General features: G+C 38.8%; 4 protein-coding genes across 18 annotated transcripts in view; all 4 read right to left on the bottom strand.

Moving 5' to 3' along the window:
• SNRPE (small nuclear ribonucleoprotein polypeptide E) overlaps positions 1 to 5,999 on the bottom strand; it is a 140,010-nt gene extending 134,011 nt beyond the window's left edge. For 6 of the 7 annotated variants that reach the window (XR_009560072.1, XR_009560073.1, XR_009560086.1 and 3 more), the window contains exons 1-5: positions 5,777 to 5,999; positions 5,253 to 5,279; positions 4,142 to 4,204; positions 3,111 to 3,189; positions 679 to 785 (exon numbers count right to left, since the gene is read on the bottom strand). Coding sequence is in view for 1 of the 7 variants with exons in the window: in XM_030872720.3 (XP_030728580.1) it covers positions 730 to 785; positions 3,111 to 3,189; positions 4,142 to 4,204; positions 5,253 to 5,279; positions 5,777 to 5,830 (279 nt within the window). In the remaining 6 variants the exon portion in view is untranslated. Of the gene's footprint in view, positions 786 to 3,110; positions 3,190 to 4,141; positions 4,205 to 5,252; positions 5,280 to 5,776 lie in introns of all 7 variants that reach the window. The other variant, XM_030872720.3, reaches the window with a different exon arrangement.
• A 10,302-nt stretch (positions 6,000 to 16,301) lies between these two features.
• ZC3H11A (zinc finger CCCH-type containing 11A) lies at positions 16,302 to 55,273 on the bottom strand. Of its 9 annotated transcripts, none has more exons than XM_070043526.1 (19): positions 55,142 to 55,273; positions 49,273 to 49,326; positions 47,868 to 48,313; positions 43,166 to 43,364; positions 41,961 to 42,080; positions 35,019 to 35,142; positions 32,485 to 32,688; positions 32,243 to 32,359; positions 31,884 to 31,964; positions 30,519 to 30,629; positions 29,647 to 29,709; positions 28,188 to 28,286; positions 26,047 to 26,115; positions 20,043 to 20,549; positions 19,454 to 19,533; positions 18,257 to 18,572; positions 17,486 to 17,652; positions 17,061 to 17,128; positions 16,302 to 16,644 (listed from the first exon to the last, which is right to left on the bottom strand). In XM_070043526.1, the coding sequence occupies exons 4-19, from the start codon at positions 43,217 to 43,219 to the stop codon at positions 16,386 to 16,388; spliced, it is 2,439 nt and encodes an 812-aa protein (XP_069899627.1). In that variant the 5' UTR covers positions 43,220 to 43,364; positions 47,868 to 48,313; positions 49,273 to 49,326; positions 55,142 to 55,273; the 3' UTR covers positions 16,302 to 16,385. The 9 variants fall into 9 exon arrangements, with proteins under 9 accessions (XP_069899627.1, XP_069899628.1, XP_069899629.1 ...); XM_070043527.1 differs by having other exon boundaries at positions 47,868 to 47,930; XM_070043528.1 differs by having other exon boundaries at positions 55,161 to 55,270.
• LOC132593933 (uncharacterized) lies at positions 48,405 to 48,807 on the bottom strand. Its single transcript, XM_060288969.1, has one exon. The coding sequence runs from the start codon at positions 48,805 to 48,807 to the stop codon at positions 48,709 to 48,711; it is 99 nt and encodes a 32-aa protein (XP_060144952.1). The 3' UTR covers positions 48,405 to 48,708.
• On the bottom strand, positions 49,335 to 54,334 carry ZBED6 (zinc finger BED-type containing 6). Its single transcript, XM_030872710.2, has one exon. It carries the CDS (start codon positions 53,408 to 53,410, stop codon positions 50,471 to 50,473), a length of 2,940 nt encoding a protein of 979 aa, XP_030728570.1. The 5' UTR covers positions 53,411 to 54,334; the 3' UTR covers positions 49,335 to 50,470.
• Positions 55,274 to 72,089: the final 16,816 nt, after the last annotated feature.

Here is a 72,089-nt window from a genome sequence, read left to right as displayed (position 1 = left end):
GATAAGAATAGGAGAGGTGTTTCCCCAACTAACATACTATTGTTCTGCCTAACAACAACTTACCAGTGTTGCCTGTGGGTCTTTTTCAGGTTACCAATCTCACAGTCTCCCTCCAGTTAACTCTTAACAGAGCTCCTTTTTAACAAACTTTCATTCTTTGCCTATATCCAAATACTTCTCACATTCTGATCTTAGTGATAAAAGAATTCACAAAGGCCTTACACAATAACTCTAAGAGAGTGCTAAGCAAAAACTGAGCTACTATAATGTCCCCAACCTATTGTGGTTAGAAACCCTTGTGTCCCAGCATTCAGAATTAGAACTGATGATATTAGCACCATAATCTTTACTTTTGTGAACACTCCCCTTCTCCACCACCCAGTATCAGAAGATTACATGTCAGGCAGAATTCCTACTCTTTGCCTTAAGAATCTACAGATCCCAGTTCTGTGAAAAGCAAATGCCCAGGACAAGTGCCATCTTCAGAAAGCCTTAAAATAAATACTAACAGCTAATGGTGCCATTGTGTAAAAACTCTCTACAACTGGATAAAAGAAAACAATGTAAATATTTTAATAAAAACAATCCCACAGCATTTATTGTCATCTGGTAATAACATAAAGGTGAGCAAAACAATATGAATAAATGCTTTAAAACTACACTTCTAACAAAGCACACCTAAAAAAACTGTATTGCCTTCTCAACAATTTCTCACTTCATTGATCATTTCTAGTTGGAGACACTTTGGAGCAGAGTAATGTTATCTCCTTTTAGCATGATCCGACCTGCAACACAAAATTAAAAAAAAAAAAAAAGCTATTAATAGCCACTCAGACTACTTTGTAACCACCTTTTAGCCTCAGAATTTCATATCATTCTTGAGTGATTTTGAAAATGCTTTCTCTCTTGAGAAGGTATGTGACATTTTCCAATATTCATATATTGAAAGGTTGTGCATATCAGACCATGAGCACTTTTCCAACAATAACATAATGAAGGTAGAGAAATGTTATTTTACAAAAAGTAGTTTCTGTAGACTAAGTCAACTACCCCAACATTTCCTAATGCTCCGAGTTTGTAGAAGTTGAGAAATTGGTTTTTTTTAGGAAATGCAGCATATTTACTATAATCCCTTTCTTACAGTTTTTTTTTTAAACATCTTTATTGGAGTATAATTGCTTTACAATGGTGTGTTAGTTTCTGCTTTATAACAAAGTGAATCAGTTATACGTATACATATGTTCCCATATCTCTTCTACAATTCTTAATATAATAGATTTCATCCTGTGGTACACAAATTTGTTTAAGTTTTACCTAACATTTTCTAAACTTATTTGAGCAGAGAATACTTTTTTCCTGAGAAATATCTATAAATATCTTCAGGAACACTGGTGTTCAGTAAAACAGTTTGAGAAATGCTAATCAACACCAATAGCAATTAAATTGTTTCACTTTCCCAGGCTTCTACAACAGGTAATATTAATCTGTTCTACAGGGTGGATATTACCATGGGAAATCAACATTTTGCAAATAATTTATAAATAACATCAATAAGGTTAGCTTGGCATTCCTGGCAAGACATGTTTAAATTCGAAAAATCCAGGCTTTCACAAAAATAGCCTAAGCAGGAAAAAGCAAAGCAAAACATTATACCACTCCTTAGAATCTACTTTCCACAGAGCTAGTATAGGCTCAAGAGAATCCTCAAGGACTGGAAGAAAGAGGCACCTGAAACCCACCACTGATAAAAATACTAGTGAGCTCTGAAGTGGGGCATTAAACAATTAAAGACAAAATGTCTAAATAAACCTCAAGTTAATGGAGTTTTAACAGAAATGATTCAGTAGGTCTTGATGAAGCCATGAATCCTAAAGAACGTGGGTTAATAAACTGCCTTCACTGTTCAAATATTTTAAAATTTCTACTACGTGGCATGCACTGAGTTAGGCACTGAGCATATTAGGGAGCAAAAAAGACAGGACTCATGCACTAATGGAGCATGTGGTCCAGTGGCAGAGACATTAATAATCCCAGTAATGAATATTTTACTACAAACTCAGCACAGCACACCCTCCATCAATCCCCACCCCAAGCAAAACCAAACCAAACCCTGGCAGGAAGTGACATTTGGTCTGAGTCCCAAGAAACAGGTAACAGCATATACAAAGATTTATGATGGGACAAATGTACAGATTCCAAGAATTGAAAGAAGTGTGGGTGAAGCTCAGAATATGAAGTGCAAAGTGATACAAAATGAGCAGAGGGAGGTAAGGCCAGATCATGAAGGACCCTGAAGGATACATTAAAGATTTCCTTATCCTATGAGCAATAAGAAGCCATTGAAGGCTTTCTAGCAAAGAGATAACAAGTTCAGATTGGTGTTTTAAATAAAAGATGACAGGAGCCTGCAGAGCAAACTGGAGGGAGCTGAGGTAGTTGCAGAGAAATTTATTAGCAAACTGAATAGAACTGGTGCCATTCAGCATGGCAGGGAACACTAAAACTGCTCTAAACAGTGTGTGAGGGGTTGGAACTGAGTTTGATTTCTGATATGCTAACTTTGAGGAGCCTTTGAGACATCCAAGTAGAAATGTTGAATAGGCTCATCAGAGAGGTCTAGAGCTACAAATGTAAATTTGGAAGTCAACATATAAATGTAATTTAAGGTGCAGTCTTGAGTGCCTAGGAAAATAATACTGAGTGACAGAAGGACGTAGAACCAAGACTTGAGCAACTCAAACAGTTAATGGCTGGGTCCTAAAGAATGAATATATAAAAGTCTGAAAAAGGAACAACTAGTAATGAAGAGCAGAAACCTGACTATAGTACCACAGAGCCAAATGCTGCTTAGAGCGCAACAAAATGAGGACCATTCGATTTAACACCATTAGTCTTTGGTAACCTTTGTGAGAGCTCTCTGAGTGGAGAGACAAAAGCAAAAACGGAGTGGGGTAAAGAATAAGTGGCAAAGGATGATTTCAAGAGTATATTTCTCTCCCAAATAATAACTTCTCAAATGCAAACTAAATTTAAACGTGAAATGAGTTGCAATTCAATTCTGTAAGTGAATAAAAATTTCTACAATTCTTTAAGGCCATCTATAGTCTTACCCAGTTGTTTTCTTGACTTTGTTTTAGAATGAATTTCTTCTGCATCATCTAATACGAGGTTCATATACTCATCAAAACCCTAGAAAAATAAGCCAGTTGACTGTCATCTTCACATAAGATCATATCCAAACCATTCTAAATGAAAATGGCTATATATAGAGATGCTAACTTCAGAAACTCACCTCTCCACTGATCTTTTAGCTGAAACACCACCTCCCCGTCCTAAGCCTTGTTTTTTGTTTTTTTTTTTGGTTTTTTTTTTGGCCATGCTGCACGGCTTGCAGGATCTCAATTCCCCGACCAGGGACTGAACCCGGGCCATGGCAGTGAAAGCTCAGAACCCTAACCATTAGGCCACCAGGAAACTCCCTAAGCCTCTTTTTAAATAAAGGAAGATGGAATGTACTTCACATTACTTCTGGAACCTTTGGGACTTAAGATTTCATTAACTATGCCAAAGAGCCATTTCCCTTATCTTTTATAACGTGCTCAATATAGTGTGTGTACATATATGAATTAACTCTTCCCATGTTCCCCACAAGACACTACCACCACCAACCACCGTGCTTGTTTTCTAACTAGTAAACAGGGAAGGGGAGATTATTGATAGAATCTACACTGTCTAAAAGAAATACCAGAGTCGTAGCATAACACTTCCATCCATATCTTCCTTTTTAAAAACATTATTTAGGCTATTCTGCCATCGTGGACATCTTATTTAACTAACCCCACCCAGTTCTATTCAGGTATCACCTAACCCAGAACTAATACTCCATTAATCCCATCTCCCCGGCCCCATTTTATTTCTTTTGACCCCTCCTTTAAGGACTAATACTGTTGTTTAAATAATTTTCCCTCTCTTTTATGAATTACATAATCCCTATCAAGCAGAACAATGAGACAAGGACAGTGGGTCCTGAAGAACTTTCCGTGGGTTGGGTCTTTGACTTTTTGTATATTGCTCTGCTATCTTTTGGTAAGTCTTTTTCTATAAACAAACTGCTCTGAGATAAAGTATTTTGGGTACTCACAATGATACAGCCCTCTATCCGCATATTCACTTGCTCATAAAGCCACACCTGAATCCGAGATCTCTGAAATAATCAACAAAAATAGAAATGTTAAGAAATAAGTAAATAAAATCCAACCACTTTGGTCAAACAACAGACAACCATGGCTCCTAAAAAAACCTTAACAAATAAAAGCCAAGACTAGTTACTTATCAAGAAACATTCTCACTTAATAAATGCTATATTGGAACTAAGTTAATAATTTTCCTGTGAACTTAGAACTCAATCATATTTCCACTGCTTCTAGTCTCTATACATTTAAAGTGAAAATTTGTGACAGGATAGCATTTAAAAGGGCTTCTTTCTTATCTCCTATAGCAAAATCCAGCTCCAAGACAGTTTTCTCTAGGTACTCAGTTCTCCATGTCTCACACCTAATAACCAGGAGGGGGACTCTCAATTCCTGTGATTAAAAATTACAAGAGCTTGAAATTAATCTGTTTTTCAATTGTGTTGTCACACACTAAAGTTTGTCAGAACAACAGGAGCCACATTTTCTTTCAGAGATAACTTAAATACTCCGCCTTGTCAAGTCAAATTTTGAGTTGCTAAAACTCCCCTCAAAGGAAAGAAGGCTGCCACTAAATCCTCTGAACCTATCCTTCCTGTCTTCCTTTTTTTGGGTCTTTTCTATAAATATGTGTCCCCCACCCCGCAAAGTGCTAAACACACCACTTTATGACCTAGTTTAAAGCCGACTGAATTTTTCTTCCAGTGTCTCATCCTAAAGGGAAGGGGGAAAGGTTCCAATGTTCTGGCCATACCCACTGCAACAAAAGTACCCAATTACCACTGTCATGTCAACCAATAATTACTTTTTGAAATTAGTAATTTTGGTCTTGTAGAGTAATTACGACACAATTCTTTGCATGCTTGGAGTTGGCATGGTTACACACCATTTTAACACATTAGAGCTTTCCCAGCACTCCTTCCCCTCAAATACCCTCACAATCTCCAGTTTCATCTACATTTAAGTCTAGAACAATGATCAGACAGGATGAAACAAACAACCAAATAAATTCACCTTTAACTTAAAAAGTAATTATGAAACAGTTAACAACAAACAACTTACATTTTGCAAGTATCTGAAGATGAGATTCTGCAGCAGTAGTTAAGGAAAAAATACACGCATAGCATAGACTCTGCTTCCTGGAACTGGTCAACCCTACCCCCATCTCACTTTTCTGAACGCGACGTCTGTGCCTATGCAAAGTGCCCAACTAGGGACCCATTTGGGGCTCCCTAAACACTGTAAACGAATCCCCTCCCACTCTCATTCTCCTGGAGTTTCTTCGGCGCCGACATCTTCCTCAGGCACGAGACCGGTAACTCCCGCTTTCACTGAGTACTTAACTAAGGTTGTCTTCCAACAGCTCACCCCCGCCATTCTTGCATTTCCCACCGCAGGGGTCTGCCAAGCCCACCTCCCACCTGTAATTGCTTCTTCAACTACCCGCGCTTTCTCCCAGTCTCGGCCGCCCCAGGGGCTCATGGGATGAGGGGCCGGACTCCGCTCCCTCTGGCCTGCTCCGTCTGCTCCTTCGCCCCCCATTTCCTGACCCGAACCTCCTCCTTCTCACATCCCGAGTAGGATACGATTGGCTGCACCATCACCTTCTGCACCTTCTGGCCCTGGCCTCGGTACGCCATGGTGGAAGCTCACAAAAACCACACTATCCCGCACACTACCTCAAAAAGCAAGTTCCGGAATAAAGAGCCGGAAGCGGAAGTGCATGGTGCTCGCGGGGCGACCTGGGAGGCTCCTGGGAAATACCTCTCTAGCCACGGGCTCCGCTTATCTCGGTGCTTTGTAGCAACTGCGGCGACTGCATTTTGGAACGTGGGTTAGTCCTACAGCGCCACCTGAAGGGAGGCTGGAGGTGGAGCCTAGCGGCTTCGGTTGTGCCTCGGCTGCCGGGAGGCGGTGCACAGCGCTTGGCCATCGCGACTTCGTTTTCTGAGTCGGCTTTAAGAGCCAGATCGTCCCCTTGCGTACCTCTGTCTGTGAAATAGGTTGGTTTAGTGCTTTTTCTAAGGCCTGTTTCCCTGGAATTTAGGCTTGATAGCAGCGTTGTGGTGGACAGGGTAGGGCCGCAAGAAGCCCAAACTCAGGGCTCCCACAGCTGACACTTTCGGCCACAGACAATCCGAATTCACTAGCCAGATGCTCTGGTTTGCTCCAGTAACCGATTCAACTCTCATCAACTTTGTGAGGAGTTAATTATAAGGTGGCAACAGAAGATCTATGTAGCATGAAAACCCTGAAGTCTGATTTCTGGCTTCAAATCTGGCACTGTTATAGTGTGTGACCAAGAATAAGTTATTCAGCCTTGGACTTCACTGGTGGCGCAGTGGTTGAGAATCCGCCTGCCAATGCAGGGGACACGGGTTCGAGCCCTGGCCCGGGAAGATCCCACATCCTGCGGAACAACTAAGCCCGTGTGCCACAACTACTGAGCCTGCGCTCTAGAGCCTGCAAGCCACAACTACTGAGTCTGCGTGCTGCAACTACTGAAGCCCGCGAGCCTAGAGCCCCGGCTCTGCAACAGGAGAAGCCACCGCAGTGAGAAGCCCGCGCACCGCAATGGAGAGCAGCCCCTGCTCGCCACAACCAGAGAAAGCCCACGTACGGCAATGAAGACCCAACGCAGCCAAAAATAAAATAAATACATAAATTTATTTTAAAAAAAGTTATTCAGCCTTGCCATGTCTTGGCTTAGTTGTTACCAAAGTGGAGATAACAATGTTCCTTCGGGGGCTTCCCTGGTGGCGCAGGGGTTTAAGACTCCGGGCTCCCAATGCAGGGGGCGCGGCTTTGATCCCTGGTCAGGGAACTAGATCCCACATGCATGCCGCAACTAAGAGTTCGCATGCCACAACTAAGGAGCCCGCTGGCCACAGCTAAGACCTGGCACAACCAAAAAAGAAAGTTCTTTCCTCATGGAGTTAAAGATTCAATGAAGTAGTAGTATACATGTGTACACATTGAGGTCTCAATGTTTGACCTTTTCTTTTCCTGGGTAACACAGCTGGAAGGGGAGGAGTTGGAATTTGTTAGGGTATGTTGTGGGCTGGCAGAAATTTCATTTAATTGGAATACCCATTTTATAGACAAGGAAACTGAAGCTCAGAGTTGAAGGGGCTCGTCAAAGGGGACACCACGTAGGGCAAGTAGCAAAATCCTAACTTGTTTAACTGAGGTTGTTACCAAACGAAACTTAGGTCCACTCAGCGGAGGAGCAGTAAAGCCAAGCGGTTGACGCTGGTTTGTGATGAAGGAAAGTACAGTGTTTATTGTGAGGCCAAGCGAGGGGAACAGGCAGCTCACGTTCAAAAGACCCGAACTCCCCAGTGGCTTTTAGGAAAGAATTTTTAAAGACAAAGTAAGGGAGAGGCTTGCAGGTACATGATCAGCTCATGCACAATTCTCTGGGTGTTGAGGTAACCACGTGAGGTCACAGGGGTCAGCATTATCAATCCTCAGGCTCCAGGTGGTCTGGAGGCTAGGTATTTATGGTCAAGATGCAGTTAGCTTCTTAGTTGTTTTGGTATCTGAAAAACAACTCAAGGATATGGCTCAGGATATTATCTATAGCCCTTGACTTTGTTTTATGGCTAAACTATCATGATTTTGTCTTGTTTGACTCTCTTCCTTTGTTTCTGCATTTTCTCACTTCTCTGATTAAATTTACTCTTAGAAACTCAGGGAAGTCCTAGGAGGTTAAAGCTTTTCTATAAACAAGAGGCAGGAGATACAAGGGGGTCTGTCCCCTGGAAGGCCTTGCAGGGTCCTGCTCAGTTTCAAGGCCTTCTGTTTAATGAGGATAATATTAATGGCAACCTCATAAAAATGTGAGATCAAAGGATATGAAAGTGATTTTTTAAAAAGGGCTAGATGGGACTTCCCTTGTGGCACAGTGGATAAGACTCCATGCTCCCAATGCTGGGGGCCTGGGTTCAAACCCTGGTCAGGGAACTAGATCCCACATGCATGCTGCAACTAAGAGGTCACATACTGCAAATAAGGAACTGGAGAGCCACAACTCAGGAGTCTGCCTGCCACAACTAAGACCCAGTACAACCAAATAAATAAAAATAAAAAAAGAGAGAGCTAGAAAACACACGGAATAATTATTTCTTTTTAATCAGCCCCCCCCCAAAACCAAATAGAGGGTCATGATGTGCGTGGAGTAAAGTTGAGATTTGCTGAATTTGAAGACAGTGTGACTAGAACACACCAGTATACCTAGCCCATCTCATATGTAGAGATACTTAGCTACTTGTTTTTGCATTTTCCTGTTTCTGAAGTCATGATTTCTAAACTTTTAAGGATTGATCTCTATAACCAATCATTTGACTGATTATACAACTCAAATCTTTGATCCATCTAGAATTTATCCCAGTATATCCTAGAACTGATACAATTTAAAAATTTTCTAGGTGGCTACCCAGTTGTCTATCACTATTACAAAAAAATAATCCTTTGTTCCTCATTCAATTTTAAATTCCACTTTTATGATATACCAAGTGTATGTGTGTGTGTAGGTATGTGTTTTTATGTATAGCATTTATATTTTGTTCAGTTGATATTAGTGTCTATTTATAGACTAGTATCACTGTTATAAGTTTTGTAGCTTTATAATGTTTTCTTATTTGCTAGGACTAGAATTACATAGAATTTTCCTAGTTATTCTGGTTTTTCTTTAAAACTTTAGAATAAGCTTATCTAATTTTAAAAAATTCTCTTGGTATTTTTACTGTGATTACATTAAATCTAGAACAACTCAGAATTCTTTTTCTTTTTTTTTCTTGCGGTACGCGGGCCTCTCACTGTTGTGGCCTCTCCCGTTGCGGAGCACAGGCTCTGGACGCGCAGGCTCAGAGGCCATGGCTCATGGGCCCAGCCGCTCAGCGGCACGTGGGATCTTCCCGGACCGGGGCATGAACCCGAGTCCCCTGCATTGGCAGGCGGACTCTCAACCACTGCGCCACCAGGGAAGCCCCATAGAATTAATTTTTAAAAATCTAAGTACATGATGGCTTTCTATTTGTTCAAATTTTCCTTTGAGTCTTTGAGAAGTTTTTAATTTTCTGTAGTTTTTAGTTTCTTCTTTCTAGTTCATCCAGTTTAATCATAGATATTTCATCTCTCTTGGACTGAAAAATTGTCTTTTATTCAATTGTATGCTCTAACTGGTTTTTAAAGAAAAGTAATACATTCAATTATATAAAAATTATAAAGTTTTGCATCACTAAAAAGCCACCATAATAAGCAAAATGAGAAGATCTGGGAAAAGTATGTTTGTACCACATCAGAAAAGTGGGTGATTTTACTAATATATAAAGAACTCGAAAAAAAAAAAATGCTGTGCAAGAAATATTCCAAAACTTAATGGCTTAAAACAGCATACTTTTTTTTTTTTTTTTAATTTGTGACCTTTGTGGGTCAAGAGTTAGGGCAGGGATCAGCTGGGTGATTTTTCTGCTTCAGATGGTCTAAGGCCTTGGCATGTGTATTTAGAAGGCTAGCCCCACCTGAGTCAGTCTCCATGTCTATATAGCCTCAGGGCCTCACCTCATGGTCTCTCTGGCAGAGGAATATGCTTTATTATATGGGGGCCCAAGGCTCTAAGAAGCCAAAGCTGAAGCTAACAGTACACTTTAAGACCAGGCCTGGAACTAGTATAATATTCACACCCCAGGCCAGGTTCAAGGGCTGGAAAAATAAAGCCCAACTCTTTATTGGAGGTGTATTAAAGAATTTGCAGCCATTTCTAATCTGACACAAAGACCCAAAATAAAAATTGGCAATGGATATGAACAATCAGTTTTATAGCAAAGGAAATACAAATGGTCTTCAAAGGTATGAAAAGAGGTCAAACTTCACTCATTATAAAAGAAATGCAAACTAAACTATACTGAGAAATCATTTTCTCTCACTAGGTTGGCAAAGATCAAAAACTGGTGGTAATATACCTTATTAAGCTCCAATTCTAGACACTTAATCATACAAACTTACATGTGTGAAATAATATAGTCATTGCAGCATTGTTTAAAATACCAAGATGGGAAACAACCTAAATGTCTGTCAATAGGAACTAGCTCAATTATTGCATGTTCATATAGTGTAACACTACGCAACTATAATAAAAATTGCAGTTCTTTGTGTCCTGTTATGAAAAGATATCCAATATACAGTAAGAGAAAAAGTAAGCTATGATACATTTCAGATTAACTTCAGAATAATTTAGTGGAGCCAGCAGAGCTGGATCTCAGATGGGGCAAGCCTAAGGAATAAAATTTTAGGAGTCACACTTGCATGTACAAGTACAACCCTGAGAGTGAGCACTTCCTTAAATTATGCCCAGGTACCTTGCTTGCCTCACCCTAGCCCCAGTCCTGGGGGCCAGAATAGGGGATGGATAGCTGGTATGGGTATAGGTGAAACAGAATTAGTCATGAATTTGTAATTCATAATTTAAAACTGTTCATAATAAATATAATAAAAGCAAGGTGCAGGATATCACGTTTTATATATAATATTATATAGAAGTATATTTGTTTATATGTGCCTAAAATATCTGTAGAATACCTGAGAAACTGAGAACATTGGTTTTGGAGAAGTGGGTAGCTGGGGCAGGAGTAGGAGGGAGGATTTTTACTGTATACCCTTATACACATTTTGAAGTTTGAAACTTGTGAATGAATATCACCAATTCAGTGAATTTATTAGATAGTGGAAAGTACTATGACATGTTTCCCTTTTTTTGTTCCAACTAATCATAATGTTCTTGTAAAATCTGAGATTTTCATGACATTCCCAAGGTATCTGCAAATGGCTGGTACAGAGACATACCCTGAGAATCACTGGTCCAAAGGGACATATCCTGAGAAGAGTCACCTCCAGGCCTTCTGAATATTGAAGAACATCCTTCCTCTCAGCTTAAAGTTTCTTGCATATCAACCAGGAGCCTCAAAACTTGCTGAATGAAGCATGACAAAGAATGGGGTTGGGAAGAGACAGGGGCAGCCTAACAAAGATCAACAGCTCTTGAAATGGGCAGCAAGTATTTATTGAATGCTTTCTGTTATTTTCCGAAGTGTGCCCCCCAAAATTCATGTGTTGAAGGTCTAAACCCCCAGTACCTCTAGAATGTGACTATTTGGAAATAGGCCCTTAAAGAGGAAATTAAGGTTAAATGAGGTCATATGGGTGGGCCCTAATCCAAGGTGACTAGTGTCCTTCTACCGAGAGATTAAAATACAGACATGTGCCAGACTTGTACTAGCTGCTGAGAATATATAGGTTAGTAAGAATCTCTATCTCAAGGAGTTTATACTCTGCTGATGGAGAGGTAAACAATTTCAAAACAATGAGGGTAAACAAAGAGTATATGTCTAGTAGACAGGCACCAGAGCCCAGTTTGGGGAGAGGGAGAACAGGGTATTGGGAGAGGTAACCTGGAAGTCATGGAGTGTGTAGGAATCAGCCAATGAAAAGAGGAGAAAAGAGACCTTTAAATAGAGGACAGCATTAACAAAGGCAAACAGCTAGAGACAGATTGGTGTATAAGCGAAGTCGACTGTCAGTAATTTTGCTAGTGTAGAGCATGAAGGGTGAGTGATGGAAGAGGCTGGTACAACATGCTATTCTAAGGGACTTTAATTTTGGAGGGAAGGGGAAGGCACAGGAGGATTTCATGAAACACAGTGACTCAGATTCACATTTAAAATAGATCCTTCTTTCTTTGTAAAAGACCAGTTTATTCCTTAGCCAAGAACAGCCGACAGCAAACTGAGCAAGAATGAGACAAGACAGACTCTGAGAATACCAACAGGATTGTCAGAGGTCACTAAAAACAAACCTTACCTGCTCAATTTGGCTTTGTTTGCAGCTCAAATCATCTCCTTTGCTAAGCTACACAAAACTCCAGATCTAACACCTCAAGGAAAACTTCCCTGATCAGTCTTGAACTCATTGATTTCTCACTCATCCCCTTTATAGACAGCATCATCCATTTATTACTTGTACCCATTTCACTCTTGTTACTTTATCCTTAAAAGTATTTCAAAGGCAGGAGTTTACCTTAATCTATCCCTAGTGGCCAGCAGTGTTTAATGATGATTAGAATTCATAATGTTCTAATTTGAGCCTCTTCAAGGGAAGGCAGTCCAAAACACTTTGCGGCAGTAACGTATTTCACATTTCCTTACAGCTTTTCTAAACTTGACTACCTTCCTTGACCTCTCAACCTAAATAAGTGACCTCACTAATCAAATACACCTACCAGGGAAGGGTTCCTTCTTATTTAGCTTCTCCTTCCCCTTGAAATTTCTCCTCCTCCTTTGAGTGTTCTTGATGCATCCAATGTCCTATTTCAGTCATTTGTCTATTCAACAAACAGCAGTCTTTTTTTTTTTTTTTTTGGCCGCGCCATGCAGGATCTTAGTTCCCCAGCCAGGGATTGAACCCACGCCCCATACAGTGGAAGCGCGGAATCTTAACCACTGAATCGCCTGGGAAGTCCCACAGTAGTCTTTTACTTAATCATTTTTCCTCCTCTGCATTCTTCAGTCTGAATATCGGGTGTTTACACCCTTAACTCAGTAGGCTATTGCTTTACTCCTATCTGAACACAGATCAGTCACAGAATCTAAAGACCAAAAAGCCCAGGAACAGGCATTACCAAGTTTTAATCCACTGTTGCTCGTCACGATTGACTCAGACTGCAACACTTTCCCAATTAAATCCAACCAAACTTTACTAATAGGCCCACTCAGTAAATTTTATGACTCCTATTTTTTAAAATATAAAATTTTAATTGCTGTTCTTATTTATGGCCATTGTTTATACTGTCAATTTTATTGTACAATGTTAAAAAAATGGTTGGGGCTTTCCTAGTGGCGCGGTGGTTGGGAGTCTGCCTGCTAATGCAGGGGACGCGGGTTCGAGCCCTGGTCTGGGAGGATCCCATATGCCGCGGAGCAACTAGGCCCGTGAGCCACAATTGCTGAGCCTGCGCGTCTGGAGCCTGTGCTCCGCAACAAGAGAGGCCGTGATAGTGAGAGGCCCGCGCACCGCGATGAAGAGTGGCCCCCGCTTGCCACAACTAGAGAAAGCCCTCACACAGAAACGAAGACCCAACACAGCAAAAATAATTAATTAAAAACAAAAGTACCAATGCCACCGTGGATGTGAGGATTAAATTAGTCAATGCTTAAAAAAAAAAAAAAGAAAAGAAAATGGCCAAGTATTTTGTGTTGATGCCTCTAACATTTTGCAATTCATATAAATTAGTTTGGAGAATAAATTATTAATGCAGTTAGATGTGTAGGTTGTGGAAACTTCCACAGACTTACTGAGCAGCTTTCAAAAGACCAGATTTAAGAAAAAAAGAGTTCTTGAAAGGTTCAACGAATCAAACCCAACTGCACATAAAAATATACTTTCTTACTGTTATATCTGAACACACTGATTCTGACACTCCAGTGGAGATAAAAAGCAGTAATCTTCCAAGGCAGTGTAGGATTTAGTGTCAAAATGGATATGTGAATTAAGAGGCACATAATAAGTATATGTTAGCTACTTTAGAGTGGTGTTACATAGCAACTGGAGACTACACAGTTCCTGTTGGTTCCTGACAAATTCAAAGCAAATATTTTAAAGAACTGCAGAAATATTCTGCAAAATGAAGCCACAATTTTAGAAAAGGATCATAGAACTTTGATCAATATAGAGAACAAGCTTTATTTCTGAAACTGTAATTAAACATCGACCAAAGATTGGTTGAGATGAAAACAAACTATGTTCTGGTCGTATGTGAGAGGATCCACTGGAACTTGAGGTTAAGGCCAGAACTTTAAGGATCATTTATTGAGACAAATACATGAGCTGCAAATTATCTTGAAAGTTCTGGCTATGCTATGACCAAGTTCTACAACATTTGGGCCCTTTTCCTGTTAAAACTGAAAACCATCATCACTCAAAACTGAACACACAATCGGTTCTGCTTTCTGTGAAAAGCTGACTCAACTTTTTGGGGACTACTTTTAGACTATTTGGGAAAATCTATACTCTCTGGTAAATTATAAAATTTATATGTATTCCCATAACAAAAAACTGGACTTTCCTGAAGTAAAAATTTTATATGCCTTCATGCTTGAAAATTCTAAATTGTTGGAACCATCTAAGATCACTTCTAAACCCTCTCTCCTTTAAAAAAATTAATGACATTACTCGAGTTACAATGCTAATGGCTAAGTATCAGTGTCAGAAAAAATCCTCACATATAATAGTATTTATTCTTACCTAAAGCAAATGCAACTAAAACTGAGCATACTTGTGGAGAAGTCTGGCAGTATGTCTTTGTAAAAGGTTTCTAAAGACCAATAGTATCTGTGAAACTGGGCCTCTAGTGAGGCAGATCCCAGGCTGAAGTGATGTACGACTACTTAACTCATAACATCAAGACTTTCCTACACCAGCTTTATTTAAAACACAAATAAAGTATTTCTCTTTCTGTAATGGCAAATGGTTCAAATAATGCTGAAAATGAATCATTGACTAATACAGGGCTTTAAATATGAAACAAAATTTTTAAAAAAGCAAAAGAATAAAGGTTATATACAAAAGGGACCTGGAATCTACAAGCCGATTCCAAAAATGAAATGAGTAGAAAATTTGCGGTGAAACCAGAACATTCCACCCTTGCTTTGGAGAAGGGCTATTAGATAACATTCAGTCAGCTGAAGATGGATTGGTAGAGAAGTGTCTGTACATAAATTTCAAGTCAGTTTTGCTTGTGTAGAATCATCCAGATCTTCCCAAAACTGAATGGGCAATCCTGTGGCTTTCTTCCTTTTCCATATTCCCAAAAACGCTACATGAAGTTCAACTCTTGATGAGCCGCTTACAACAGCAGTTCCTTAGGAGCCAACATGACAGGTGGGTCAGATTTCCCTATGAGAAACAAAACCAGCCACCTATAGCAAAATATCAAAATGGGCAGGTCCTTTCCTCTTCCTTCTGATTATGCACAGTATGTCTCCTTTCAAGACTATTATTCCCATCATACTTGTTCCTTCACAGTCTAAACCTTGAGGTGATATGAAGGAGACCAACATCAAGAAAAGAAAATTCAATTCGGAAATGAAGAAAACTGGAAGGTATACAATACACCCCCAGAGCATCTTGATAATCCCTGCTACTGTACAATTCAGCATACTGCTACAGTCCATAGATAAATAATGGCAGCTTGAATGAGTTCATTTCCGCCCCCCTCAGGTGTTTAAAGGGCACCAAATAAATACTGGGCAAGAGGAGTTTGCTAGGAGAATTAGAAATTAAAAGTTAACCAATTTTTATCCCTGTGATAATTCAATGCTAGTAAGGTGGCAAGTACTGAAGAAGAGAAGGGACAACTTTCTTACTAAAAAATAAATTCCTGTAATCATTATGTCACCATCTCTTATTAAGAATCCAAGGAATCCCAGAAATAGAAAATTAGTTTCAGAGGACCCCTGAGGCACTTTAAAGCCTTAAAAACTTACAGTAATAATAAATCAGCTATTGCTCTTCAGAGGCTTACAGAGCAGTAGAAGCATGAAAACATCCAAAAAGTTATGTCCAGATTACAGGTTTCCTGAGCTGCTCAGCTGTCTCTAGAGGCTTAGTTGAATTTTCCAAATACCTTTAAAAAGACATACAATTTAACACAGACTGAGTGGATTTTTTTGTTTAGTGGTGGCATGAAATTTGGTCCTTAATGGTAGCAGCTGTCTTCATCCTTTTCAAACTCAGGTAACAGTAGGTACATTAGAATAATACATAAAAGAAATAATACAACAAAGGGGAAAAAAGTCAAAACTGACAAACACCTCAAGGAGTCACTAAGTTTTCTTGTACCCTTTCACTTAGGTCTCCCGCTCAGTCTTTTTGTGGAGAGAGGGGTAAGACAGAACTTTTTTCTCAAAGATGCTAAACAATGGCATCAAATGGACAAAACGACTACCAAGGGACTTTAAAAATCTGACCCCAAGGAATCCAGAACACACATGGATAATTCAGAGGTATATTTCTTATTTGGGGAAAATTCTAGACTAAAGAAATGATCATTTTGGATAAATGTTATAATAGATGAAACTAAGTCCAGTTTTTGGTGAGTCTTTTTTTTGTGTTTTTGTTTTAAATGTTCTACTACAACCTTCAGCTATCAATCATTTCTGATAGCTCAAGCAGAAGGTCATCTTCATCCTTCCCAGGATCCAAGTCAATCTCAGCTTCTAATTTGCCTCCTGAAATCTCCCATATTAATTTCTCAAAATCATCCTCCATAGACAGTAGCGGCTTTCCTGTTGAGGCAGAGCTGAGTCGGCGAGTTTTTGTGGCCACCTGGGATGAGGAAGGGCCAGATACTTCTGGTGGGGAAGGATCTGAAGAGGACTGGGTTGGAGGCAGCACAAAACTGTAAGAAAAAAAAACCCGAAGGATTATTAGATAATTGCCCTTCATCAATGGTTGGTTGGACCACCCAGTCTCAGGTACACAAAGAATTTTAGCAAAGAGTTGTTTCTGAAGACACACATAAACAAAGAATTGTTTTACTGATTTGGGATAAAGCATTTTCATCCTTTAAAGGAGAATCCAGACAGGTGTTTAAAAACTGTTTTCAATAATACAGGCAAAATATAAACAACAGCACCAAAAGAGAACAGCAACCTTGAATATCATGTTTTCCTGCAATTAATATGAAGTTTAGCAGATTTATTTAGATGTGGCTAAACTGTAAATTTTTCAAATTATTTAGCAGTGTTATTCTCTAGAGAGCATAAACAATAATAGCGGCCTAAACTTTGGTTAAAAAGAATTGCAAGGTATTACCTGTCTCTAGGTTTTTCTGTCTCAGGCACAGTGACTGATTTGTCTTCAGAGAGAAGTGGGACAACAGCCTACAAAAGTGAGAGTAAGGTAATTCAGTGGGAGAGTCAGGCTTTTAAATTTGAGCAGATTCATTTTCTCTGCTGCCTTCTTAGAACCATTCTTTAAGCCTGCGAATCCAAGAATAAACCCAAAGACTGAGGGTACAAATAAGCAAAATATCTTAATTAGGTTAAAAAAAAAAATTCACCCTGCCACTGCAAATGTTTAAGCTGTAAACATAATATACAGTAACAACCTAAACAACTAAAATGCTTAGGAATTGACAAACTATTAGACATAATACAGAGAGAGCTAAGAGAGAATTCATCTTGCCCACTTTCCTACCACACAGACTAAAGCACCACTGAGGTGGATTTCCTTCTTACCACAGCTGCTTTTTTGACTGGGCTTTTCTGCAGGACACTGCTGGAGGTGAGTGGTTTCACAGATGCAATGACAGCAGAGTGGGGCTCCACTGCCCTGCGTTTTTGGGCCACTTTGTGTGATGAGACAACTTTAGCCACAGATGGCTTCACATTCATTTTAGGTTTAGCTACAAGACAGAAAACATCTGATTAAAAGCTAGAATAATCCCCTTTTTACATGGAGAATAACTCAGAATATCAAAATTCCTTCTCAGCAATTAGGAACAGCACAAGTAAAAAAACGAACCAACTAACCAAAAAAGAAAACCAGACTGAAAATGATCCACCAGCAATCTGCACTACACTTGGCCGTAATATACACACACACACGTGTATATATACACACATGTATCTACATACGTGTGTGCATGTACATATATGTATATACACACACACTCTCCCCTCTCCTCTCTCTCTCAAACAATTCCTTTCAGTGCCTCTTGAATTTGCTACTGCTCTTTGCTTCCCTGGTGTTTTTCTCCTTCAAAACCAGAGGGAAAAGGCACCATGGAAAGTTTTAGACAAAGCCTTATAAACAGCAATTTTAAATTGTGAAAAAGGAACTCATCTAGTCTTTCTGTCTTTTTAAATAGAATTTTCAGAAATATTACTACCCACCTGTGTGATCAGTATACAAAGGCAAATGAAATTCAACCCAATTATTGCCAGGCAGTCACTGAAACTTGGTAATTTTGAAATTCTAAAGCAAAATGCACTAGAAAAAACATTCACCTTTACCCCTTTTTTCCAAGGTCTGTGTTGCACCTTTCACATTCAGTTTTGAGTGCCCAATCCCTGAGGTTTCCACCTCTGTCTTCTGGGATATCTTTGAATGAGGCCGTTTAGTCAGGAGCCGTGTGATGTCTGGCACGGTAGCGAGCACTGGTTTCTCTGCTAACTGGGTGTTGCAAGTGTCTAAATCTCCCCGAAGGCATGCCAAAACTGATTTTTGCTTCTCCGACAGTTTCTGCACATGCTTTTCTCTCACTGTCTCACATCTCTTGACTTGAATTTTAGTGACATCAACTGCTGTGGTCTCATCTGAAGTCTATGGATAAATTTAAACGACAGAATTAAAATCTAGTACCTCCAACAATCTGTATGATGATAATTATTGTTTATAAGTTACCAAGCTAACATCTAAGTCAAGCAAAGTTTCACATGATCTAGAACACAAGAGCTTTTGCCTTTTATATGATATTAAATAGAAAGATCAAGATAAAAGATGTGTGGAACAATAAAAACCCAAATTCTATAAGCTAGACTATCAGGACCGTAAGTCTAACACAAATGGTTCCTAATCAGACACATTAGTATGTACAAAGACATTCATTATCTTAACTGGGTAAAACAAAATCCAGTCCAGAAACAGACTATATTTGTGTAATAGAACACTACGTGGCCGGTAAAAGCAATTGTCTTAAAGAATTATTAATATGGTAAAGTCAAAGCAGGCTGCAAAATGATACACTGTAGAGTTCTCGCCTATGTTCTAAATATGAGTTAAACATTAAACAAGTTCACGTACATACATATACAAAGAAAAGGCCTGAAAGAAATGCATCAAAAAAACTAAGGGTAGTGACATCTGGAATGTGGAATTATAGGGTTTCTCATTCTTTTTAAAAAATAAAAATTCATGAGTTTTATAAATGAGTAGCATTACTCTCAAAGGCAAGGGAAAACTTAGTTTAAAAAATATGAATGGCCAATTAAAAACAACTTTAAAAGGGCAGAAAACACCGATATACACAGAAGTACAGAAAACTCTCATAGAAATTATAAGCATAGTGAAAGACTGTTTACCTGAATATATCAGTGAAGTGTTAAATATAAAACTTAAAAACTAAAACTAAAAAGCACATATACCATTCATCTAGCCTTTGCTTGCCATGGACAAAATTATAAAATGATTCTAAATAAACTCACCTCTTTAGCCTCTGTTCTAGTAACACTGCTCTGAGAAGCAACAACACTTTCTTCTTTAAGTTTCCTCTCTTCTTTTATACCTAGATTCACATTAAACACATCACTAGTAATTTTATTCGTGCTGCAACCTTGTAACAGATGAAGTTAAACAAAACTTTTCTTAATAAAAGTAATGATAAGATAGGACAAATAAAAATTGTGGACAAAATCTACTTAGTCCTCAAACAGATTCAAAATGCACATTAAAATATCAAGGTCTATATACAGTTGTTGTAAAGAAAGAGCTTTAACAACTTTTTTGGGGGGTGGGGTGGGTGTGGGTGTTGGCACGCCTCACAGCTTGTGGGATCTTAGTTCCCCAATCAGGGATCGAACCCATACCCCCTGCAGTGGAAGCACAGATTCCTAACCACTGGACTGCCAGCTTAACTTCTTTCAGTGCCCAGCTTAACTTCTTTTAATCCAGTGGTTTTCAAAGTTATCTGAGTAAAGAAAAGTTCTCACAGAATTCCTATGAATATCCTGTAGAATACCGCCCTTTGAAATATGATCTGGGGAAGTGGTACTACAGACCAAGTTCTTTTGTTACCTGTTCTTTTAGTGATCTGGAGAAGCCGTCTTGCCCCTGGGGTGGCCTCAGGCTGAGGCTGGGAGCTGGTTCTGCTCTCAGAACTCTGCTGCACCCTCAGAGCCTTCTCCAGTTTAATTTCCTCCAGCGTCTTGATATGCACTTCCTGCATAGACTTCGCTCTACCTGCAGGTTCCTCTGACTGTCCTCTGCTGGCTACTACAGGTGGCAAAACCACTGTTTTTTTAATTTCATTATCAGTCTTTAGCTTGATGCTGGTTACGTCCTTTTTGCTTTTTTGTCTCTCTGCTTCCTGCTGCCGGTGTTTCTTTTCAGCCAAGACCTCAGAGAACGTTTTGATTCGGACAGTGGAGGAGGTTCTTGTTCCTGTTGTAGAATCATCAACTTTTGAAGGTCCTTCTGTCTTGAGTTTAGTTTGCAATTCTCCACGTTTTTGACTGGCTCTTTCGAGAAGAATTTCTTCTAATGTCTTCACGTGGATCTCACCAACTTTAGTAACTCTCTCTGCTTTCATGGGGGAAAAACAAATCACTGTACTTGGATTTCATCTCTTAATGACTTACGATCTCTCTATTCTTGGATCAGGACAGAGTCCAATAGAGTGGTATCACTTAGGCAAGCAATTAAAATGGTCAAAAGCACATTAGTTTCAATCTCAATTTTAGATAGTGGCCCTCAAGGAAAACTCTCAGGAGGCAAAAATTAGTGATTTGGATTGCTATTCAGAAGCTTATTCTTGAGGATCCTGAAAGCCATTTACTAGTTAGAGAAGCTTGTCATTATAAATCTTACCAATAAAAATAAATTCTTCCATTCGTGCACAGATATAAACACATGCTAGACAGTATGCTAGAAATATAATGGCAAGCAAAATGCAAACTCTGCCCACATGTATTGATAGTTCGCAGTCTAACGGACCAATAAGTAAACAACAACAAAGTATGGTAATGATAACAGCTTTGATAAAGGAGGTAAAGTTGACCATTAAACAATGTAGGGGTTGGGATGGAGTACTGGGGCACCAACCCCTATGCAGTTGAAAACCCACATATGTGACTTTACAACTGGGCTCCTTATCCATGGTTCTACATCTGCAGATTCAACCAACCAACCATGGAACATGTAGTACTGTAGTACATACTTATTGAAAACAAATCCACGTATAAGTGGACCCACACAGCTCAAACCCATGTTGTTCAAGGGTCAATTGTATAATGCTATGTAGGAGCATACAGCAAGAACACCAACCTTTTTCTACAGATTGGTTAAGGGAAGCTTTTCAGAGTAATATTTAAGTGACATTGAAAGGATGAAAAGGAAGTAGAACATGTGACAAGACAGAAGAAAAATGAGAAAGGCCCAGAGACTGGCATGCCACTGAAGAGCTATTTTTAATGATACATTAATCATTCTATATTTGTTTAAACTAAAGAGAAAATTTCACACTTGGCACATATGCCTGTCCTCATTACTGAAGGGCCTAAAGAAAGAAATAATGAAGCGATGTGAGAAAAATAAGAACAATTTGGAGATTATACACACACATATTTAATCACCAACACCTTTTAAAGAAAGATCAAAACAAAAAATATCCTTTTACAACCTTAAACATATCACTTCTGTCTCACCTTCTGAATCTTTGAATATGCTGTCCCTTCTATATGGAATATTCCCTACTGGTCTCATTTCTCCTGCTGCTTAGTTAGTTTAAAGTGAGTTCAGCTTAGAACCTGACACCCTCCAGCAGTCTAGTTTGTTTCTCTGATCACAGCACTGATCACACAGTACGGGGTAACTCCTTGTAATTCCAACCATACTAGATACTTCATGAGAACAGTGACTATGTTTAATTATTTTAGTACAGTACCTGTTACAGAGGAAGTACTCACTGATTTTCTTAGGTTTTTTAAATAAAAATTCTTCCATTTCAAGATGGTAGTCTGATCTCAAAACCACTTTAAGAAAGTATGTGAATGGTCAGTGGTTAAGAATCCGCCTGCCAATGCAGGAGACACGAGTTCAATCCCCGGTCCAGGAAGATCCCACATGCCACGGAGCAACTAAGCAGGTGCACCACAACTACTGAGCTTGTGCTCTAGAGCCCGTGAGCCACAACTACTTAGCCCTCGTGCCACAACTACTGAAGCCCGCGTGCCTAGAGCCCACGCTCCACAACAAGAGAAGCCACCACAACGAGAAGCCCGCACAACACAACGAAGAGTAGCCCCCACTCATCGCAAACTAGAGAAACCCTGCGTGCAGCAACGGAGACCCAATGCAGCCAAAAATAAATAAATAATACATGTATTAAAAAAAAAAAAAGGATGTGAATGGTGACACAGAGACCCTGTTTCCCTACACTACAAAATTTCATCAAAACAATAGAGAAGACATTAAAAGAATAAATCCACAATAGCAATGGAAAACAAGGATGCTACTGGCAGAACATAAATCTTGAGGAATTTGAGACAGAAAGATGTCTGAAATTACAGAAACAGAAAAAGAATAGATAAAACCATAGGAGTGAGATCTGTTCTTCAAAAAACAGGCAAAGAAAACTGCCAAACTAGTATGAAAATTAACAGTGGTAGAAATTAAGGATGGTTTACAACAGAACAGCTGGATCAATCAAGACCTTCTCCTGCGAACTGCTCCCTAAAAAGAGGAGAATCTGTCAGGGAAGGGAGCACATTATGAGGATGTTGGGGCTGAAAAGAAGTAGAGCATGAAAATTTCAGGCTTTCACAAATACCAAGCAGAAAGACGAGAGGTGAGGGAGAAAAGTAAAAAGCAAAGCTAGAAAATGAAATTAGTTGCACTCTGAAAGTAAAGAAAGGCTTTCTTACCATAGCAATCATATGAGCCCTCAGCCTTGCAGCCTACAACCAACATAGGCTGCCATTTAGTGCACCCTCTCTACTTAGGCAAACAGACCTCCCAGCCAGGAGAGAGGACCACTTGGGAAAAAGATCCTTAGAATCACAGGCCCAGTGATTCTAGGTTGTAAGAAACCTCGGCCCAGTACTTACAACTATGAAAAAGCAACATTAAAAATGAACCAAAATGAAGAGAAGCAATGAGGAAGACAAAATAACATACAAACCCATTAAAAAAAAAAAGATTCAAATTAGAAACCCCAATCAATGAAACAGAATAAAGAGCCCAGAAATAAACCCACATGCCTACGGTCAATTAATCTTAGACAAAGGAAGCAAGAATATACAATGGAGAAAACACAGTCTCTTCAGCAAGTGGTGGTGGGAAAGCTAGACAGCAGCATGTAAAATCAATGAAGTTAGAACACACCCTCACACCACCATGTACAAAAATAAACTCAAAATGGCTTAAAGACTTAAATATAAGACATGACACCATAAAACTTAGAAGAGAACATAGGCAAAACATTCTCTGACATAAATCGTACCAATGTTTTCTTAAGTCAGTCTCCCAAGGCAATAGAAATTAAAGCAAACAAAAACAAAACAACCAAATGGGACCTAATCAAACTTATAAGCTTTCGTACAGCAAAGGAAACCATAAACAAAACGAAAAGACAACCTACAGACAGGGAGAAAAATATCTGCCAATGATGCGACCAACAAGGGCTTAATTTCCAAAATATACGGACAGCTCATACAACTCAACAAAAAATAAAAAAAAAAAACCCTATTGAAAAATGGGCAGAAAACCTAAATAGACATTTTTCCAAAGACATACAGATGGCCAACAGGCACATGAAAAGATGCTCAACATCACTAGTTACTAGAGAAATGCAAATCAAAACTACAATGAGGCACACTGGTCAGAATGGCCATCATCAAAAAGCCTACAAACAACAAATGCTGGAGAGGGTGTGGAGAAAAAGGAACTCTCCTACACTGCTGGTGGGAATGTAAACTGGTGTAGCACTATGGAAAACAGTATGGAGGTTCCTCAAAAAACTAAAAATAGAATTTCTATATGATCGTGCAATCCCACTCCTGGGCGTATATCCAGAGAAAAATATAATTTGAAAAAATACATGCACCCCGATATTCACTGCAGCACTACTTACAATAGTCAAGACATGGAAGCAACCTAAATGTCCACTGACAGATGAATGGGTAAAGAAGATGTGGTACATATATACAACGGAATACTACTCAGCCATAAAAAAGAATGAAATAATGCCATTTCCAGCAACATGGATGGAACTAGAGATTATCATACTAAGTGAAGTAAGCAGAAAGAGAAACACAAATACCATATACTATCACTTACATGTGGAATCTAAAATATGACACAAATGAACTTATCTATGAAACAGAAATAGACTCACAGACATAGAGAATGGACTTGTGGTTGCCAAGGGCGGGGGGTGGAGGAGGGATGGATTAGAAGTTTGGGATTAGGAGATGCAAACTATTACATATAGAATGTATAAACAACAAAGTCCTACTTATAGCACAGGGAACTATATTCACTATCCTGTGATAAACCATAATGGAAAAAATACGAAAAATAATGTGTATATATGTATAAATGAATCACTCTGCTATACAGCAGAAATTAATGTAACATTGTAAACCAACTATATACTTCAACAAAATAAATTTTTAAAAATAAAAAATAAATTACTTTTTAAAAAAGAAAGAAGCCCCAGAACTGCCTGAAATCAGGCTGTACAAAAGGAGAAATCAGAGAACTAAAAAAAGTTCTTGGAAAATAAAAAACCAAGTGACAAAATAAATCCAACCTAATTAAAAAAAAAAAAAAAAAGACAAGGCTAGTAGAATATCAGCCATCTAGAACAGGGTCAGCAAACTATATAGTCCATGGGCCAAATATGGCCATGGTCTAAATTTTATAAATAAAGCTTTACTGGAACACAGCCATACTCATCCATTTACATACTGCAAATGGCTGCTTTCACACTACAGAGGCAGAGTTGAGTAGTTGCAACAAGAGATTGTGAACCTCAAAGTCTAAAACATTTACCATCTGATCCTTCATAGAAAAAGTGTGTCAATTCCTAATCTAGAAAATATAACCAAGCAAAAGTCATAGAAAGTGAGGCAAAAAAACAAAGGAATGGAAAGTATGAAGGCAAGGTTAAGATACATGGAGCGTATGTCCAAAAGTTCCAACATCTAATAACAATTCCATAAAGAGAAAACAAAAAGAAGGGTGGGGAGGACATGCTCAAAGAAATCAGAGGAATATTTTCTACAACTAAAAAAGTTAGTTAAAAAAAAAAAAAAAAAAGTTAGTTAAGTCCTTAAATTCAAAGGACCCACTAAACACTGAGCATAATGAACAAAAAGATCTATGTTTAGATCTATCATAGTGAAGTCCCAGCCTAGTAGGAAGAAATAAGAGGAAATCCTCAAAGTTTCTGAAGAGTAAATTCAGGTTGTTTACAAAAGAATGTTTGACATCAGATTCCCTTTTTATGATACTTATCCTTATCTAAAGATAAGGATAGGATGAAAAAGGAAAAGCACAGGTTAACACCATTCATACATATAGATATAAAAAAACTGGAAATCATCTCACATGTGGACATTTTCCCTAAGGAATATGTTTCTATAATAAGAAAATAAATTTCATTCCCCACCCCCCCAAAAAAAAGATTCATATGTTGCCCTAAGACAAAAGCACTTGTATATACTTTCATAACCTTTCTTCGTTCAATACAAGGAGATAAGTTTCCCATATCATTATTGTTCAGAACATGACTTTTCATGACAGCAATTATTTTAGTACATAACTATCTTAATTCCTTTTTGTTAGATTTAGATTATTTCTAATTTCTGGTTATTAATGCTATCATAAACAATCATTTTGCCACCTTTAACTACAAAAAGAGAACTCATTCCAGTGAGAAAACTATTACTTAAAAAGCAAACCCACAAAAAACAGAAAACGTAAGCCCCAACATAACTCAAAAGGTAAACTGGAGAAAAACCAAAGATTTTAACAGCAAGGAAAAAAATATCAGGAGCTGGCATTAGAGTTTACCTACCTGCTGCCTCCTCATTGTTTAGACCAGCTGACAAGCCTAATCGCTCCTTCAGAGACTTGGAAACTTGAACTGTTTAAAAAAAAAAAAAAAAAAGTTGGGGACTTCCCTGGTGGTGCAGTGGTTAAGAATCTGCCTGCCAATGCAGGAGACACGGGTTCAAGCCCTGCTCCGGGAAGATCCCACATGCTGCAGAGCAACTAAGTCCATGTGCCACAACTACTGAGCCTGTGCTCTAGAGCCCATGAGCTACAACTACTGAAGACCATGCACCTAGAGCCCACAGCAATCAATCAATCAATCAATCAATAAACAAACACTGTCTTAAAAAAAAAAAGTTGAACAGAGACTTTCTATAGGTCAAAAATCTTTTTCAAAGGTCACGAATTAGGCTTATACTTGTTTTCTAATGAAAATGCTTTTCAAAAATCTATTCAGGTCTTACAACTTCTTCTTCACAGTACAGATAGATCTATACAAATAATGGATTCTCTAGAGCACTTTGGAAAGCACAAAGAAAAAGTCCTCTCTTTTACATCTGAAAAGCAAAAATTACTGAATTTAAGGAAATAATTTTGTTACTGTGCAACATTCTAAAATCTTATCATTCTAAAATCTTATTGGCATCAAAAGGCTTTTTCCCCCCTAGATCCATCTGAAATATGCTCTTTAGTTATGAGAGTCTTCAATACGATTGATAGGCAAAAGGGAAGGAAATTTGACTGCAAAGAAAAAAAAGTTAACTTCTGTTTACAGCTTTCAGAATACAGGAAAGCCCCCAAACAAGAAAGTCTACTCGTCAAAGCCTCTCGGGCTAGGGGAGAAGTGGAAAGAAGTGTCTTATCTTCGGCAGAAGTTGAAACTAAACACAAGAAGGAAAAAACATTTTTTTTTTCAAGTAATTAACACCACTGCTTCACTGCAAGTGAGACAAGGGGAAAAAAATCCAACCCTTTACTTCCTTCTATAAATAACACTTCAACTATAAAATCATTCTAACTTCCAAATATCTCTCAAATTAGTCTGCATCTCTTCATACCAACTTCCAGAACACTAAATCTATGACACTAACTCCTCTTGCCTGGATTATTTTAACAGCCTGCTAACTCATTCCTGGACAGCACTCTTATCCCCTTTCTCCATATTTTAGATGATGGTTCCAAAATGCCAATATGAGGATCTCTGATCCTTGTTTATAACCTTCCCATTGTTTGCTACTATCTTAGGATAAGCCCAAACTCTCTAATATGGCTTAAAAGGTTCTGTTATCAGCAGTCCTCAAACTTTTTGGCACCAGGGACCAGTTTCGTGGAAGACAATTTTTCCACGGACCCAAGGTGGGGAGGGGGTGGTTTTGGGATGATTCAAGCGCATTACGTTTATTGTGCATTTATTTCTATTATTATTACATTGTAACATATAATTAAATAATTATACAACTCACCATAATGCTGACAGGAGGCAGAGCTCAGGGGGTAATGCGAGCTATGGTGAGTGGCTGTAAATACAGATGAAGCTTCACTTGCTCACCTGCTGCTCACCTCCTGCTGTGCGGCCCAGTTCCTAACAGGCCACAGACAGCTACCTGTCCGTGACCCGGGGGTTGGGGACTCCTGCTCTATACGACCAATCCCTTCTTCCTCTCCAGTTACCATGCTCTTCATTCCAATTCTGATTCAGTCACAGTGAGTCCCTTGAGCTCTGTGCCTTCTGTGTATTATACTCTCTGCCTCTGGCCCTTCAACTTTACCTGGCTAAATCATATTTCAGGTCTAAGCTTCAATATCATTTCCTCTGGGAACCTTTCCCTGACAGATGGTGAGATTAGGTGCCCTTCCTATGTGCTCCCATAACACTGTGTACTTTCTCTGTCACAGAATTTATCACAATATATGTAAAGATTCCTATCTGCCATTATACTACAAGCTCCTGAGGTCTGTGATGGTGTTTATTTTTATCCAATGGTGTCTACCTAGAATCCAGCAGAGTAAACATTCAAATGTTTGTTGAACGAATAATAAAACAGACACAAGAAGATAATAATCTTATTAACCTGAACAAAAAGAATGACAAACCATACCTGTTAACATTACAAGAGACAAGTGTCAAGATTACACACACAAAGTATATTAGAACAAAAGTACCTTTCTTTGGTGTTCTGTCAGTGTCAGTCTCTGGAGCTTCAACTTTCTTCCCTAGCCTTTGTGCAAGGCTATGCTTTAATGGAGGATCACTGTCGCAACCTACAAACAGAGAGAGGGAACTCAGTTTAAGATTTCAAGCCAACCTTTAGCAAGGTCAAGAAATACAGGCAAAAACAGACAATGTAGAATAATTCTGTAAGTTTTCTGCATTTATATGATGTGTTCATTCACTAGCTTCCTTATAACTCAATGTTAGAGAAGGAATAAAAATGTCCCAGAAAAAAAAGGTAAGGAAGGAGATAAAAAAATTAGAATGCACAAATTAACATTTACCAAATAACTAAAACTATAAATGGAGGATTATAAACCCTGATTAAAGCTGAAATTCAGGAATAGGAATATGTGAAAAAAAAAATTTTCATGCACAAAAAATATCTTTAACTGGCCAACTGTTGAATTCTAGGTCGATCTGTGATTAAATACAACTGGGATGATTAGGAGGACAGCAAAAGAACCATAAAATTAAAAATTTTCCAGGGACATGAAGACTCCAAAGGCCAAAGAGCCCCTTTCTTCGATTCCAGATAAGAAATCTAAGGTTATGAAAGATGCTGTATCTTACCCAAGTCACCAATTAGTGACAGAGCCAGGACTTGAACCAAGTTTCCTGACTCTTGGTTTATTGCATTACACTGGTCAATACAAGCTGTTTAAATGTCAAAAGTTTTTAAAAACTATTCTTTGGATCACTTGACTGAAGGTAGAACTTTAGCAGGGTCCCATAAAAACTTTAAAGACCCTACACAGAATGTACTTTTCTCTCTCCTCTTATTTGTAATTTAAATATACAACCCCAAATCACAAAGTTTATTACACATATGCTGATATTAAAATAGATTATTTCCGTAATTTTTTACCTAAATTTCTCAGGCAGCGAGAATGGTATAAAACAAAACACAAAACAGATAAGATTTCATATTCATAAGCACATTTTAAAGGAGTATGAAGGAACCTCTGAAGTCAGATAAGATTTTCAAAATAATTATTTTGAGACAGATACACTAGGGTCAGTACACAGTAATTCAGTTACATGGTAAAATACTTCCCTAAGTATAAAATAGCACTAATAAATTCAAGGACTGAATTTATATTAACTGGACACTTTGTTTTCCCTCTAAAAACTCAAATTTCAATTTATCCATACAAACAGAGGTATTCTTTACTCTTTTTTAAACCAAGTACCTTCTAAAAAGTTGGCCATAATCTAATTAAAACACTATAAATTTGTATAACTTCGCACATGTCAAAAACATGAAGAGATTTTATACATGCTTTCAGCCAGAAATACAAGGGAGTTAATATCAATATTGACATGGCATTTGTATAAAGAGAATTTTGGAGGAGATATGTAATGCACAAACAAGCAGAAAACAAAGGATATGCTCAAAACTTATCTCACCTCCTGAAAATTTGTGTTTCCCCAGTCTCTCCGTTAGACTCAATCTTACCAAAGGTTCTTCTCCTAAAATGGCAAAAACAGAATTTCTCTACCATTAGCCAATTTTTCCGTATTCAGTAACTACTAATGGGTACAAAGTATGCTCTGATATTAAAGTCTCTTGGAAATCAGATCTCAGTCTTAAGGAAAACTACCCACATTAAAAGAAAAAAAAATCAACCTATTAAATAATAATTTAAATAACCAAATGCACAGTCCAAAGGGAAGCAATAACACAGTCCTAATTAATAGTAGCTAAGTACACAAAGACAAGCTGTGTCTAACCAATTGATTATAAAACCCAAGCTATACTTTTGCTTGTGCACTTCCATATGTTAAATGAAATCATGCTTTACTCCACTGCTAACTCTCCTATATAACGTTCCTTGATCACCCCAGCAAAAAGTGAGATCTCTTTCCTCTGATTCTTTGTTGTCTGAATGGCACATTTTAATGTATCTGCATACTACAATTACTTGTGTCATATTCCCTATCAGATTTAAAACTATTAAGGGAAAAAGACTTTTACATTTTTCTATAACTTAAAAGGTATATTACAGTTCTTTACTTACAATGGACAGTCAATAAATTTGTTGGATAAAATAAACAGTATATGTAAAAATCAAATACAATACATAATGTGAGAGCTGCATGATTAAGAATTTCATCTTTTTAAACAGTAGGGGCAAATGCACTAATTTTTCATCGTTCTATCCAATCAACATACTGAAGACTCCCTGCAAATCCACCAATATACCCAACCCAAGCATTTTGCTCTCCCAGTCATTTAAAAGTAGTAGGCTGACACCTCTTAAGACCTACCTATACCTCACCTTGTTTGTTGGACAGAGTTACTGTCCTCACCACAGTCCGGACATTCTCTTTTTCAGGACCTGGAATGGTCTGTGGTTGGAGTAAAAGACTGGAAACTCCTGAAGAACCTTCTAAATATAGAGAGATAGAGAGTCAAAAACAGTAAATAATTTATGGAAAATACAGCTATCAGAAGTCAAGAAATTCTGTTTTTGAGACCAGGTAAATCCAACACAGACCACTGGACTACAAGTCAATCAGTTTTTGTGTTCCTGTTTGCCTACAGTGAAATGGAGTAGGGAAAGGGGAGATAATCTTATTTTTTATCTGCCTTTGGCACAATGTGAAAGTAAAATATAAAACTGTTTTGAGTGACTCAGGCACTCAATGTACTTTTATTTACTAGGAAGGTTAACATTATTCTAAAGTTAACCTCAGAAGCACATTAGCTCTTAAGTGTGTTAATTCAATCTTTTCCATCTATATTCAATTATCTGCAAAACACAACTCCAAAGTTGCTACGGAACAATCCTTAGCAAGAAGGCACTTAGAACCAACCATTTGATTCTCTCTAAATGCATTTCACACTATATAATTTTTAGGGTTGGAAATATAGATCAACCAGGCTAAGGCAAGCACCAGAAGAAAATCCTAGCAGCTCTTGAGGAAGAATTCACCTACTACAAAATGAACTTTTTCCTCTTTTAAGTAATAGTTTAGGGAATTCCCTGGCGGTCCAGTGGTCAGGACTCCATGCTTCCACTCCAGGGGGCATGGGTTCAATAACCTGGTTGGGGAATTAAGATCCTGCAAGCCATGCAATGCGTTCAAAAAAACAAACAAACAAAAAAAACAAAAACCTTATATGCTATTCTTTAGTTATATTTCTCAAAATAAACAAGTTCTTTCAGGTTCTTCACTGTATGTGCCTAGCTCTGAACAGTTAGGGACTGAAACAGCTGCAATGGGTTAAAACAGCAACTGTGATTTAAATAGGACTGTGTTTTACTTCAAAGAAGCCACAAAAATCAAAATCTATTTGCTCATTTTGGTTGGTGTCAAGTGTCCTTATTATCAGAAGTATCTTTTTTTTTTTTTTTGGCTGCATTGGGTCTTCATTGCTGCAGAAGTGTCCTTTCTATTCTTCTGTAGCAACATTCAATCCTCCGTGTCAGGATTTCCCTGGTGGTCCAGTGGTTAAGACACCACACTCCCAATGCAGGGGGCCTGGGTTCCATCCCTGGTCAGGGAACTAGATCCCACATGCATGCCGCAACTAAGGAACCTGCCTGCCGCAACTGAGACCCGGGGGAACCAAGTCAATAAATAAATAAATTTATTTATTAAAAAAAAAATCCTCCGTGTCAAAACTCCTGATAACTCACCACCTTGCTTCTTTGATTTTTCCTTCATTTTCTTTGATTTAATTTCTTCAAGAGTTTTTATCCCAAAATTCAAACATTCACCTAGGAATGCAAATAGCAACCACATGAGGAACCAGCACCATTTCACCTCTGCAGTTTATTTGTACACAGCTGGCATTCAAATGTTTGTTCAATGAATAAGAGAAATTAAGTGTGTGTGTGTGTGTGTGTGTGTGTGTGTGTGTATAATGGGCGCAAGGAAGATGGAGGTGGTGGTAATCATGAACTAAATTTCAAAGGTATTTAAAATAGTCTGGACTCACTCAACAGTGCTGTAAGATTTATGAGCAGGAACCAGCATCAATATAACCCCTTCTTACCTTGTTTTAAATTGACCCCAGGTTTCCGGGCAGAAGCCACTCGTAATCCATTATGAACTTCAGGAGTTGGTTGCAGGGTAGGTGTTTTGGTTTCATCACCTTCCTCAGAAAACTGATCTATATTATCAAAATTTAAGGCAAATTCCCAATTAAAAACAGGTCTACTAGAGCTTCAAGTCTGATTCTAATTCACTAAGTTACCCTGATCATTTACTTGCCTTAAAGAAAGAGCTAAAGCTTACCATCATCATCTTCATCATCATCTGCAGCATTGATTACCACTGGTGGATGTGTAGGGCTAGGAACATTTTCTGAACTTTCTACTTTCATAATACTTCGCAGTTGAGGAGAGGGATTAGACTGGACAGATAATTTGCTCTGCTGAACTGTGAGCTGGCTAGCCTTCACTTCCTCTTCTGGTGACTCAGGCACAGTGGGCAACACAGCTAGACATACAAAGTTAGTCATAAATTAAAAATAGAAGATACAGTCCCAATTCATCAAAAATCTCTGACAGAACAGTATGGAGGTTCCTTAAAAAACTAAAAATATAACTGCCATATATCTCAGCAATCCCACTACTGGGCAAATACCCTGAGAAAACCATAATTCAAAAAGAGTCACGTACCACAATGGTCATTGCAGCTCTATTTACAATAGCCAGGACATGGAAGCAATCTAAGTGTCCAACAACAGATGAATGGATAAAGAAGATGTGGCACATATATACAATACAATATTACTCAGCCATAAAAAGAAACGAAATTGAGTTACTGGTAGTGAGGTGGATGGACCTAGAGTCTGTCATACAGAGTGAAGTAAGTCAGAAAGAGAAAAACAAATATCATATGCTAACACATATATATGGAATCTAAAAAAAAAATGGTTCTGATGAACCTAGGGGCAGGACAGGAATAAACACATAGACGTAAAGAATGGACTTGAGGACACGGGGAGAGGGAAGGATAAGCTGGGACGAAGTGAGAGACTAACACTGACATATATACACTACCAAATGGAAAATAAATAGCTAGTGGGAAGCAGCTGCATAGCACAGGGAGATCAGCTTGGTGCTCTGTGACCACCTAGAGGGGTGGGATAGGGAGGGTGGGAGGGAGATGCAAGAGGGAGGAGATATGGGGATATATGTATAGCTGATTCTCTTTGTTATAAAGCAGAAACTAACACACCATCATAAAGCAATTATACTCCAATAAAGATGTTTTTTTTTTTTTTAAAAAATCTCCAACCACCTATCATAAGTTTGGTGATTTTCTTTGAGCATTATGTCCTTTTAATTCATGTCTTTTAATTAAAATTTTAATCTGGGCTTCCCTGGTGGCGCAGTGGTTGAGAGTCCGCCTGCTGATGCAGGGGACACGGGTTCGTGCCCCGGTCTGGGAAGATCCCACATGCCGCGGAGCGGCTGGGTCCGTGAGCCATGGCCGCTGAGCCTGCGTGTCCGGAGCCTGTGCTCCACAACGGGAGAGGCCACAACAGTGAGAGGCCCGCGTACCGCAAAAAAAAAAAAAAAAATTTTAATCTAATTTTTAATTTCCCCATTTTCCCAATTAGGTTTTAAACTCCCAGGGAGGGAAAATGTGGCTTTCAACTAGTAACTATTCACTGCACATAAACACACTCAAAGTGGGTGCTCAAAACAGAGAATAAACAGGAAGCTAGATGCACAGCAACTATTTACAAATTCTAGACATTAAATTTTAATACTAAAATTCTAGGCTCTTTGATCAAGAAGCAGCTTTTTAAAGAGATAGCGGGCAATACTTCTGAATTATACCAGAAAGGGGTGAGCCTTTTTCCCCTTAAATAGAGATAAAAATATATATCCATCAAATTTTAATCACATAGCAGATGTGGCTTTAAATGGCTGATCACTCCACTAGGAAATTACTTTAAAAGGACTTTAAATACTAGCTTTTGGCAGAGTGTAAGTTTCATTTTAGATTACACCCTAGAGCAGGGGCAGTGTTAGCAAATGTTTTTCTGTAAAGAGGTATATAGTAAATATTTTAGGCCTTGTAGATCTTGTCTCAACTACTCAACTCTGAAGCAGTAGCACAAAATCTGGCCACAGGGGCTTCCCTGGTGGCGCAGTGGTTGACAGTCTGCCTGCCGATGCAGGGGACACGGGTTCGTGCCCCGGTCTGGGAAGATCCCACATGCCGCGGAGCGGCTGGGCCCGTGAGCCATGGCCGCCGGGCCTGTGCTCCAAAACGGGAGAGGCCACAACAGTGAGAGGCCCGCATACCGCAAAAAATGAATATAAATAAATAAATAAAGCTTGTGTTTCCTTATTTAAAAAAAAAAAAAAATCTGGCCACAGAAAATATATAAACAAATGGGCAGGGCTTCATTTCAATAAATCTTTATTTTACAAAACAGGTGGAAGACCAGACTTGCCAACACCCCTGGCCTGGAGAATCAAGTTTCTTTTGAAAATCTCTGTAGATATGATAAGAAAATGGGAAATGAGGTAATAAGCTGTAGTAATCTAAACTATCTTGCCAAGAAACATTTGTGAAGCAGCATGGATTTTGGAAACAAAGTTTTAATCGTGACTGCTATTTTATTGGCTTATGACTGTGTACAAGTCATTTAACCTTAATAAAGTTCAATTCCCTCATCTGTGAAGTGAAAATAATACTGCTCTCTCACAAGACTAAAAGAAGGCAATGTTTATAAAGTACTCTGTACATTGTGCATGTAGGTGTTCATTATACAGTAACTATTCTTTCAAAATTGAAACGAATCTCACTTTTGCTTGGAGGTAGGAAAAGGCCATCAACAAAACGTCCTCTGTTGTGATGAAAAGCACAGTTTAGTTTCTGACATCCCACTGGCTGATTTTCCCAATAACAAGGAATCTCACTGCGTTTTTTCTGTAAGAGGAGAAACACATTATTTTCAAATAAAAAATAGTGTGACCTGTATTAATTTGGTCATGTTTTCTGGACAAAGTTCATACAAGGTTAAAAAATCTGAGGCATGTGAAATGATTTTGAGTATGAGGAAGAAGGGCTGCTGAAAGTAACTTATTCTAGCATGACAGAGAGATGAAAGGAACAGGGAAGTAGTCTGCTATTCTTTCCTCCTTGCCCTAATCCTTGAACTCCTAAATGTCTACATTTAATTTAGAAAAGCAGGGTAATGTAGTAGGTAAGACTATGGAATCAAGGATAAGAGTCAAGAATCTCTATTATGTTACTTATTGACCATGTGATGTCAAATAATTTAATACCTCTTAGTCTCACTTTCCTCAGCTATAAAATGGGAGTAACAGTAGCTATTAATTAGTTTCTCATGAGAGTTAAATGAAATAATGTACATGAAGCACTTAGCACACAGAAAAGACGCAATAAACTGCAGTTATTATTTGAAGCTGAGAGTTCAAGACTTGGAAAAATTCTTCCTCTTCCCATTCGTGACTTCTAAAGGTTCATGTAACACACTAGGATGGTTATCTTTCCTTCCCAAGCTACCTCGCTCTTATAAAGGGGAACAAGAAAAACAAGAATACTGGTACATCTAGAATGATTTGCTGGATAACAGGATGTATGTCCAAGAGAAACACATACATAAGTTCTAATATACACATTAGATGTATATAAAGAATATTCAAAGAACACTATTTGTAACAGCTCCAAAATGGAAACAAACCAAATGTACATCAACACTAGAAAGGATAAATACATTGTAGTATATTCATAAAATACAATGCTATCCAGTAATGAGAGGGAATAAACTTAACACCATGGGTGCAGAACGAAAGAAGCCAGACACAAAAGAGCACATCCTGTGTAATTCCATTTATGTAAAGACCAAAACAGTTAAAACTCTTCTATTGCAGAGTAGTCAAGACGGTGATTAGTTTTGGGGGTGTGGTGAGTGACAATGAAGAGATAAAGGGGGAAGACAGAGTGTTGGAAATGTTCTATTTCTTGATCAGGGTGCTGGTCTAGTAAGTATATTCACTTTGTGAAAATTCTTCAACTTGTAAGATTATGATATGTGCACATTTCTATATATACTTTAACAAACAGTTCAATAAAGAAAAAAAAAGACGTGATAAGCACTTCTGAAAAGCAACTAAATTCTGATTAATAACCTGCATTATGTTGGATCTCTCATAATAAGCAGTCTAAGGATTAAATTTCCAGGAAAGAACAGAAGCACTACTTCAGAAATCTTTAAATATGGAGGAAAGAAACAGAGGAACAATGACCATTACAAAAAGATCCTTAAATGTATCAAAAGGGGCAAAGATCCCAATATCTACTATATTGGGAGACTGATAATTTGATAATACACTGTGTTGGTAGGGATGTGGAAGAATCATGGAGTCCCACATACTGATAATGAAAATATAAATTAGCTCAACATCTCTGAAAGTGATTGGGTAAAAACTATGTAAAAAATTTATGTCCTGCATTTACTGCCACATATTTTTAAAAAGTATAGCAAATAGGGCTTCCCTAGTGGCGCAGTGGTTGGGAGTCCGCCTGCCGAGGCGGGGGATGCGGGTTTGTGCCCCGGTCCGGGAGGATCCCGCGTGCCGTGGAGCGGCTGGGCCCGTGGGCCGTGGCCACTGGGCCTGCGCGTCCGGAGCCTGTGCTCCGCGGCGGGAGAGGCCGCAGCAGTGAGAGGCCCGCGTACCGCAAAAAAAAAAAAAGTATAGCAAATAACTTTGCCTCTGAAAAAACTGGATAGAATTTATTAGTCTCCCGTTACACTTAAAAGGTAGGTATAATAGATACCATTGTTTTTTAGAATAACAGCAATTATTCTATTACTCCTTGAGGCAGAATCTAATACCAATCTTCCTTGCTCCTGGATTTGTGTTTGCTTAAGTTTTTACTTCTTTCCTGAAAGCAATCTTCAAATTACTGGATGACTACTGTGATAGCATCCTCTTTATACAGGAGTCACATGACGTTTATTTGATCTGTTTAATACTTTTACTGAATTTTGTTTCAAAATAAAAAGTAATACATAAGCAAAGAAGATGACTTGGAAAATAAAATTAATGCCTGTTAGGCCATTACCCAGTGAGAGTCACTTATTTTGGTATAGAATTCTTTTTCTTAAAAAACAAAAACAAAAACCTGTAGAATGTATTGATTCACACTTAAAAGAAAGTTGTTCCATATAATTCTGTACATTTTCACTTAGCAACGCATCCTCCATAGTAACATTCTCCTGTATGATTACTCCTTTTTTTTTTTTTTTTTGCGGTATGCGGGCTTCTCACTGCTGTGGCCTCTCCCGTCGCGGAGCACAGGCTCCAGACGCGCAGGCTCAGCGGCCATGGCTCACGGGCCCAGCCGCTCCGCGGCATGTGGGATCCTCCCGGACCGGGGCACGTACCCACGTCCCCTGCATCGGCAGGTGGACTCTCAACCACTGCGCCACCAGGGAAGCCCCTCCTTTAACTTTTTAACAGTAACATAGCACATGGTCCAAAGATATATAGTTAATGCTCACATTATTTAATTAGCAAATACTGAACAATTCTGCTCAAGGAAACAGAGTTGGGTTCCTGAAAGCTCTTGGTCACATTTTCATCAAGTAATCAATACATAATCTTGTTTGATGTGTGTCTGTGTTTAAAGACACCTTATTTAATAAATATCACTGGGGACTTCCCTGGTGGCGCATTGGTTAAGAATCCGCCTGCCAATGTAGGGGACACAGGTTCAATCCCTGGTCTGGGAAGATCCCACATGCTGCGAAGCAACTAAGCCCATGTGCCACGACTACTGAAGCCCGCATGCCCTAGAGCCCGCGCACCACAACTACTGAAGCCCGCTCACTCCAGGGCCTGCGTGCCACAACTACTGAGCCCATGTGCTGCAACTACTGAAGCCTGTGTGACTAGAGCCAGTGCTCCACAACGAGAAGCCGCCACAATGAGAAGCCCGCACACCGCAATGAAGAGTAGCCCCCACTCGCTGCAACTAGAGAAAGCCTGTGCACAGCAACAAAGACCCAATGCAGCCAAAAATAAATAAAATTTTAATAAATAAATATCATTGATTCATTAACACTGAACTCAAGGTCAACAGCGCTGTAACTCACACCTGAATGAAGCTTATCGAACACTCGTGTTTTCTACACAAGGCACATAAGAGCTTTCTTGCACTTAGGGACATTACATACAGCACTTCAGCACTACACTTGGGGGCCATTTAAAACAGCAAAATCACAAACAAAAAGCACAAAAATGCAAACAAACATGGCACTAAACAGATCATGAAGAGGACATCTGTACTGATTTGGGGGTTATAAATTTTAGCATATATACAAATTTGCAAATATGGAACCCATGAATAATGAAAGTCGATGCATCTAGAAAGGGGGGTATACAGTAAACCGACTCCTTACCATTCCCATCTCCACTCTCCTATAGCCATTGTTGTTAGGTTTCTCCTTTATACTTCCAGAGATATTTAAAATGCATATACGAGTGAAAAACAAATATAAATTCTTTTCCTTATCTTTTTTTTTAACACAAATGGTAGTATATTACACACTTTATTCTGTCTTTTGCTTTTTCAGTGACACTATATCCTGATCTTTTCATATAAATAAATAAGTAGTATCCCTTTAAAATTTTTTGGTAACAGCTGCCCAGCACTCCACTGTATGAATGTAATAAAATTTATTTTAAATGAAGGTTCGGTTGCTTCATACACTTTACATATTACAAATTATGTTACAATGAGTAATTCTGCATAGATCTCATTTTGCACATGAGTACAGATGAGACAAAGGCACAAGTAGTTAGTAGTTTTGAAAGATGCAGCCAAACAAGCCTCTGTGCAAAAAAGAGTTAACAGAGTAGCCTAGCCCTAAGCCTGCAGTCCTCAGATAGCCTGCTTGTAAGGCTGGTCCTTTCCCGGCATGTGGGAAATTGGCTCTTATAATGCTCCTGGTCAGTTAACTGATCACTGTGCCTGGACTGTTCATGCAAACAATATGGCTTATGCTGAACACCTGACATCCTTCTAGGAGACTAGAGTTTTGGTATGTGTTAGGTAGAGGGTGCCTATGTGACCAGCCCCAATAAAAAAATTTGGATGCTGATCTAATGGGCTTCCTTGGGCAAAAACACCCCACACATGTTGCTGCATTTTCACCACTGGGGGAAATGTATGTTCTTTGTGACCCCTTATGGGAGGGAAAGATAATAAAAGAAACCCACACATGGATTCCTCCAGTCTCTGTGTTTTTTTCTTTTATGATCAGTGTAACCTTACTATATCACTGTAATAAATCTTAGCCATGAATAAACCATATGCCAAGTCCCACGAGTTTTTTAGAAAATCTCCAAACGCAGATGTTCTTAGAGACTGATACACCTTTCCTAGGAGTTGTGCCAGTTTACACTCTGCTCGCAATGTTACAACATGATCTTTTGAAAGTTCCAGAGTATTTCTTTTTCTGAATGTATTTAGTGAATTCCCTATTTGGAAGACAGCATAGAATGTAGCTGAGAGACCATAAATCTGAAACCAGAATGGAGTAGTTATATAACCACAGGCATACAAATTGCATATTTAGTCTCTTTCTTCTTTCCCCACCCCCTCTCAAACAATTCAGTCCAAAGTCATTAGGTGAAGCTGAGAGAGGTAGGCATTCATGTTGGGGAGAGGGAAGGGCAAGTGCCCCAGAGCAAGGTGTTGGAGGTTGACTGAGATGAGGAAGGTATCCATGTGACAAGGTGGAACCAGCTCATAGGGTGTCAGGGTTAGTAAGGCATTTGTGTAGGAGGATGGCCTGGCACAAGGTTGGCGCCTGAGAAGGGTGAGCAAGGCTTTTATGCAGAAGGGATCCTAATGTAGGGTGAGGAGGGTATACTCATGGAGTGTCAGCCTAGAATGGGCATCAAAGATCAAGTGAGGTGAGGAAGGCAGGCTATTCTGAGTGGGTCCTGGTACAGTCAGAGAATGAGCAGGGTGAGGAAAGCAAGCATCTCACATGGGAGGGCTGCCCAACACAGAGTATCAAAGCCCAAGGATGTGAAAAAGGCATCCATGAGGTCCGGAGCAGGGTGAGGAAGGAGTCCTCACAGTGGAGCAAGGTGGGAGGCCTGCCCTGGTACAGGATGTCAGAATAGAAACAAGGTGAGAAAGATGTCCTGTGCAGGAGCAGCCTCATGTGACATCAGAGCCTGAGAGGAAGAAACAGGCTGTAATACACTGTCTAGTTTACGTAACTAGGGGACTGATCAAGTAAGATTAAGAACAATGGAAATCAAGTTTTGGAGAAAAGAGTTACAAGTATGAATAAGGAGAAGCCTACACAAAACACTGTAGTGTTGGTAAATTGGAAGCATCTATGTGAACTCATGATTTTCAATACATAAAATAATAAACAATGATATAAATGTATGTATACACATTTATACATTCCTCTGTTCTGTCCACTGCATGCCTGGAAGCAGTGACACTCCAGAAGCAGTTACACTAGAAGGAACCAAGGCTCCTTGCAGAAATGGCTGATTCCACAACTGGAGGAGGAAAAGTACCAGATGAACCTGGATAATCTTGTTAGGCCACAAAGTGAAGACGTGTTCAAAGAATGATGGAAACATCAAAAAGACACAAAAACCAGCTTTAAGGTCTCTTACTGGCCCAAACTGAGTCAACCTGAGGATAACAAATGATAGTAGTGACATAAAACACATTGAATAAAATAGGAAACCATGAGTTCACACATAAAAAGCTAGAAAAAAAACCTTGAGAACTTGATGAGGAACGGGATAATTACAAGGTCTCCAAGTTTCTCTCCAAAAAATACTTACTAAATACAAAAAGGAAAACTTTATAGTGAAGCAATCTGGTGGATACCACCTTAATGAAGTGATCAAAGTTAACAACACCAGTAATGGGATAATTAATATTGTATGCCACCCAATGATAAGCAATGAGAAGAATAATAAGAGGTGACTCTGTGATATTCCTGCCAAATATACATGACCTGAATTTAGTAATGAGAAAATATCAGATAAACCCAAATTGAGGAACACTCTACAGAATAACTGTCCTCAAACTACCAAAAATGTCAGGGCCAATGAAAGGCAAGAAAAAACTAACTGTTCTAGACAGAAGGAGACTGAAGAGTTATGGCAACTATATGCAACACTTGATTCTGGACTCACTCCTACTGCAATAAAGGACATCACTAGTACAATGGCAAAACTTGAATGGGATCTGAGGATTCAATGAAAATAATACATATATGTTAATTTTCTAATTTTGATGGTTGTATCACAGTTATGGAAGACAGTATCTTTCTTGTTTGTAGGAAACAGTCATGAAAGTATTTGGAAGTGATAGGAAATGTCAGTAATTTACCCCTAAATGGCTTAGAAGAAAGTTTTATAATACTGTACTTGCAAGTTTTCTCTAAGTTCAGATTGCTTTAAAATAAACATAGAAATATAAATACCCCCCAAATATACATATATAATTTTTACACTTTGGACAGATTACCAAACTACCTTTAAGAAATATGATACCAATTCATACCATATAACATCTAGATATTAAGTGAACATTTTAATGAGAGAAATTTCAGTAGGTCATTAAAAAAATTTAACTCACATGTTATATGAAATGTTGTTTTTTACCCCCATATTTTTTATTGGCCCATTAGGACACAAGACTACTTACTATAATACAAACTGAAAACTTACATCAATCTCCATGTGCCGAAACCTGCACACCTGTCGAAAACAGCGCCCTTCCTGCCATAATGTGCAAACAGTTTCATTCCCTAATGCAGCTTCACAGTGACGGAATGGACAGCTGTCACCCTGTAAACAAGAGAATAATACAGAAAAGAACTGTGGTACCAAACTAGATCCCAGGCAAAATGTTCACTGTACATTTCTTGGTATCTAGACAAACACAAAGCAGTAAGGAGAGACAGGTAAAGTAGAAAACAACTGGGAAGAGATGACACGAACAATGTGAGGTCAACAAATTTTTAATTTCCTAAAACCTATTTCTTGACAGCATCCTACATCTGATCTGACAACATGAATGACACAAGCTGAGAGACGGGCCTGAAAAAGACAAATGGGAGTATTAGGTACTGTTTAAAAATATATTTTACTGTTAATCTTCAAAACCATTTCATACATCCTGACTTGTGTAACTAGTTTTTAATGGAAAATCAGAAAGTTAATAGATTAGAATTTAAGTATAATTCCATACTTCACTATGTATTTCATACAACGTTAATATCTGAAACAAAATGCTACTGTTGTGCAACTTGCTATATAAAATCAAAGCTTTGCTCAAAACTGACAATTTTAAACATAGCACCAATATGATTTAAGAAAAATTTTTGAAAAAAAATACACATGCATAGTATTAGTCATAAAAGAACAACAGAAAACAGCAGACAGATCTAAATGGAGCTATAGAAGAATCAAGCTGAAAAACAGGAAGCTCTGACAAAGAAAAAGCAATAAAGCTGCAAAAGCTTATTTAGAAAATGGCTTTAGTATTCAGCAGGAAATCTTAAGCAAGAAGTCAAATTCAACCCACCCATTCATTTAACACAAAGTAAATAAAAGCAAAGTTGGCCAGCCACAGTTAAAGTGTTCCTAATTCCGAAAGCACCCTGAACAGATTAATTACAGCTAGAAGAACACTGAATGATGATTAAATGCTATGAACCTTTTTATTTTTGGAGAATATGGAGAACATAAAATGAAGAGAAAAAAATGATGAAGAATGAATTCCCTTAGGAATGCTACCCTTTACTAAAAACTGACAGCAGATAATAAATAGCTGAGCAAAACACAGAGACGACTTGGTATATTGGGAAAATCTTATCCAATTTTATTAGGGAAATCATAGAAAGAAATGATTTAGAGATGCCAATTCTTACTTTAGTACATGTAGAATAGAAAAAAAAATAGCAGTCTTCTCCTTGATTAGGCATGCTGAGTAGATCCTCAGATGAGAAGTGGCTTCTTGAAAACAAGCCACTGCTTCCTCAAGGCGAGGACCAGCTCCAAGTCCTCTTGATATGGGTTTAATCTTCCAAAAGACAACTCAATCACAGAAATTGTCTTTTAAACGTAATCCTAAAATGAGAAGTCAATGAACGAAAGTATTTCAGGTAAATTCTTCCAACTTCCTCCTCCAAATCACCTTGACCAATGAGATCACATTGTTAAAACCAAATTTTAATTGTATTAGTATGTCTATATTGCCTATAACAGAGCCTTATGAAAACTGATTCACATTTTATTCTGATGTGAAAGTTGTACATTCTCATCTACAATGTAAAAGTTTTGTTAAGAATAGTCATGCTTCTTTCTTTTGCACTCTCTATGGTGCTTCAGCATAACCTAGGTAAGCACTGCACGCTCAATAAATGATCTGCAGTTTAGATTATTAATGGGACTTGGATTATTTTACACAAGATAATTTGCTAAATCTACATTTCTGACAAACCAGATTTTTTTTCATCTAACAGAAGTTCCAATATTTTCACAAGCATTTTTGTTATTTCAAAAGTATATAATTATAAGTATGTGGGAAAAACTGTCTCACTAGAAAAATTGGTGAAACAATTACTCCTGAAAAATCTGTAGAGCTAATAGCTAATATAATTAAGATGGACAAAGAGCTGCACACCAATTGCAAACAAGGAGCAAAAGAAGTTCTCAGGGCTTGACCCATAAAATAGTGCTTATGCAAAATGACCAATATTCCCTCCCGCCTCAGTCCTTGCCATACCCTGGCCCCCTGCACTAAAGGGTTCAAGAAAGAAAGCTTCTAGAGAAGTAAAAATACATGACAAGAGCACAAGCCAGAATTTGGAAGGGGTTTCTACAAACTCCTACATCAGAAGATCAGGTTTCAGAAACACTGATCTAGGGACTTCCCTGGTGGTCCAGCGGTTAAGACTCTGTGCTTCCCCTGCACAGGGCGTGCAGTCGATAGGGGAAGTTCTGCATGCTGAGAGGTGCGGCCAGAAACAACAACAACAACAGAAACACTGAGCTACAATTTGAAATCAGCTGAATCAAATTCCTTCATATTTCCTACTAACAATTCCTAATCCAAGAACAGCAGGCCATGACAAAAACCAGCCTTTAAGTCAGCAACCAAGGTTAGAAGAGTTATGTTACTAAACATACCTTCAAAATGTACATACCCTATGACTTCCAATTCCATTTCTAGAATTTATCCTGAGATTAAAATATAACAAATTCAACAAATATGCAAAATAATAGTTCATCACCATCTTCTTCTAACAATGGAAAACCACTGAGAAACCTAAATGTTCAAAAACCGATGCATCTATAAGCCAAGGAATGACACGGATTGCCAGCAAACACCAGAAGCTAGAAGAAGCAAGGAAGGATCATTTCCCTACAGGTTTCAGAGAGAGCATGACCCTGCCAACACCTTTTCAGACTTCTGGACTCCATAACTGTGAGATAATAAATTCCTGTTGCTTTAAGACACCCAGTTTGTGGTACTTTGTAATGGAAGTCCTAGGAAACTAACACAGATTACAAATACAGTCAACTAAACTTTGACAAAGGAGCAAGGCAATGTCAATGGAGAAAGGATAGTCTTTTCAATAAACACTCCTGGAAGAAGTGGACAAAAGATTGAAACAGACACCTCACCAAAGAAAACATACAGATGACAAACAAGCATATGAAAAGATACTCAACATCACAGGGAATTGCAAATTCCTTTTAGAAGAGCTAAAATCCAAAAACATACCACCAAATGCTGGTGAAGATGAGTAGCAGGAAGAAGTCTAGAAGAACACGGACCAAAATGTTAGCAGTAGTTACGGCTATGGTAGTAGAATTACAGGTGGCTACTGATTATTTTGTTTTATGCTGAGAATAACATTAAGTTTTCTAATATAATGCAACACAGACATAAAAAATTTAAGTTTGCCCTAACTGACCTGACCATCACTGATCCACGAAGGACTGGACCTTTAATAGCACCTCACCAATCCACTACCAGGATTCCTCTGACCGCAAACACAGGGAATGCATTCCACCTTGTAGGGTACACCAAAAGGTAACTTTAAAAATTGGGGGGGAGGGGGACGTCCCTGGTGGTCCAGTGGTTAAGACTCCACGCTCCCAATGCAGGGGGCCCAAGTCCGATCCCTGGTCAGGGAACTAGATCCCACATGCTGCAACTAAGACCCAGTGTGGCCAAATAAATAAATAAATATTTAAAAACTGGCAGGAGAGGGGCTTCCCTGGTGGCGCAGTGGTTGAGAATCTGCCTGCCGATGCAGGGGACATGGGTTCGTGCCCTGGTCCGGGAAGATCCCACATGCTGCAGAGCAACTAAGCCCGTGAGCTACAACTACTGAGCCTGCACTCTAAAGCCCGTGAGTCACAACTACTGAAGCCTGCTCACCTAGAGCCTATGCTCCGCAGCAAGAGAAGCCACCGCAATGAGAAGCCCGCACACAGCAACAAAGACCCAATGTAGCCAGAAATAAATAAAATAAATTTTTTAAAGAAAATAACATGATCAAAGAGGGTTTATTCCAGGACAAAAAATGGTTTAATACTGAGAAATTCATTACATTAATAGAATAAAGGGGGGCTAAAAACAGAAACTCTATGGTATCTTAAGATTTCAAAAACAGAACAACGGTGGAAAATAAAGATTGAAAATTATAATTTTTTAAAGTTAAAATGGCTTAACAAAAAAGAAAGCTACAACACAACATCTACTCCCAGTAAAAACTCTTTGTAAATTACAAGGAACCTCCTTAGCATGAATGTACTAATTCATCAGAAACTATCAACACATGAGACATGGTAAAACACTAGAGGTAAAGCACTCAAGGCAAAAAAAAAAAAAAAAAAAAAAAAGGCAAAAAAAAAGTCTCGCCGTCTGCACCATCATTCAACACTGTTCCAGTGTCCAGTATATGCAATAAGGAAAAAAAAGTATAAAGATTAGAAAGGATGAGGCAAAAAATTTAGTATCTGCACATTATATGCTTGCAAACTATAAAATCTAACCATCAACTAAAGAAATTTAAAATAAGATATTTAAAAGATCAATAAATTTCCTGTGCCAGCAACAATCATTCAGATAATAACATTGAATGCAATTCAATTCAAAATCTCAGTGATACTTTATTTTTACTGGAACTTGACAGACTGCAAAACAACCTAGAGTAACTGAGAAAAATAAAGAAAATCTTAAAAAGAATGAGAGGCCTTGCGCTTCCTGATATTATCATAGATGTGAAAGATAACATTTAAATGTAATATTGGCAAATAAATGAGTACAAGATTAACAGAATCCAAGCAATTTCTGGAAAAGGTGGCATTTGAAATTAACCAAAAAAATTAGCTACCCATTTGAAAAAAACAATTACTACTTCATACAAAAAGGTTCCAAGGGAATAAAAGCAAGCATGGCAAAGAGGCTTTAGCTCACTAAAAGCACTATATAAGATTCTAAATTTGTAACTATGCTGAACAAAAAAACAAGCAATATTTGACAATGCTTAATGGGAGGAAGAGAGGCAATGTCATATAATTACAATCCTTAGACTACTTTTTTTTGGGGGGGGTTCGCGGGCCCCTCACTGTTGTGCCCTCTCCCGTCGCGGAGCACAGGCTCTGGACGCGCAGGCTCAGCGGCCATGGCTCATGGGCGTAGCCGCTCCGCGGCATGTGGGATCTTCGAGGACCGGGGCACGAACCCGTGTCCCCTGCATCGGCAGGTGGACTCTCAAACACTGCGCCACCAGGGAAGCCCAGATTACATTTTTAATATAAAATATATAACCACCCAAGTACTGGAAAAAAAAATGCATGCTATTTTTTTTATAAGCTCAGGATGAAAAACACCTGTCCTTAACATGACACCAAAATTACAAACCTTAATAAAACTGATGGATTTCACTACATAAAATGAAAAACATTCATATAGCAAAAGGTTTACCAGCAACATGGCCAAAGATTAATATCTTCACTAAAAGGGATGTGTTAAGAACTTTTAAAAATCAAAAAGACTTCATTAATTCAGTAGATTGGTATAATCTCTTTAGGAATTTTAACAATTCTACAAATTCGCATCTAAGAAGTGGTTCAAAGAAATAGTTCACACATATGTGTGTACAGAGCTGTTTTTGGATGCAGGGCTTTTTTGTTTTTAATGGCAAAAACCCAAATGTCTACCAATCAGGGATACATATATTATGGCACATCCATCCATACAAAGGAACACTATGTAGTCATTAGAAAAAGGTGAGGCAGAGCTATGTGTATGGACACTGAACTATGCCACGATAAACTATTAACAGTGCTTTTCTCTGAGGAGGTGGAATTACAGGAAGAGTCCACCTTGTTTATATTGTTTTTACCTTTTTTATAATGTGCATATATTATCAAAAAAAGAGGGGGTAGGGATATTTCCCTCAAAAAAACTAAAAACTCATGAACAATTACAAGAAAAAAATGTGTTGACAATATTTCTTTGATTTTCTTACTGATTCAGGAAAATTATGCCTTAAATTACAAAAATGTTCACTCCTTTAATCAGGGAAAAAAAGAACACATTTCCACACTTACATTATTAGCTGGTTGCTCTCAGCAGCAATGTCTGTGTCTTCACTGAGTTCCAATCTATTACGCCTGTAGGTCGAACCAACACTCAATCCATGAATTAATAATAATGAGGCAGAAAGAATTTTCCTCCTCACATTGCCAAGGAAACCTCTCAGCCACAATTCAAACACAGGGCGTGTTTTTAAAACATCTCCCAACTACTGAGAGATTTAAGTCCATTCAAACAACCTTTGTCAAACTGGAGACAGCTAGGGTTAGTTATCTCCTCAACAAAAAAACAACAAAAAAGAGTTCATATAAAGATGAACTTGAGATTCAAAGAATTATTAAAAAAAAAAAAAAAGATCCATCTTCCATAGCCGAACAATTAATTTAAAAAGAAAAAAGAAAAAGAAAAAGAACACCAAAATTCAATAAGATCCAATTTCTGGTCTTCAAGATTTCTTCACCTATTAAGAAAAAAACAGAAACCTTCCCCCATCTTTATTATCTGTATAATAAAAACATACTTGTATGTAAAAATATAAAGTGTTTTATGTATAATATACATATACATATATACTAACTGGCTTATACACACACACACACACACACATACACAAATGTGTAGAAATAAAACATTTGGGTAAGTTTTCCCTTTTAAAATACACTACAAAAGCTTTTAAATTTGGGTTCATTATAAAAATAGTGAACTTCCTCTTCTACCAAAGTATCATGAAGTATATTAATATGTTACACTAAATTTTGCCCAGCCCCCAAAATAAAGATGAAGGGAAATCCTTACACATATATCGATGTGTACAATGTGGATGTATATATATCATCACATCATCTTTTATCACCTTCAGGGAGTGTTTAACCAAAAAAGATAGAAATGTATAGTTATAGAGTAACTACAGAGCGGTGCAGCAAGCTGTAGAAGGCAGAGCAGCATTATAGTCATCCTGAACTGGCACTGTCAAAATTACAGAAAGCTTCTATCTAATAAGGGAAGATGTTTTCCTTCTGTTATAGCAACACCAGTGTCACCGGCATGACATTCAATGGTGGCCCTGCAAAGGCTTGCTTATGCAGCCTAGTTCCAAATTCTTTACTAGTGATGGCTTCAACTAAAGACTTTATAATTATCCATTTACTCCAGTTAGTAAAAGGGTAAACTTTTGGAGTTGAAATTTCATTTCACAATGGTACATTTACCATTTAAGAATTTCAAAAAAACGAAAAACAAAAACAAAAAACAATTTTGATACATAGAAATGAGTTCTAAATTTTGAACCAGCCCAGTAACAAAGCAATTTTGATTCTCACGTAATAAATACTACATAATTTCTAGGCTAAATCTTGCCAAATACTACCCAAGACAAAACTAAAATCAAAACTTAAAAAAAAGTGGACACCTTTTACTCACACTTAATACTAGTCAATTTTCCAGGAAATTTTTGGGCAGGGAATATCCCCAAATCTAAAATGAAAAAAAGGAAAAATTGGGATCTTACATTAGTTATTCAGTCTGAAACTTTTAATAGACTTTTACTAAAAGTCATCATTTATGGCCTCCCACTCAATCACAAAAACATACTTCCAGAGTGGAAAGGGACAAGATCAATTGAGATCAATTCTCTCATTTTACCAGTGAGGCAATGATTCCTAACACATGAAAATATTGACTGCTTATTTTTAAATAAGAATTAAGGCCAAAATAACCTCATAGTTAAGAATACAGTATTATGGATCATTCAGTATAATTTTTAAATGACATTTAAGATCACTTAAATTGAGAAACATTCTGTGGGAAAGGGATACTGGTTTGTCACAGTATACTCATGGGGCTTTCATTCCAATTTCCATTCAATCTTTTTCAATTCTGTAAACTTTTTGTCATTTACCCATAAATAATATAAAAGTAGCTAATCTTTGTTTTTACAATAAAAGTTAAAAAGGGCAATTCAAAGACTAAAAGTAATTTCTTCCTAATTGTTTTCTAATGTTTCCTCTCTATATAGACCCAATCTTAAATATAAAGGGCAACTCTATCACACTCAGTAAGTTGAAATTATAACGCTGACCAGTATGAGGAGGCAATTAGGAATTCCTAAATATAAAACAATTTTGTGAACTTTGTTTTTGCCAAGCTGTAAGTATGAATCAGGGTTTTTAAAGAAATAGAAAAATGGTGGTGATGGGGAGAGATACCAGTTTAGTATGCTTTTTCTCTATTTCATTGGTTTCAGAGCAATCAAACCTCCCAGGTTGAGAGAAATTTTTACTTAAAACCAATTACTAGTTCAATCTACCAGCCAGAAATAGCCTAAGGCTTTTCAATGCTGCACTATATTTTTTTAATTAAAAAAGTCTTTTTTTCTTTCAATTGGTATAAACAAAATTTCAAGTGACAGCTACACTGAGTTACTACTATGAAATCTTTAATCTTCACTTTGTCAACATTATATTACCCCTGAGGAATTTTCAGCCCTTTCTGTGTTTTCAGGTTTCCCCAGATTGTGCATAAAGAATAATTAGTATAACTGTATACAACAATTATAGCAATTAGGACACAGTAACATAGCAATAAGTTGCCCATTTTAAATGGAGAAAGGAAAAAGAAATTAAGATATTTCTTTTTCATTGCTTTGAATAACTTCATTCTCAGGATCCCAGCTCAGAACCAATGAAGAATAATCATAGTTAACATTTTTCAAGTTCATTTTCAGAAACATCAGCTGTTCTATATTGTCAAAGTCCAGGCTCATGATCTGCTTTGGATGAAAGTGGCTATTTGCAGTAAAGATACATTCAGACTGCCAACTACATATGGGGCAGCTCAGATACTGAATGGCAACTTGGGTCAAAGCTGGCCATACGCTCACCTTCTTCTGCCAGTAAATCAAAGGGTCATCACCTCCTGAGGTCTCTGAATACTTCTCTTTGAAGTATTCATCCACTACTGCCATAGCAGAAGGAAACATGAAGCTTTTGCCTCCAATGGCAACATTATCTGCAGCTGAACTATCAACAGACCCTGAACTGGAGGTGCCTTCTCTTATAGATGAGGTAAATGAATCAGCTCCTACTATGGCTGAGGAACCAGAAGCTTCTGAAGTTGCAATATGGCAGACCTCTGATGAAGATTCCATATAGTTACAAACTTCTTCTGCAAGGATCTGCTTGTAAGTTTCCAAATGTGCACCTTGAGGGAAAAAGTCTTCCAAACTGTTTTTAAAGCAAGGGTCTAACAAAGCAGCCAAGATACAGGGCTTGGATTTGAGCATGGCACTTAATAGGGTATCAGTTTCAAGTTTCAGAGATAAACTGTCTACCAGATTGAGGGCCTGAGTAATACCTCTAACTTGAAAATCTTCTCTGAGTTTCTGCAGGGAAAGGAGTAGATGATGGATTAGGGGTAGCACCTGATTCAATCCTGTGGTCTTCACACTCACTTTCTGGGTGGCCTCCTCAAATGGTTTAAGAATATCATAAACATACGTCATTAGAGTCCACTGAAGGGAGGTGAGCACAACTCCACTGGCTCTACCAAGACTATGGTGAACTGAGTAACAATGCTCCAAGAGCCATTTTAACATATAAAAGGTAGAAATCCAATGGCCAGCTTCATCCTGCTTCAAATTTTTCCATGGAAGTTGGTGATCATTTTGGAATTCTTGTAGTATCTGACGGGCCTTGACTGAATGACTAAAATGATGACAGGTTTTCCTAGCAGCCACTAACATGTTCTCAATGCTTTTGTGCTCACAGAAAAAGTCTTGAATGACTGTATTTAAACAATGCAGAAAGCATGGCACATGGGTAAAACCACCATCTTTGATTGCATGTACTACATTAGAAGAATTGTCAGAAACGATGAAGCTAGGGATGAGGAAATTAGGAGAAAGCCACAGACCAATCTGGTCACTTAATTCTTGTAAAATGTTGGTTATCAAACAGTCTTTGGCCAAACCTGTTACACAGAGAACTGCCCACTTTCTAAAATTGGGGATCCTGCCATTACTGGAAGAAGGTGTAGTTTGCAAAGAGACCCAGTGTACAGTCACAATGAAATAGTCAGTGGATGGGTCATGGGTCCATATGTCCACAGTCAGGTGAATCTTTTGGCTTTGAACATTCTCCAAAGTTAAGAAAATTTTTTCTCTGACCCAATCATATAATTGAGGCACAGCCTTAGTGAAAAAGTAAGTTTCAGATGGTAACCTATAGTCAGGGGCCACAATCTGCATGAACCTCTGAAAGGCTGGAGTTGAGAAATAGTTGTAAGGATGCATATCTTCCACAATCATTTGAATAATTGCTTGACTTATTTGACTTGAGGTTGAATTTTCACAATATGTTGTTTCTTGTTCCTGTGCATGCATTAGAGTGTCTTGCTCTGCAACAGGAATAGGACTCTCAGATCTTCTATTTTCAACCTCTAATACAGGAGGTTCATCTGAATCAGAGTCACTAAGGTCCTCAGCTGTTACATCCTGGCTGCCTGTAGACTTCTCTCCAGGCAAAGTATCACTCAAGAGATCATTTCTCTCAGTCTCAGCTTCATCTAATCCATTTCCAACTGCACCACTGTCTTTGTTGGCAACTGCCCAATGGATGGGATGTGTGGCCTGCAGGTGTCGTTGAAGTGTCGAAGTTCCTAAGTGAGAACCCGGCCTACCCCGGCTCACACTTCTTTTACATATATTACAGACAGCTCTTGAGATGTGCTGAGGATCAGTATAGAAAAAATTCCAAACTGCAGATGTCTTGGCTCTTGTTCCAGGAATTAAGGCATGCTTGACAATGTTACTTTTGATGAGAAATCTCCCTCTTTCTGCCTTCAGGGCATCAGATACTGATTTATCACGTTTCTTTCCCATTCCATTATTATCCAATGGATCAGTAGGGATATATTCAAAGCTTCCACTGCTTCCCGCGGAAGAGGGAGATAAAGGTACATCCAAAGTAAAATCCTCCTCCCCACTAGTAACTCCAAATTTGTTTGCCCTGGTCCAGTGAGGTGAATGCCTTGCCTGCAGATGTCGCTGAAGAGTAGATGTCCCAAGATGGCTACCTGGTTTACCCCTGCTAACACTTTTTTCACAGAGGTTACAAATAGCCCGCCAGGTGTACTGGGGGTCAACATGAAAGAAGTGCCACACGATGGAGGTCTTGGCTCTAGTACTAGGTAAATAGATCTGTTTTTCTATATTGCTCTCAAAAAGACTTTCTTCATCCTGCTCAGGGGCATTGGAAGCCAACAAAGCAGGGGCATCTGCAACTGGCCTCCCAGATACCAAATCCTTACTAAACTTTTTCGCAAGGATCAGTTTTTTTCGTCGTCTTTTCCCCTTAATTCGCAAACCCTTCTTTCTTTTCTTTTTCGCGGGCAATTTTGCCTCTTTATCCAGTCCTTCTGCCACCATCTTTCCCTCTACCACATCTTCATCTGTATTAGACGTAATAGGAACACATCCCAGAATCCCAGCACCACTAAAAGTGCTACATCTTCTGCCAGGAGAGAGTGAGGAAACTGGTACACTTAAGGTACATACACTCATTCTTTTTATGTCTCTGAAATTCGTACCAGAATCTATTGGTGGGTTTACTCCTCAAACAGATATACAGCTGTTCCTCTCTACTTGCATTACCTTTTCTCCAATTTCTATGGGGAGTCAAATTCCCGTTGGACCAATGACTTCCAAACCAGGTTATTTTTGGAGGAAAAATGACAGCAATGGAGAACATTCCCAAACGCTTTCACAGAGGGCTTTAAGATCCCTTCCAACTTTCTGAGTTCTGAATTCAAACAGTCCAATTTACTCATGTTACAGGAAAAAGAACTGAGGCCTACTTTCCCAGAGTAATAGAGTTGATCAGTAGCAGCTAGAAACCAGGTCTTCCAAATCCCAGGTTCATGTTCTTTCTGCTTCAAGAACTATACCTGCTTGAAATGTCTTCAGTTTTTAAAATATGTATTTTGTATGCTGCCTCATGATAGCAACATCAATTTCCCTTAATTCTGAAGTTAATTATTCTCAGTAAATTTCATTTAAACAAAAACATAGTGCATCATTCAACATTCATCGTTTAGGACTGTGATTTGGCAATAAAACCCAAAATGTCAATTCTGGAAAGCTAAATCAGACTCCACATACTGGTCATTAACAGCAAATTCTAGTTGAGGCCTTTCAACTCTAATTAAAAGTAACACAATTTTTTAAAAATGTGGGTACCTAAAAAAAATGCTTTGGGAGTAAAATTTTTAAATTTTACTCAGAAGCTGAATTTTCAATTTACTGTTCGTATGGAGAGTTAATCCATGCTTGGTTTTCAAACATTTTTAGTCTGGAGAAGCATTACAGCCTGTAAATGAGTAACTCCTAGGTTGGACTCTATATGAGCAGCAAAAACTGAAATATTAGCTTTAAACCACTTCCATGCCTTCTCGGTTGATCCCTCCCCTTCCCCCAATACCTACATACATTTACCCTAAAAAGCATCGCTATCACTAGTTCAGCCTCCTTCTCAAGGTCCAGAACCAAGGCCTGGAAGATGTCAACAATATGGGCCTTCCCCATAGGAATCCGCACCGATTATGGGAGTTTAGGGGGTGTTCTTCATTACGGTTTCATCAGTCCTACAAGGAGAACGGAAGTGTCCCTGTTGCTCTTGACTCCGATGCTGAGGGCGGGGAGTGGGAAGTGTAATTAAGGTAGGGAAGGGGTGTAGGATACCGGAATAAGGTCGGTGGCTTTCTGTGTGTGGAGTTTGAGAAAATCTCCCAAGTAGTGGGACCCTGGAGAGGAATGAGAGTAGGTAAAATCAGCTCCTGGCACTCAATTTGACTTAGGCAGCGGGGGTCCGCTCAACTACGTAAACTGTTGCCCCCAAAGAAAGCAATCTAGTGTCAGTTCTCCTCTGGGAGTAGGGAAACAAGTCGGCTTCCTGGGGCTGCTCCGGGCTCCTACAGTTTCACCAACACCGGATGTGGGGGAGGGGAAGAAGGTTCGTTGGGAAAAGGAGCAGGCGCCGTGGGGGTGGGGTGGGGTGAAGTGGGGTGGGGGTGGGGTGGATGGGAGCGGGAGCCTGGGGCTCCCAGCCCGCCCCGGCGACGGCAGCGGCCGGGAGGTGGGGGAGGGGGTCGTTACCGCGGGGCCGAAGGACCCGCTCTGACTTCCCGGGCTAGGCCGCGACCCAGGGGCGAGGGGAGGCCGTGGCCACTCCCCTCGCCCTCTCCCCCACCTCCCCGGCCCCAAGCCACCCGGGAAGCAAAAAACGGGTCTAGTTACCAGAGAACAGAAACTTTACCGAACCGTCGACACTATCCCCGACTCCCGTTTGCTGCCACGTCTTTCTTCTTTCTTAGCCGCTGCCGCCCGCCGTCCTCTCAGCAGCAACACCAGCAGAAACCCAACACTGCCAGAGTCAAAGATGGCGCCCAGCTACAGGCTCAGCTCTAAGACCCGGCCACTAAAAGTGCCAGCACGACGCAAAGCGCAAAGGTTCTGGGAGATGTAGTTTCCTCTATGAGGCGCGGCTTAAGATGGCTTCCCCGGGTAAGAGAGGGTCACGTGAGAGGAGAGGCGATAAACTGGTGGCGTCCCTTCCTTTCTAAAGCACGCGTTTTAGAAAGTTACGGGTGTTTTGAAACCGTCTTTGATTTAAAAAAAATTTTTTAATCAAATTCACGTAATAAGCGAGGAAATCGCGAGAATTGTCTCTACCAGACAGTGGGCGCTCAGTTTATTCTCACCAGAGTGTTTGCTTAATGAATAAATCGTCCAAATCCTGTGTTAATTTGATTTAGAAATAAACTACTTTTTTCTTGCAATGTTGAAGGATTTGTGCATTTATTTTTATTTGAAGAAGTGAAATGGGTTTGAGGGAAGTTTCTTTTATTTCTTAAAACAAATTTTCGTTTTGGAAAAACAATTCATGCTCATTAAGAAGTTGACAAGGATTGAGACGTGAAAAGGAAAAAGATCACTTGCCTACCCACTTCATTATTGATATTAGCCTGTATTTTCCCACTTGAATGTCTTTCCTTTTTTCCCCCGATTATAAAGTAATGCATGAGTTTTTTTTAAAGGTAATAATAGAGAAATGTAAACGTAGAAAGTTTAAATCTGCGTTAACCTCATTCCTGAGAAATAATCTCTCATTAATTTAACATGTATTCTTGCTAACTTTTTTGTATGCAAATATACTTAAATATATTGCACTGATACAGCAGGAGCCCAAGATACCCCCTGGGTTATAGGCTCAACAGAACTTGGATAAAGGATCCATTTCTGCTACTAAGAAAGGATACACTTGATGGTAAAGCTGATGGGATTCCAGGCCTCTTTTATTTCCTCTTGGGCTTGTTTCCCCACCTGCCAGCCTAGTGAGAGCGTCCCAGCCAATCCAGACGGGTGAGTCTCTTCACACTTGAGCTGCTATCTCCTTTTAAAGTGAGAAGCCACAGCATTAGAATCGTAGCACCAATCCCTGTATAACATAACAATACTCTGTTGCCATGTCAACCAGCCCTACAAGTAGGTTCTTGGTAACCAGTTTCTGTCTATGCCACAACACCTAGGGTTTTTCAGTTTAACAGAAGGCTTTCCAAACAGCTGAAATGTTTTCCAGACTAGGACTTTGAAGCCGCATCCAAGACCTAATACGTAACCAAACTGTAGTTTCGGCCTCTCCCAGGAGTGAAATTTTAATTTCCTGGTCAGCACTAGTGAGGCAATCTGCCTGATAAGATTCCCCCCTACCTTTCTCTAAGAAAGGGTAAATTTCCCCAAAAGAATCCACTTTTAACTTCCTTGTCCCACCTGCTTTCTGCCTGTAAAAACCTTCCATTTTATACAACTCCCTCCTTCTATTTGTTAGATGGGATGCTGCCTGGTTCATGAAACGTTGAATAAAGCCAATTTCATCTTTAAATGTACTCGGCTCAAGATTTGTTCTTTAACAATAGTTATATTTCATCAAATCTAAGGTATCATTGATTATAGCGTGCATCTTATTTTACAGGCCTCTAAGAGAAAAAACTGCCGCTTAAACTCTGACAGGCCATTGATCAGAGATATTAAAATTTGATAGGATGTTCATCTCAGAATGAATGAAATACAGTAATTTCAGGATAAGAACAGGCTAAAACTATGCATATTGCTTTGCAACTTGCTTTTTTTCTTCCACTTTACCATTTGTCTTGAGTATCTTTTAATGGTCATCAGTGCTTAGAGGCCTACCATATTCTTTTTAACAGCTCTCATACCATGGTAAGGCTGTTTTGCAGTAAATTTCACAAGTTCCTTTTTGATGGAAATAATCCTGTTTCCGTCTCCATTAGTCTCTCCCAAGGGGGAAAAGAGAAATAATGGAGTAATAGGGACACTGAAGAATGCAGAAGTTAAAAGCCTCTGGCTATTAAAAAGAGGGAGAACTAGTTAGGAAATCCTCTGAAGTCCAGGTGGGAACCCACATGGGGATCCCCCCACCCCACCCCATATATACAAACAGAATTCTCAGGGGTGGATGTGGGCTTGCCCCTTGTTTGTTAAAAGGGGATAAATTATCTAGGCCAAGGGCACAATGCCAGATTTTCCCTACTAATACCCCACCTTGATTCTAAATGAATTTCAAACAATCTTTAGACCTCTTCAGTAAGTAATTGACAAAACATTTTACCATGTGCAATGTGAGAGCAAAGGTTTTGTAGAGCCCTCTAGAAAAATAATGCAAAATTATTGAGAATTGATTCAAAAGTGAATATTTATTTAGACTAGGAAAGGAAATCACAATAAATTACACATAAAAAAATCTTGTACTATATATATTACAAACTCAAAAAAGTCATACTTTTTTTTAACCAATAAACTATAATCCTCTATAATAGACTTTTCTATATATTTAGCTGCATAGTTTTTGATTGCCTCTTCATATGACAATCTTGTAATATTTCTATAAAAAGAATAAAAAATACATCAGTCTTCCCTCTGGAATTTTTAATAAAAATAGTTTTATCAATGATAGTTTAGAAAAGTCTCTTATTTCACAGCTTATTGGTAAAATTGGTGAAAATTATAGATTTGTTGTCAAATTTAGGGAAACTTCCATCAAGTTTCTTACATATGTAAGCACTAAGACTTCATAGAATATTGAATTATTTAATATATTCTTGACCAGGAGAGAACAATCATTTTTGCTAGATATATTAGTTATCTATTGCTACATAATAAATTATCCCTAAATTTACTGGCTTAAAACAATGAACATTTATCACCTCACAGTTTCTGTGGGTCAGGAATTCAGGAGCAGTTTAGCTGGGTGGTTCTCGCTCAGGTTCTCTCATGAGATGGTAATCAAGTTGTTGGCCATCTCTACAAGTCATCTGAAGGCTTGACTGGGGCTAGAGGATCCATTTCCAAGCTCTCTCATATAGACCTCAGTTTCTTACCATGTGGACCTCTCCACGGGGATGCTCAGGATTTTTCCAAACATTAGTTTCTGGTTACATAAATTTCAAACCTTGTCTCTCCTCCACAATGTACATGCTACTTATATCAAGATATGACCTCTGGCCCTACAACTTTGGGTCATAATGCCAGATGAGTCTACATAGCAGGTAATAGGGGTATTGTTGAAAGCCATTTCTACACCTAAATGTCTGGCAATAACTTAACTCTAAGTGAAAGTGACTGTACACCACATAAATAAAACCCAAAATATTTGTATCCCAACTCAACTTCCTCTTAGCAGGATCCCAAAAATGTCCAACAAGGGGAAGGTATTGGAGAGAGAGTCTGAGTGAAAAGAAACAAGGATCTTAGTCATTGCTATGAAAATATCTTACTTATGGAATTTTATGATAACCACATGAGCATATTGCTAAGGCCTTGCCCAGAGCCTTGAAGGGGGCTTGTGCAAGTAGGGGGCCTGAAGGTTAAACTTCTTTAGCTTCATGTTAAATCCTCCTCTCTTGGTATAGTATGTTGACTGTGGAGCCATATGATCTAGATTCAAATCCTGGCCTGTCCCTCCTCTGAAGCTCTAGCCAACTCTGTGGGCTCCACAAGTTGGCAGTAGCCCTCTTTTTGTACTTCCCACATTAGAGAACAGAATGGGAGGGGAACTACCACATGAGTAGCTAGTCCCTTCTCTGACCCAGTGTCCATCACCACTATCCATCAACCTTCCTCTTTTTCTTCCTGCCTTTGGGTCTCAAATGTCTGACATGAGTAAGGAAATAGGAACCAACAGAGTCTCCTAGCAAGGAGCCTTGCACAGGAGTCACAAATACCTGTTAACTGCAATGGATAAATTAAAAACTTCTTGCTCTAGCTGCAAGACCAGAGCTGGTATCACTGAAATCAACCTTCCTAGGACTGCCTTCCCCTCTTCACTCCCAGTGCTTTTCTTATTTCCTTATATAGAATTTTTTCCTTGGTATTTAATTTTGGAGTGGGGTAACTGTAGTTCTGTTGGGTGATGGGTTAGTTAAGAAAAAGCAGATTAGGTTCTCATTCCCGTTTATCTTATACTAAGTATTCTTCTATGTTTAGGTTGCTGTGCTAGGCATTGTGAGGAATCCCAAATAGGCATAATATGTGGAATTGCCCATGTGGAACTTTTCCAGAAGACATGATAAACGTAAAGATAAGTAACTGCCATGTACTGTACATCAAGTGTCCAGCTACAGTTTAGACCTGGGATTACAAACTCAAATGCTTACGTGAGCCAGGCTCGTGTGTATATGAGAATGATGAGCCAGGTGTAAGAAGAAAACTCGAGGGACTTCCCTGGTGGTCCAGTGGTTAAGAATCCACCTTCCAATGCAAGGGACGTGGGTTCGACCCCTGGTCAGGGACCTAAGATCCGACATGCCGCGGGGCAACTAAGCCCACGTGCTATAACTACTGAGCTCATGAACTCTGGAGCCTGTGTGCCACAACTAGAGAAGCACGTGCACCGCAATGAAGAGCCCGTGCACTGTAATGAAAAGATCCCGCATGCAGCAATGAAGATCCTGCATGCCGCAAATAAGACCTGACGCAGCCAAGTAAGTAAATAAATAAATAAATAATTTTAAAATTATTAAAAAAAAAAGAATAAAACTTGAGAATGCATGCCCTAGCTAAAGGTCCCACTGTTACATTCAACTCCAGCCTAGACTTGCCAGGTGGGAATGCCTGATTTTTCAATGGAAGCCAGGAACTCAGATTTTTATGTGAAAATTTATGATTGAGCTGATTCAAATGAAACAAACAAAAAAATCACTTCATGGCCTGGCCTGCAACTCTACTTTAGTTCTAGAAAGGAAGAGGTGGTCATTGAAAAGTGCAGTGTTCCAGGAAATACTTCCTGGAGGGAGTGAGACCTAAGCTGACCTTAAAGTATGACAGAGTGAGAGGTAAGTGAAGACTATGTTAGGGAGATCCCTGAAGGAGCTAGGAGAGAAATTCAGCTGGGGAAGAGTCTACAGACTATAGGAAGAGAGAACATTGTAAAAGTAGGTTGGAGAAAGATTATGGAGGCCCTTGAATGTTGGAAAGGCATTTGAATAATATTCCTTGGACATTAGGAATTCCTTGAAGACTTTGGAACAGGGACAGAAAGGTAGAGGATGTGACATTTGCAAACTTGTGTTTCATAAAGTCTAAACTAGTGGTGATGTTCAGCAGGAGTGATGACAGTAAAGAGTCAACGGGAGAATCGAGGAGTGGTCCCTTATTGATCCTACCCATGACCCCCTCTCGTCTCTTGTATTATTTTTTTTTAAGGTAAGACATAGCTTTTATTGTCATTGTTTTCTTTTCAAATATTTATTTATTTATTTTGGCTGTGTGGGTCTTAGTGGATTCCTTAGTTGCAGCATGCAGACTCTTGTTGCGGCATGTGTGCGGGATCTAGTTCCCCAACCGGGATCAAACCCAGGCCCGTGGAGCGTGGAGCGTGGAGCGTGGAGTCTTACCCACTGGACCACCAGGGAAGTCCCCATTGTCACTGTTTTCTAAAAAATGGCACTACACTGTACGTACCATTCTGAGACTTGTTCTTCTCACTTAAAACTATCTGGAGTTCTTTCTAAGCTGGCACGTGTGTGTCACCTCAACCCTGGTTCAGCTGCAAAGAGCTCTGCACGAAGAGTTTTGAGTCTCCCACTTGCAGAGTAGGGTACACTCAGAGCCATGCAGCAGCTTCTCTACTGACAACTCCACTAAGAGTGATCTTGACCCATTTGAGTCTTTGCTTTTAGGGTATGAGGGGGACACTATGAGCACTTAAGAGGGTTCTTGTATTTAAAAAAATTTTTCTTTTATTGAAGTATAGTTGATTTACAACTATGTTAGTTTCTGGTGTACAGCAAAGTGATTCAGTTATACATATATATACATATGCTTTTTCATATTCTTTTCCATTATGGTTTATTATAGCATATTGAATATAGTTCCCTGTGCTATACACTAGGACCTTGTTATTTTTATACATAGTAGTGTGTATCTGCTAATCCCAAACTCCTAATTTATCCCTCCTCCTGCCTTTCCCCTTTGGTAGCTGTAAGTTTGTTTTCTATGTCTGTGAGTCTGTTTCTGTTTCATAAGTAAGTTCATTTGTGTCATATTTTAGATTCCACATATAAGTGATATCATACGGTATTTGTTTTTCTCTTTCTGACTTACTTCACTCAGTACGATAATCTCTAGTTCCATCCATATTGTTGCAAATGGCATTATTTCATTCTTTTTTATGGTTGGGTAGTATTTCCATTGTATATATGTACACTACATCTTTTTTATCCATCCATCTGTCAATGAACATTTTGTTTGCTTCCATGTTTTGGCTATTGTAAATAGTGCTGCTATAAACATTGGGGTCCATATATCTTTTCAAATTATAGTTTTCTCCAGATATATGCCCAGGAGTGGGATTGCTGGATGATATGGCAACTCTGTATTTAGTTTTTTAAGGAAGCTCCATACTGTTTTCCATAGTGGCTGCAACATAATTCCCACCAACAGTGTAGAAGAATTCCCTTTTCTCCACACCCTCTCCAGCATTTGTATTTGTGGACTTTTTAATGATGGCCATTCTGACCAGTGTGAGGTGGTACTCACTGCAGTTTTGATTTGCATTTCTCCAGTAATTAGAGATGTTGAGCATCTTCCAATGTGCCTGTTGTTCATCTGTATGTCTTCTTTGGAGAAATGTCTGTTTAGGTCTTCTGCCCATTTTTCGATTGAGTTGTTTGTTTTTTTGTTATTGAGTTGTATGAGCTGTTTGTATATTTGGGAAATAAAGCCCTTGTCGGTTGCATCATTTGCAAGTATTTTCTCCCAGTCCATAGGTTGTCTTTTCGTTTTGTTTATGGTTTCCCTTGCTGTGCAAAAGCTTGTAAGTTTGATTAGGTACCATTTGTTTATTTTTGCTTTTATTTATGTTGCTTTGGGAGATTCGCCTATGAAAACTTTGGTATGATTTATGTCAGAGAATGTTTTGCCTATGTTCTCTTCTAGGAGTTTTATGGTACCATGTCTTATATTTAAATCTTTAAGCCATTTGGGTTTATTTTTGTGTGTGGTATGAGGGGTGCTCTTACTTCATTGATTTGCATGCGGCTGTCCAACTTTCCCAACGCCACTTGCTGAAGAGACTGTCTTTGCTCCACTGTATATTCTTGCCTCCTTTGTTAAAGATTAATTGAATGTGGGTATGTGGGTTTCTTTCTGGGCTCTCTTTCTGTTCCATTGATCCAGTATCTATTTTTGTGCCAGTACCATGCTGTTTTGATGACTTCTTTGTCTGAAGTCTGGGAGGGGTATGCCTCCAGCTTCTTTCTTCTTCTTCAGGATTGCTATGGCAATTCTGGGTCTTTCATGGTTTCATATAAATTTTAGGATTATTTGTTTTAGTTCTGTGAAAAATGTCATGGGTAATTTGATAGGGATCACATTCAATCTGTAGATTGCTTTGGGTAGTATGGCCATTTTAACAATATGAATTCTCCCAATCCAAGTTATCTCTTGTATTTTAACTTGTTCCTCTCTAAGTTGTTCCCCAAAGGCTAGTAACATATATGACTTCCCATTCTATTTTTTAAAAAGGCTGGGGTATGGGTGTAGGCGAACATTATGCTCAATTCCTTGTTTCCCTGTGGCACACCTACTTTCTCATTTTTTTAAAATAAATTTATTTATTTTATTTATATTTATTTGGGGCTGCATTGGGTCTTTGTTGTTGTGCGCAGGCTTTCTCTAGTTGCGGCGACTGGGAACTACTCTTCGTTGCGCACGTGGGCTTCTCATTGTTGTGGCTTCTCTTGTTGCAGAGCACGAGTTCTAGGCACACAGGCTTCTGTAGTTGTGGCACATGGGCTCAGAAGTTGTGGCTCACAGGCTCTAGAGAGCAGGCTCAGTAGTTGTGGCACACGGGCTTAGTTGCATCCGTGGCATGTGGGATCTTCCTGGACCAGGGCTCGAACCCGTGTCCTCTGCATTGGCAGGTGGATTCTTAACTACTGCGCCACCAGGGAAGCCCCTACTTTCTCATTTTATCTTCATTGCCAAATTCCTTGGCTCTTTCTTCACCTCTCATACACGCTTCTATATATTTCATTTGGATTTATATCTGTGTGGCTTCTCTGAAATTACTGTAGTAGGGTCATTAGTTTTAAATTGAATGGATCCTTTTCTGTGCTTATTTTTCTTATTAATCAGCATTTATTGATAGTTTATTATGTGCCAGATATTGTGCTAATAGCTTTATATACATTATCTAATTTAATCCGGACAATAACTCTATTAGATAAGTAATATTATTAATCTCTTTTTGCAAATGCTTATAAAGTTCTGGTGATGTGTCCAAGGTGTCATTGTCAGTAAGTGGCAAAACTAGGATTTACACCCAGGTCTGTCCAACTCCAAATCATTATGCAATCATTTGGCCTCACTCACCATTTTCTTTCTTTAAACTCCTCCTCCCATGGTTTAAAGGACAAAATTCTGTCTCAGTTTCCTTCCAGATTCTCTGGCTGCCTGTTCTCTAGTTCCTTTGTAGGTTTCCCCTCCTCTATCATCTCTCACTTAGCTGTGATTCAGTCCTCAGCCCTCATCTTTTCTCACTCTGCATTCTCTCCGTGGGTTATTTCATCCACTTCCTTGGTTTCGACTATGAATTAATTATATGTGGTGACTCTCAGATCTGAATCTCCGACCCAGATCTCTCTCCAACTGGCTTTAGGAATCTTTGATCAGATGTTTCAGAGGCACTTTAAATTCCAAACAAAAACTGAAATCATCATCTTGTCCCCAACATCTATATTTCCTCCTGAAGTCTTTGTCTTAGTGGATGGTGCCACTCACCATCCACCCAGTTACTGAGGTCAGAAATCTGGGAATGGGGACTTCCCTGGTGGTCCGGTGGCTAAGGCTCTGCGCTCCCAATGCAGGGGGGCCGGGTTCGACCCCTGGTCAGGGGACTAGGTCCCACATGCCTCAAGTAAGTGTTCACGTGCCACAACTAAAAAAAAAAGATCCCACATGCGGCAACGAAGATCCCACGTGCCACAACTAAGACCCAGTGCAGCTAGATAAATAAATATTAAAAAAAAAAAATCTGGGAATCAATGAGGACTTCTCTCTTTTCTCACCTTCCATATCCAAATACTTAGGAAATCCTATTGACTTTACCTCCTAAATATCTCTCGAATATTCCTTTTTCTTTTCCCTTCCCATTTCTTCTGCTTAGTTTAGGCCTTTATCACTTGTTGCTCATTTTCCAGATTGCTGCCACAGCCAGCCTCCTCATTGCTTTTGCTGCCTGTCCATCTTGCCCTCTCCTTAGTCTCCCTTCCAAACAGAATTTCTCCCTACCACAGAATTTCTCTTTCTAAAATGCAAGTATAATGTAAACAACACACACACACACACACACACCACACACACTTATGCACAGAAAAGTTTGTGGAAGAATCTATAAATGGTGGTTAATTGAAGAGAGAGGAGCTGGATGTCTGAGGTGGAATGGAGACTTTTATTATATTTTTTTGTACTGATTCAAATATTATTTTACTATATATGTGTTACTTTTATTATATAAAAACTAGTTTTTAAAAATGACTTCTCTATACTTTGACTGAGAAATTCTACATCTAAAAGTTTATCCTATTCTTGTACATACACATGAACAAAAGTGACATATGTACATGGATATGATATAACCTAAATGCCAATAAATACTATAATGGCTAAGTACAAAAATAGTACAGACATACAATGAATTTCTATGCTGTCATGAAGAATGATGTGCTTTGTACTATGTACCTCTGTGTATTAATGTGCATGAACATGCAAAAGAGCATATTCTATGATATACCACTTGTATATCACAGAACATCTCTGAAAGATTTTTTAATATACTTAAACAGTAGTTGCTTCTAGGGAGGGACAAGGGGACGGGATATCTCCTATGTAGCATGGGAGGAAGCTTACTTTCACTGGCTTATAGTGTTTGAATTTTATACCATGTTTATGTAGTAATCTATGCAAAATTTTTTAAATGCATATAATTTTAATAGGTAATATAATCCATTTCATGAAAAGAGGCACAATTCACTTGGATTGTCCTATACTGACTGGAAGCTATCTTGCTTCTCCAAGCTTCTTTATCACTCATTCTTTGCAGATACACAGTTTTATGCAAAATGAAGGAACGTTATACTAGTAATGGTTTTAGTTTTGTATTCCCTGATAGTCTGGCTAAATATGGTTTTCTACATTGGTATACATGGTGTTACTGAAGGTCACTGAAGGTCACTCCTCTTACCCTCTCTTCCATGTTCACAAACACGTGATCTCTCTGTATTGTACTGATAAGCTCTTCAAAACACATAACATGCCCCTTAATTAGGACTTATTTATGAATCAGAACAATTCCAAACCTGTATGTTAAATTTAAACATTACTCCCCTATTGAAAATCCTTCCAATCCTGTTCATTGCCTTTAGGATCAATTCTAAGCTTCTATTAATATCTATTATTATTAAAAATCTTACTCCTGCCTACCTATTCATCCCGAAAACTTGCTAGTCCACTCTCCTCCAGTTCTTTGCTTTGTCTTGTTGAATAACCTGCAGTAACCTGAATGTGTCCTACTTCTCAAGCCCCCATACTTTTACACATGTAGTTTATTCTGCCCCCAAACTCCTTTTTTCCACCCTCAGTCAACCTACTGACTGGTTACCCCTAAGTTCCAGCAGCCTGTGCTTGGTCACATGGTTTAGGAATCGGCTTATTGCTCATTTGTTTCTTTCCACACACTGTAAACTCATTGAGAACAGAAACATCTTGCTCATCTTCATAGCCCCAGTGCCTCAAGGCATTCAATATGTGTTTGAATGAATTTTGGGGAGTAACTGCTAAGATTGCATACATAGGGGAATAGGGTTTAACAGCCAGGGAGAGGAATTTGGATAATTACAAATAAGGAACCACTGTTCTTGTGCAAGGGAATGACGTGACAAAATGTACTGGGAGAGAGAGAGGCTGGGGGGGAGAGATTAGATAGTCAGATGTTGGGAGTAAGTTGGGTATAAAGAAATGAGGACTAATATTAGGGCTGTGGCCCTGGGATGGGTAGGGAAAGCCTAAGGGGAAACTGGTTTGGGGAGAAGGAGAGTTTATAGGCAGAAACAGGCAATAATAGTAATAGCTACCATTTATTGAACATCTGTACCATGTACATGCTAAGTGTTTTACAGGCCTGGGTGGACCTTGAGCTTTTGCTGAGAGTTTAACAATGCCCCTCCCCCAGTGCATCTATTTGCTTTTGGGGTTTGATTGTTGTGGTTGGTGGATTCTGGTGGAATCCCTTGTATCTTTCTGCAGCCATGAATTTGTTTAGAAACTAATCCATCCCACAAAACAGAGGGAACAGGAACTCTGACCCCACTGAGATTTAAGGTTACAAAAACATGACTGATGGGACTTCCCTTGTGGCACAGTGGTTAAGAACCTGCCTGCCGATGCAGGTGACACAGGTTCTATCCCTGGTTCGGGAAGATCCCACGTGCCACGGAGAAACTATGCCCATGCACCACAACTACTGAGCCTGTGCTCTAGAGCCCACGAGCCATAACTACTGAGCCCATGTGCTGCAGCTACTGAAGCCCGCATGCATAGAGCCTGTGCTCCACAACAAGTGAAGCCACTGCAATAAGAAGCCTGTGCACTGCAACGAAGAGTAGCTCTCGCTCGCCACAACTAGAGAAAGCCCAGGCGCAACAACGAAGACCCAAAGCAGCCAAAAAATAAATAAATAAAATTAAAATAAATAAATAAACTTAAACAAACAAAAACAGCATGACTGATGAATGGGGAAGGCCCAGGCAAAGCAAGTTTTCAGGAAAGGACAATCAGATTCCTAACAGGAAAATCCCTACAGGGTAAAATGGACTTGGGCCAGTGACGCAAATTCAATTCAAAGGTCTAAAGGGGAGTCCCTTTGACAGTGTACTGAGTGGTGGTGACTCCGGAGGAGTGTATGCATGTGAATTGAATGAGCTTACCACTTGCAGAGCCAGGCAGTTTTGCCTTGGGTTTAGTCGAAATGGAGTATGTTTCCTCCCATTTCACTAAAGTTGTGCTGTCTGTGGAAACCTAGAGAGGTCTAAACTAAGGTCTTTAGGAGTCAGTAGACTAGGGTTTTATTCCTTCAGGATTTCTGGGGTGTAAGCCAAGAAACTGATACCAGTGCTGTTGATGGATTTCTAACTCTACTGAGTGGTGGATCTGTGGTTCCATTATAGCAGTGGCAGCAGGTGCCTGGCTGTCCACGCTGGGGCAGAGGCCAGAGGGCATGAATGACTTGGTCAGACTGGTGTCTCTGAGGGGCGGTCAGGGACCAGAAATTGGGCCCAGCTCAAAGTGTATTTTAGTCTCCTTTTCACCAATGGGCTGAAGTAACAAGCAGTAATCAGGCCTATCTATGGACATATAGGCGTCATGGGGATCCTCAAAAGCAGAGGCAGAAAGTAACCCCTGGAAAAGGCTGTAGCTTCTTATTTGTCAAACAGGTAGAGACTCAGCAACACCTGGAGTGTTGTTAGGAATACAATTCTCAGACCTACTGAATCAGAAAAACTGTATTTTAACAAGCCCTCCAAGTGATTCAAATAAATATTAAAGTTTGAGAATTACTGATAGAACATCACTGCAAAAGTAAAATCATTTAGACTGAGAAAGACAAACACTGTGTTAACTGAAAAAAAAAGTGCACAACCTAAAAGTTGAGAATTATGTTTTATTTGGCAGACTTACTGAGGACTTAAACCTGGGATACAGCCTCTCAGATAGCTCTGAGGGACTGTTCCAAGGAGAAAAGAGAGGAGCCAGTATATATAGGAGTTTTTGCTGTAAAAAAAACCCCCATGTATTCAAACATCAAAAGATTACTGCCATCTCAAGTAATGATTTTAGTACCTTTCTATGTATGGGAAGATGCAAGAGTCTGGGCTCATTGAAATTATTCTTTTGATATGCATTTTAACTATCTAGGGCCAGTATCCTGTTTTTCTCCATCCTGAATTCCCCTCAGGTTGCACCATCAGGGGCTGCTGCAGTAGCTAGCTGACGGTTTTATGGCTGCAACATCCTTTGTTTACTGAAATGGCAGGCGACATTCTTTTTCCACGGTGTGTGATATCACTTATATGTGGAATCAAAAAAATAAAAGAAACTAGTGATTATAACAAAAAAGAGACTCACAGATGTAGAGAACAAACCAGTGGGGAGAGGGAAAGGGGGAGGAGCAAGATAGGGGAAGGGGACTAAGAGGTACAAACTACTATGTATAAAATAAATAAGCTACAAGGATAAATAGTACAACACAGGGAATATAGCCAAACTTTATAATAACTATAAATGGAATATAACCTTTAAAAATTGTGAATCACTATGTTGTACACCTGAAACTTATATAATATTGGACATCAACTATACCTCAGTTAAAAAGTAAAATCATTTGAACTCAGGCTAACGACAACTTAGATATAGACTCTCTATAATCTATAATCCTCAGAACAACCCATTTTACTGACAGAGAAACTGAAGTCACTATGAGCTCTATGTTGGCAAATCCAAAGAACATCTCCATGCCCCTTCTCACTCAACCTCTCAGCATCGTTGGCCATGGACGACCACTACTTCTCGGGAACACTCTCTTCACATGGCTTCTATGACAACACACTCTCATAGTCTTCCTCCTATAGCATCAGGCAATCAGTCTCTTTTCCTGGCTCTTTTCTCCAACTTTCAAATGATGGAGCTCCAAAACTGGGACTTGCATCTCCTTCTTTCCTTTATCCTGATTCTCTCCCTAGGGGACCACTTCCCCTTCCATGGCTTTAAATACTGTCTACGGGCTTGTGACTCCCTAAACTCCAAACTTTCATCTAATTAGCTACTTCACATCTCTACTCGGCTCTCTAAAATATATCAAACATAATATATTCAAAGCAGAGCTCTTAATTCCCCACTCTGAAACTTGTTTCTCCTCAGTCTTCCCCACCCCAGCAAATGACATACCATCTACTCATCATCTATTTGCTTAGGTCCCAAACCCAGGAGTCATCCCTGATATCCTCTAAGACTAGTATAACTGTTGAGAATATAGACTCTGCCAAAGGCAAAGGTTTCCTGAAGAACTTTGCATCGAAGGTGGAGCCTTTTCCCACAATTAAGAGATCAAGGAATTTTGGTAAAAAGAATGGTAAAAAATTTGCCCCAAATGTTGGCTGTCAACTTTCATACTAGATCAAGCAGATTTTTCGACTGTGAGGTAGCCCAGGGCCATCCAAGGCCCCATAAATTGGCATCCAGATAAGTCTTTGCCTACGAAACAAGATAATACTTGTGAAAGTGCCTACTACAGTGCTTCAGGAAGTGTGATGGTGAAGAGGGCTTGGGACTGCTCAGACATACCCCAAGACTACAGGACAGATCTACCAGCAGTTGGTTTTCTAAGCCCTCAGACCCATCCATGTATTGCCAAAGTGTCATGTGGGACAGTGAGCATCAGATGACTTATTCAGTGTTGATGGGGTCTCTGCTGATTGAATTTGATGGACTGACTGATACATGAAGAGTCTTCTCTTCCCCCATCATCCAGACCTGAACACAGGCTAACTGTGCAAAGGCATAAAACAGGCTCTCTTCCTTACATGGGCTTCTGGGAGTTGATTAAGGGTTAATTAATTAATTATTTTTGTTTGTTTTAAGAACTGCTTGGTATCCCTGGGCACACAGACAGTACAACACAGTAGGGCTTAAGATATATAAAAAAGAGCCAAACAAAAAATTTTAATTCTCTAATTAATTAAGAGGCTAAGCCTGTTGAGAATAGCATTAAAAAAAATCAACACTGGCTCAAACCCTAGTGAGGTGGCCAGCTGAATGTGTTTATGCTGACCTTTGGCTAACAGAGTGGCTGTAACTAACTGAAGATGAACTATAGCTTGTCAGCTCAGTGGTTCTCAACCTTTCTATGTAACATCTCAACCATCACATTTCAACGAATATTATCAAACCTGCTTTAATACTGGGAGAAACTGTATCTGACAGAAGATACAAGAGACTCCAGAATGAACTCTGTATAAGGCTGAATAAGCCAGAACATTTTTCTTTTTAATCAAATAACTCAAACATAAAAAATAATAAAGGTGAAGCTTCTGGTTCTTTCCAAGATGGAATAAGACCACTACATCCTCCGTCTCCTATGGATTCAGCTAATAACTCTGGACACAACATGAAAAGCAACTACATGAGGATCTGGAAAGTAAAAAAAAGAAGATAAATTGTCAAGAAAAGTCAAAACTTAAGAGAAATGAGCCATACAGATGTGAATTTTTTGTTTTTTAAAAAAATTTCCTCCTTTTTCTCATAGCTTTGACCGGAGGGCAGGTACCAGTTATAACACTGTGTGGCGGTGGCAGAAGAGGCTAAACTTGTAGTAGAAACCCCATCTTTCTAAAAAGAAGAAACAGGAAAAGAGGATTGAAGACAGTATGTGTATGTGATCCTCATTTTTTTCCTCTCTTACCTTTTCTTTGAAATGGGGCCCTAGTTGTGGAAATGGGGCACAAAGCTGTACTTTGATGGTAATGTAGGCAATTAAAATTTCAGTTAAAATTCTATCTGGCCAGAGGAACTGGAAAAGGTGGCCCTGAGGGCCTGAGAGTGTGAGAGGACTCATGAGGAGGAGAGAACTGGAGAAGGGATCACTTAATTCTGTGTATGAACCTATACATGTCATGGGCTGATGTTGAACTGTGCTTGCGTGGGACAGACTGAAATCAGTACAGCAAAGGCTTTGAGAACTGAACTGAGATTGAAACTACTGCCCACAGAAGATGAAGCAGAACTAGCAATCTGACCCTAACTAGGTTGATTGTCTGCTATAATGAAAAAAAAAAATCAACATTCTTAAGAGGACTTTAACTGGACCCAGACCTTATACAGCATAATATTAAAAATGCCTAGCATATAATCTAAAATTACTTTACATAAAAATAAAAGGTAAGTGTGATCAGTTCTCAAGGGACAATTAACAAATGTCAACCACAAGATGACCCAGATGTTGGAATTATCACACAGACTTTAAAGCAGCTATGGTAACTATGCTTCATGAGCTAAAGGTAAACATACCTGAAGTGAATAGAAAGATAGAAGTTCTTGGAAGAGAAATTAAAACTGTAAAAAAGAACCAAATAGAAAACTTTTTAAATTGAAAAAATACAGCACATGAAATTTAAAAATTCATTTGATGGGCTAACAGCAGAATGGAGATTATAAAAGAGAGAATTAATGAACCTGAAAATAGATCAATAGAATGTATTCAATCTGAAGAACAAAGAGAAAAACAGGATGAAAAATGAACAGTATCTCAGGTTTCTGTGGAATAAAAAAATTTTTTTAAATTTTAACATTTATGACATTGGAGTTCCAAAGAAGAGGAAAGACAGATTGATGCAGAAATATGTTAGAAGAAATAATAGGTTAAAACTTCCCAAATTTAATGAAATATATAAATTTGCAGACTCAAGAAGCTTGGTGAACTCCAAACAGGAAAAACTAAAACAACAACAACAAAAAAAACAAAACCCAAAAACCCCCAACCGCACACATGAAGACACATCATAATTAAACTGCTAAAAAAATATATAAAGAAAATTCTTGAAAGCAGCTAGAGAAA

This window comes from Globicephala melas, chromosome 1, assembly GCF_963455315.2.
Source record: "Globicephala melas chromosome 1, mGloMel1.2, whole genome shotgun sequence".
NCBI classification, from domain to species: Eukaryota; Metazoa; Chordata; class Mammalia; order Artiodactyla; family Delphinidae; genus Globicephala; species Globicephala melas.
Note: the sequence above shows the minus strand (reverse complement) of the source record. Positions and strands in the feature narration are given on the sequence as shown.

Excerpts from the sequence above, each read along its gene's own strand:
- ZC3H11A (XM_070043526.1), bottom strand. The coding sequence starts at position 43,219 with ATGCCTAATCAAGGAGAAGACTGCTATTTTTTTTTCTATTCTACATGT. Across the intron at positions 29,710-30,518 it reads AACTCTGTCCAACAAACAAG|GAGAAGAACCTTTGGTAAGA; the intron begins GTGAGGTATAGG and ends TTGCCATTTTAG. Across the intron at positions 16,645-17,060 it reads ACAGAAAAACCTAGAGACAG|TTTTGTGCTGCCTCCAACCC; the intron begins GTAATACCTTGC and ends TTTTTCTTACAG.
- LOC132593933 (XM_060288969.1), bottom strand. The coding sequence starts at position 48,807 with ATGACTATAATGCTGCTCTGCCTTCTACAGCTTGCTGCACCGCTCTGT.
- ZBED6 (XM_030872710.2), bottom strand. The coding sequence starts at position 53,410 with ATGAGTGTATGTACCTTAAGTGTACCAGTTTCCTCACTCTCTCCTGGC.